Genomic DNA, 72,089 nt, shown 5'->3' with positions numbered 1-72,089 from the left:
TTTGATTTACAAGGCACTACTGGACGATTTGATGCCATTTATTTTTACCCATTTTAAAAAAAGGATGTGGTTTATAGTGAAACATGTGCCTGAGAACATTTGTAATATTATCCTTGGAGAATAATAAACAGATACTTGGAGCATAAAATGTCGCATAGTTTACAGAAAATAATCCAAACATCTGTTTTAATGACATGGACCTTTAAGTGGATGAGAAGTACATGGGAAAACAATGTTGATTCTGTAACTTTATAAAGTTTTATCAAAGAGCAGCGCGCTGTGGCACAGAGCAGCTTGCTGCTAATGTAAACAATTTTCTCAATGTTTCTAGGCCACATGCCAAATCCCAGGCTTCACTTACAAGCAGTAGGTCAAGAAGAAAGCAAAAAAAAAATGACATGACAATAAAACTTTAATGGACACTTACAGCAAAACTAACAGAAAAGACACACTTAACTTGTGAGGTTCTAGAACAGTTAAGGCACAATTAGGTTATTCAATCTTCACTGGTTATTGTTATTTTTTTCCTTTCATTGACATACATTTGATTTTGTTCATTAAGAGGTAGGCAACATGTCACTGCTTTCCACTGTGGAATTATTGAGGTGAATTTTACAGCCCCACCTCAGTAGAAAAGTGGGTCTTGAGCCCGCAGACTTTAAAAGGGGCTGCCCCACAGCAATAATATGCTGGGGGTGGTTTTAACAAGGTGAGAGTGGGACTTACACGCCTCAGGGGCAGAAGTCCCGTCCTCACGAGCTTCCGCCCAATCTGATTGGCCGTCGGATGAGTAGTCCCAGCAGCACCAGGACACAGTAGTGGCCACTGCTGAGAGTACAAGGGAGGCCTGAGAAGACAATCATGGATGCCAGAAGTACAGGAAAGTTTGGGGCTTTTAGCCAGGGAAGGATTGGGGACCCTAATGAAGGGAGGTGGGGGGGGAGGGATGGGCGGGGGTTGAGTTCAAGAGGCCAGGGGGGAGTCACAAAGGGGGTAAACCATCTTGGGGAGGGTGCCCTCAGTAGGCGAAGGGGACCCTCATAGGAGGTACCTGCCCTTCCTTCCTGCCTTTTACCCCCAACTTGGGAAAATCAGTGGGGCCCTTATTTTTTGCTGCACCTGGTGCTGCTCCTGGCCTTCTCTCCTGCACTCCTCATTGAATAGGATTGATCTGTTGATTTGGTGTTAATGGTACAGTGAGTGATCTGCTGGGCTATGAAGTTACAGATTGTGGTCAAATACAATTCTGCTGCTGATGATGACTCACATGGATGCCCTGTTTTTGCCTTCTCCTGCCTACTATTTTATGGAAGTGACGGCAGAAAGAGGCCCCTAATTGGCCTTTAATTGGCAACTTAAGGGTATCAATAGGCCTAAGGGCAGGGGATGGCTGATGCCTTAGCCACCCATCATAATATGGGGGATAGCTAAGGGGTGGGTGGAAAGGCAATGGGCTAGACACCTGTTTATTTCACGTGCCCCCGACTTCAAATATGCTGGCAGGAAGGCCGTAAAATAGACCCCCTTGTTTTGCTGCCAGTATACCTAGCAATTGAAATATGTGCAACTTTTCCCATTCCCTCCATTTTATTTATGGCCACTAAAAATGGTGGCAGGTGAGGGGAATCGGTTGGCATGAGTCGGCACTAAGTTGGCAAAGGGGTCATAAAGGGCCATGTGAATGAGTGGAAGGGCATGGGTTGGCAGAGAAGATTTGAAAGGCCAATTGGGATAAGTGAAGGACATGGGTTGGCATGAGTTGACATGGGTAAACATGGGGAGTGTGTGGGGGGTGAGGGGATGTGAGACTTGAGGTCTAGAGGAGAGAAAGGTCAGGTTAGATGGAGAATTAATTTTTTTTTATTCATTCATGGGATGTGGGCTTTGCTGGCTAGGCCAGCATTTATTGCCCATCCCTAGTTGCCCTTGAGAAGGTGGTGGTGAGCTGCCTTCATGAACCGCTGCAGCCCATGTGGTGTAGGTACACCCACAGTGCTGCTAAGAAGGGAGTTCCAGGATTTTGACCCAGTGACAGTGGAGGAACGGCGATATATTTCCAAGTCAGGACAATGAGTGACTTGGAGGGAAACTTCCAGGTGGTGGTGTTCCCATCTATCTGCTGCCCTTGTCCTTCTAGATGGTAGTGGTCGTGGGTTTGGAAGGTGCTGTTGAAGGAACCTTGGTGAATTCCTGCAATGCATCTTGTAGATGGTACACACTGCTGCTACTGTGTGTTGGTGGTGAAGGGAGTGAATGTTTGTGGATGTGGTGCCAATCAAGCGGGCTGCTTTGCCCTGGATGGTGTCAAGCTTCTTGAGTGTTGTGGGAGCCACATTCATCCAGGCAAGTGGGCAATATTCCATCAAACTCCTGACTTGTGCCTTGTAGATAGTGGACAGGCTTTGGGGAGTCAGGAAGTGGGTTACTCGTCGCACGATTCCTAGCCTCTGACCTGCTCTTGCAGCCACAGTATTTATATGGCTAGTCCAGTTCAGTTTCTGGTCAATGGTAACACCCAGGATGTTGATAGTGGGGGATTCAGTGATGGTAATGCCATTGAACATCAAGGGGTGATGGTTGGATTCTCTCTTGCTGGAGATGATCATTGCCTGACACTTGTGTGGCATGAATGTTACTTGCCACTTGTCAGCCCAAGCCTGGATATTGTCCAGGTCTTGCTGCATTTATACATGAGCTGCTTCAGTATCTGAGGAGTTGCAAATGGTGCTAAACATTATGCAATCATCAGCGAACAGCCCCACTTCTGACCTTATGATGGAAGGAAGGTCACTGATAAAGCAGCTAAAGATGGTTGGGCTGAGGACACTACCCTGAGGAACTCCTGTGGTGATGTCTTGGAGCTGAGGTGGCTGACCTCCAACAACCACAGCTATCTTCCTTTGTGCTAGGTATGTTTACAACCAGTGGAGACTTTTCCCCCGGATTCCCATTGACTCCAGTTTTGCTCGGGCTCCTTGATGCCACACTCTGTCAAATGTGACCTTGAAGTCAAGGGCAGTTACTCTCACCTCGCCTTGGGAGTTCAGCTCTTTTTCTATGTTTGAACCAGGGCTGTAATGAGGTCAGGAGCTGAGTGGCCCTGGAGGAACTGTGCGTTGGTGAGCAGTTTATTGCTAAGCAAGTGCCGCTTGATAGCACTGTTGATGACCCCTTCCATCACTTTACTGGTGATCGAGAGTAGACTGATGGGGCAGTAATTGGCCGGGTTGGATTTGTCCTTTTCTCGTGTACAGGACATACCTGGGCAATTTTCCACATAACTGGGTAGATGCCATTGTTGTAGCTGTACTGGAACAGTTTGGCTAGGGGCGCGGCAAGTTCTGGAGCACAAGTCTTCAGTACTATTGCCAAGAATATTGTCAGTGCCCATAGCCTTTGCAGTGTCCAGTGCCTTCAGCCATTTCTTGATCTCACGAAGAGTGAATCAAATTGACTGAAGACTGGCATCTGTGATGCTGGGGTCCTGCGGAGAAGGCCAAGATGGATCATCCATTCTGGCTGAAGATTGCAGCAAATGCTTCAGCCTTATCTTTTGCACTGATGTGCTGGGCTCCTCCATCATTGAGGGTGGGGATATTTGTGGAGCCTCCTCCTCCAGTGAGTCGTTTAATTGTCCACCACAATTCACGACTGGATGTGGCAGGACTGCAGAGCTTAGATCTGATCCATTGGTTGTGAGATCGCTGTCTATCACTTGCTGCTTATACTGTTTGGCATGCAAGTAGTCCTGTGTTATAGCTTCACCAGGTTTACACCTCATTTTTAGGTATGCCTGGTGCTGCTCCTGGCATGCCCTCCTGCACTCTTCATTGTACCAGGGTTGATCCCCTGGCTTGATTATAATGGTAGAATGGGGGATTTGCCGGGTCATGAGGTTACAGATTGTGGTTGTTTACAATTCTGCTGCTGCTGATGGCCTACAGCACCTCATGAATGCCCGGTCTAGAGTTGCTAGATCTGTTCGAAATCTATCCCAATTAGCATGATGGTAGTGCCAAACAACACAATGGAGGGTATCCTCAATGTGAAGACGGGACTTCGTCTCCACAATGACTGTGCGGCGGTCACTCCTACCAATGCTTCCGTGGGCAGATGCATCTGCGGCAGGCAGGTCAGTGAGGATGAGGTCAAGTATGTTTTTCCCTCTTGTTGGTTCCATCACCACCTGCTGCAGACCTAGTCTAGCAGCTATGTCATTTAGGACTCAGCCAGCTTGGTCAGTAGCGGTGCTACTGAGCCACTCTTAGTGATGGACATTGAAGTCCCCCACCCAGAGTACATTTTGTGCCTTTCCACCCTCAGTGCTTCCTCCAAGTAGTGTTCAACATGAAGGAGCACTGATTCATCCACTGAGGGAGGGCGGTACATGGTAACCAGCAGGAGGTTTCCTTGCCCATGTTTGGCCTGATGCCATGAGGCTTCATGGAGTCTGGAGTTAATGTTATGGACCCCCAGGGAAACTCCCTCCCAACTGTATACCATTGTGCCACCACCTCTGCTGGGCCTGTCCTGCCGGTGGGACAGGACATACCCAGGGATGATGATGATGGAGCCTGGGACATTATCTGTAAGGCGTGATTCTGTGAGGATGACTATGTGAGGCTGTTGCTTGACCAGTCTGTGAGACAGCTCTCCCAATTTTTGCATTAGATGTTTGTAAGGAGGGCTTTGTGGAGTCAACAGGCATGAGACTGCCGTTGTCACTTCCGGTGCCTAGGTCGATGCCAGGTGGTCCGTTCGGTTTCATTCCTTTTTTGTGACTTTGTAGTGATACAACCCAGTGGCTTGCTAGGCCATTTCAGAGGGCATTTTAAGAGTCAACCGCATTGCAAATGATGGGTGGCTGGAAGCTCAGGGTCACGCTTGCAGACTGAACAAAGCTCCCTCACCCCCACCCCCCATTTTTCCTGTTCCTATCTCTGAACTTACATATAACCAGCTGCATCTCGAACTTCTGCCACTCTGACAAAATGACACTGACCTGAAACGCTTGGCATCTGACGGGACTGAAACGGAAGGAGGCAAATGGTAAAAAATAGTGCTGCTGGACTACGTGCCAGGTCCCCAGATCAATCTTGCCCCCAGGCATGCATTGGGTAGCCGATTAAACTCATTAATGGGTTGTGTGACATAAGACCAATTGAAGAAGATTGAATGGGATTTTCCAATTGGCCTCCAGATTTCTGGAGGCAGCAGCGGCCAGTTCAGCTGCCCGGAGGCAACATCCCCGCATCAGACCACAGGCTGCTCTTAGAGGCGATCCCCGCCACCCCCCTCCCCGCCCATGCAGAACAGTGTTGGCTGCAAATTCTTATTTCAAATTTTAAAAAGTCAGAGAGAGGATTCCTCCATTTTCAAGCGTCCTCGCCCTCACTTACCTGCCTCACATCCTACTGCTGCTTTCAAGCTTGGAAGGCCTCTGAATGTCCCCTAGGTTCAAGACCTTGCCTGCCGTACTTAATCGGACAATGAGCCCACTCTCTGACCATCAATTGGCTCCTCCAGGGAAAATCATATTGAGTGACTGTTTTTCACACAGTGCAGGTTTCTGACCCACTTCTGAGCCTGACAGTGGGGTTTGGAAGCCTGTAGGGAAAATCCTGCCTGTTAACTCTTTCACTGCACCAATACTGGCTGACCTGCTAAGTATTACCAACATTTTCTGATTTTTTTTTATATATGTTGCTCAAATGTTTAAAGCTCATGAGTCATGGAAATTCCAGTAACAAAAGTTGCCTTTGTTTGAAGGTATGTGCAGCTGTCTCGGTGAATCATGGATGTGCAGAGTACAACCCATCAACATTTCCCCCTTCTCCCCTGCACCCCCATCAAAAATGGTGAGTGCCAAGTTCATGGGCAGGACTTGTGGAATCGTGGCTCTGGCACCATTTTGGCTAAGGCGCAGAGTCCTGCCACCTTTGCAAAGATACAGGTCAGAGGAACACAGCTATCTTGGAGGGTTGTGAGGCCAAAGGATATTACAGAGATAGGGACATATAAGGCCTTGGAGTGATTTGAAAATATTTTAAAGTCAAGGCATTGCTTGACCGGGAGCTAATGGAGGTCAGTGAGACAGGCATGGTGGGGAAATGGAACTTGCTGAGAACTTACTTTTTTAAAGATGTGAAACTTGTAAGTGTTGATGTTTAAAGAGACCTGTATGTGCTCATACAAAGAATGCAGAAAGTTAGCATGCAGGTGCAGCAAGCAATTAGGAAGGCAAACAGCATGCTGGTCTTTATTGCAAGGGAATTGGAGCACAAGAATAAAGATGTCTTGCTGCAGTTGTACAGGGTTTTGGTGAGACCACAACTGGAGTACAGTGTGCAGTTTTGCTCACTATATTTAAGAAAACATATACTTGTATTGGAGGTGGTACAATGAAGGTTCACTGGATTGGTCCCTGGGATGAGGGGGTTGTCCAATGATGAGAGGTGGAGTAAATTGGGTTTATATTCTCTGGAGTTTGGAAGAATGAGAGGAGATCTCATTGAAACCTACAAAATTTTGAGGGGACTTGATAGGGTTGACAAAGAGAGGTTGATTCTGCTGGTCGAAATGTCTAAAGCCCAGGGGCACAGTCTCAGGATAAGGGGTTGATCATTTAGGACTGAGATTAGGAGAAATTACTTCACTCAAAGGGTTGTGAATCTTTGGAATTTTCTACTCCAGAGTGTTGTGGATGCTTCATCGTTTAATACATTTAAGGCTGGGATAGACAGATTTTTGGTCTCTCAGGGAATTAAGGGAAATGGGGATCAGGCGGGAAAGTGGAGTTGAAGCCCAAGATCAGCCTTGATCATATTAAATGGCAACAGGCCATATTGTCTGCTCCTGCTCCTATTTCTTGTGTTCATGTATTCTTGGGAAAGTTAAGACTCAGGCAGCTGAGTTTCAGATGACCTCAAGTTCATGGAGGGTAGAATATGGGAGATCAGTCAGGAGTGTTGGAATAGTCATGTCTAAGGTTAATGAAGGCATGAATAAGAGTTTCAACAGTAGATGAATTGAGACGGAGGCGAAGTTGGGCGATGTTACGGAGGTGGAAATAGGTGGTTTACTGATGGCATGAAAATGAGTTAGGAAGCTCATCTCAGGATCAAATGTGACACCAAGGTTGCGAACAGACTGCCTAAGTCTGACTGTTGCCAAGGAAGGGTGGAGTTGTAGCTAGGGAATGGAGTTTGGAGCAGGTACCGAAAGCAATGGCTTCAGTCGTTCCAATATTTAATTGAAAGACATTTCTAGTCTTCCAGTACTGAATGTCAGATAAGCAGTCTGATAATTCAGCAACAGTTGAGGAGTCGAGTGGTGATGAGGTAGAGTTAGTTGTCAGCAGGTTACATATGAAAACTAATGTTGTGCTTTCAGATGATATCACCAAGGGCAGCATGTAGGTGAGAAATAAGTCAGGGGGAATTTTATAGAGCCCGCAAGAGCTGGAAATGTGACATGCAGGGTGACAGAATTAGGCGGGAGCCATCATTTTGATTTCCCAACAACAGGTTGAGATGCAGAGATTATGTCAGCGGCATATTTGTTGTGTGTCAAGCCTCATGCTTGATGGGTTTGTACTTATAATATATTTGCAACCATGAATATTCATTAGTTTAAAACTAATTAGTGTAAAACGAGAGCATGGGTCTTACATTAAACATGTGTAAGACAAAGGTCCTCTACCAACCTACCCCCTCCACACCGCCCCCCCCCCCCCCCCCCCCCCCGCCCCCCCCCCCAGGTTATCAAAATCCACGACGAGGCCTTGGACAATGTGAACCGCTTTCCATACCTTGGGAGCCTACTGTCAACAAGGGCAGACATCGACGACAAAGTTCAACAACGCCTTCAGTGTGCCAGCGCCGCCTTCGGCCTCCTGAGGAAGAGAGTGTTTGAAGACCAGGACCTTAAGTCTGGCACCAAGCTCATGGTCTACAGAGCAGTAGTGATATCCGCCCTCCCATAGGACTCAGAGGTGTGGACCATGTACAGCAGGCACCTCAAATCCCTGGAGAAGTACCACCAATGCTTCCTCCACAAGATCCTGTAAATGCATTGGTACGATAGGCAAACTAACGTCGGTGTTCTCGATCAGGCCAACATCCCTAGCATCGAAGCATTGACCACACTCATCAGCTTTGCTGGGCAGGCCACATCATCCACAGGCCTGACTTGAAACTCCTGAAACAAGTGCTCTATTCAGAGCTTCGATACGGCAAGCGCGCCCCAGGAGGGCAGAGGAAACACTTGAAGGAAACCCTCATACCGTAAAAGGTTGGGTTTTGGGTGCATGGAGGAGTGGAAGAGGGATCTGAGGGATGACTGAGGGTGGTATTGGGAGCATGAAGGATTGAAGTGGGAAGACCCTGGCATCCTGTTGTGGTGAGGGATACAGTGGGGTTAGTCAGTCAAGGTAAAAAATGAGGGACCAAAAAGGTGGGGTCAGTATTGTCCACATGTGAGTCTATCTCAGCATGCTGCCTGGCAGAGTCCTTACAGGGTTTTGAATTCATTTACAACATTTCAATTATCCCCCTTGAGAATGATCTTGGATGATGTCCTTTACAATGCATAGAAGGGAGGATCAGCTGAGGCTGCAAGTTCAGCCAAGTCCCACAGAGTGGCGAGCACAACACTGGACACTGACACGAACATTCAATAAAGACTGAACAAAAAAAACACCACGGGCAGAACTTTTAGGTTGGTGGGCGGGTGCAATTGGCGGGTCCGGGATCGGCCGGGGAATGGACTGCCGCCCGCGATCGGCCCCCGAACATAATTTCACACTGGCTGGCCATTAATAGGCCAGCCAGCATGAAGCTTGTGCTGAAATGCTCAGCATTGACAGGGTGAGGGCAAGAGGAGGGTGGGCGCTGACGTAAGCGCGGGCTGCCTCAGGGAGCTGAAGACTTGAAAACAGTTTTTAAAAAGTTTATAAAATCAGGAAAAAAAATTTGTCCAAGCATCACAATCATTCACCTGAACATATACAGGACAAAAATGTTGTCCATAGATTTTTTAAAAATTTAATAACGGAAACCTCATCCCGCCCTTAGATGAGGTTTCATGAAAAATGCAAAGTCCGCCTGGCAGATTCGCCTGTCCGCCAACCATAAGGTTGGACAGACTACGAAAAATCAGAGACAATTACAATTTTAATGACCTTAAAGCCTCTTAATTGTCAGCGGGTCACTTCCGACTTTTGCACATGCCTGCTGACCAAAAATTCACACGTGCACGAGATGACATCGGGATGCTCACCCAATGTCATCTTGCGCAATTCCACGTTCGATCAGGTTGGGCTCACGCCCTCACGCCAATCTAAAAATTCTGCCCCACACCATATCTTCCACAATAAAGGAAATGTCCCTAACTCCTCTGTAACCATCAATTCGTGCTAACCTGTGAAGAATGCGAATACATCTAGCTCTCTGACTAAGCTAATCCCAACAAATAACAATGATGCACACTTGAATGAAGTCAATGTAACGTGAAATATTTACAAGTTAAATTTGAAAAACACCCATGCCCACTGTGCTCTTAATAAGTCTTATGTTGATGGCCATGGATATGGGCAGGAAAGTTTTAGCTGTGATGCAGAGCCTCTCTGTTTGACCAGGAGGATCTTTTATAGGCCATCCATAGTTGCAGCATTATTAATGGACGGCAGGTTTCACCAATAAAAACCTTTCCCCTGGTGCGGAATCGCTCATGTCTCTCATGCATGCCACTAGTAATTTATGTTTTAGTTGTATTCACGTGAGAAATGGGAAAAAGCAAGAGGGCGGAAATGGCGCACACTTCTGGTTCTGCTGTCGGGAATGGTGTGCCACTGATAAAATTCCACCTGCCGTCTTTCTGACATTTCCTTGTCTCCTCAGTAAAGTTACAAGGGACACACAGGAGAAGCCCATGGGATTTCACCTGGTCACTCAGGCTTGTGCTTGAAGCCAATCACTTAGGTAAAGTACCAGAGAACCACAAGTGTTTGTGTAGTCTGAGAAGAATTAGTCCCTTCAGGAAAGGAAAAGAGAGGGGAAAGGTGAGAGTTAGGGGGAGGAAATTAAACAGTAACATATTACAATAATCAATGTAATTTAATATGCTCTGATTTCAGTTTTTACAACATTAATTTTTTTCTTGAATTGAAATCACAATACATAGATAGAGTGACAAAATGCAGAGCCCCTCACATTGAGATCAAGATGAAGCTTCAAAAGAAAATAGTATTAGAGCTCAAGACTATATACGGTGAGTCTTCAACTCAAGTTTATGATACATGATAGCTGCATTTCTGTAAGGAGGAACCTAACAAATGCATCTACAACTTCCTCACCTCTCATATTAATCACTAGATAGCCAAACATTGATAGGCCGCTTTTCATGCATTTGGATGCACATGTGTGTCTCTATATCTGTGACACTGACTAATTGTTGCCAGTTTTGAAATAATAGAAGTGTCTTAAAATGTCTAAATGCAATTTGTTATATAAACAGGAAAAAAATGCAGCAAGAAAAAATTTCCATAATGGAAATGCAGAATCTCCTATTAAATGTAAGCTGTTGTGGATCTTACAACGTTACAGCATTGAGCTGAAGTAACATTAGACTTTAGGAAACCAGTTTAACACTTGCAGTTTCCAACTGTTGGGGCATATTCAATTATGAAGGAAAGAAGATTAAAACAAACTGCAAGCAGTTCTAAACAATAATCATAACTTTTCTGTAATATTTGGCAACACACCAAATGCGATGTGAACATAAAAAGTATTTTGAATATAGTACATGCTCCCGGAGACAGAAACCTATAATCTATTGGAATAAACAAGCAGAAAAATAGATGGTTTGCAGCATCCGACAACATCCTTCAAACAATCGTCACTTCACATCGTCTCCTTTTAGGAATTGGAAATTATTTGTCTTTGGAAATATGAAATTGCATTCAGGATATAATATTCTGTGCAACTTTTTTATTCTCAGTGTAATCAGTTGTAGCAATAAAGTGGGGATTATGTTTGCCTGCCTATTGCTCTGTTTATGCTGAATAATGCTATGGTGGGCAGATGACATTTTGATAAAAACAACTTAATAGCCGCCCGAAGCCTCAAAATGGATGGTCAGTGTTCCTGTCTGAAACAGGTTGGAACCTTATTACAATATTTCATTGGAGTCCTGTGCCAGTTGTAAGACCCCCAACATAATTTTCAGATACCACTGGGTGGAAATGGCACTCTATGCCCATTAGTCATAGCTATGGAATGGCCGAAACAGGAGTCCTGAAAAGAACCACTGGAGTCCACTCCACAAGCATTACAGCAAGACTTCAAAATAATTTTTGTTGGGTCAAGGTGTGCACGAATGCTCCTTCTGGTCCCACAGGGATCCTCCAATGCAAAATTGCTGCCCACACCCCTCCCCAACACTTCCTACACGGATTGCTTTTCTTACCAAAAGTTTTGATGTTAATGGAAATAAAATGGCGCAAGGTATAAAACAGGCTGCCAATTCCCTTTCATCCACCTATTTGACCAGCAGTCAATGTTTTAATTACTACCACAAAATGAGATAAATGAACAGCTTTGATATTTTTGTTGGTGTTGGGGGAGGGAGAATGTGAACCCAGGCATTGGAAAAATAGGACCTCAGCTTAATGTCTGCTCTAAAAAACAATAGGGGAATTTTTAATCCCAAAACACAGATAGCTTTGCATCAGCTAGAAGGTTTGGTGGCACCCATTTATCTAATGAGATGCTGGATTGTGCCCAAGGTGTATGTCATTTCTGTATTGAACATATTCTGTTGTGGCTGTAGAGGCCGATTCGTGAGTGGCAGTCACTTTTGCAGCTGGCACAGATGAATAGCATTGGCCCAAAGTCGTCTCATGGCTTTTCCTTCCGGCGGGCTCTCTTTTCCGCCATTTGGTTATTTCTTTTGTCCTCTGCTTTTTCCACATCCTTCCTGACTACTTGTCTCCAGGCACTCTGGTCAGCAGCGAGGACTTCTCATTCATTGACTGCGACCCCGGTCAATTTGAATTCACGCTTGTGGACATCCTCGTATCACAGATGTGGGCGAGCTGTTGGTCTTGTGCTGATAGAGCATGTATTTGGGGATATGGCCATCATCCATTCAGTTCACAAGACCCAGCCAACTGTTGACTCAAGAGGACAAACATGCTGGGGTCCCTGCATGCTGGTGTTCTTCCATATTTGGCACTCTGTCTTGCATCGGCTGGGAGGTTAAAGTGATAAAAATTTGAATCTCAACCCCAAGTCCACTTGTGGTTTAACAGAGGTGTGGCAGTAGGTGGGTTAGCAGTCTTAAATTGCATAGTGATGGTGTGAGCCTCATTTTTATGCACCATTTTGAATATAGGTTCAGATGGCTGAGATTCTTGAGCCTTGGGAAACCTAGCAGCTAAACCCAGACAGGGCTGTTGGATCTAGGAGGAAAGGGCCTTTTCATCTATCTGCTGCATCCAGTATGCCTGCCTGGACTCCTCCCCCCAGTCCCCCCACACTGGCCCTTCCAACCTAGTATTACAATCCTTGGCCAGACCCCAGGACTGGGGGTGGTCCGGTTAGTAACGTTTTGTTTAAAGTAGTTAAGGGTTGAGATTAAAGACATCTTATTTTGGAATAAAGCCACAAGATTCCATGGGATTTGAACAACCATGATACACTTTACGATACGAAGTTAGAAAAGTAAAATGATCTACTATATTATATACCTTGTACTCTAACATACAGAATTAACATGAGGTACATATGAATTAACAGACAAACTGTGGTTGGACACTCCATACAACAAAATAAACGACAGATGCAACCAAGACAGAGTCCTTTGATTTCTCAAGAACCCATCTAGATGTTAGTCAGCCAACTTCATTGAAACCTTGTCTTTCTCACAAGGGTTTCCAATCTCCACCTTTGAAGATCCTGTCTTGGAATTATTTCCAAAAATCACTACCACTCCTAAAGGGGTACCAACCTTTGCCCCAATGGCTCACAGTACGGAGATAGTCTGTTAACTACACCTCTTTCCTTAAGTTAACTGGAACCTCTGCCTGTATCCCTGTCTTACCTGTAATACTTCTTGGCTGGCTCCCCCAAAGCTGACTGCCTGACTGACTAAAATTGAATGGCCCTTGAACTGCTCTTCACCGACCCTTGAACTGATCTGGGGAACCCATCACCACACCCACAGCAGGTCCCACCCTTTTTACTAAGCAGGAACCATTGTAACAGCATTTGAACATGCTGTACCTTAAATGTTCAACCTCCACAGGGATGCACAGGGACCCACAGTCAATGGATTTCCTAACACTAGCTCCAACCATACCCACTAGGCCTCCTAACTTACCCCAACCCCTTAGGCCTACACTCCCACCTCCAAGCACTGCGATCAGCCTTCTCCTTCACCCTGCATGCAGGAGGAAACACCAACCCAACCCACACCCCAGGGCGCAGGCTTACCTGGTCCTGTGACCTTCTCTGGACTGCACCCAATCCAACTGGAAGTTGAGCCTATTACACTGGTTTCTGGATGGAGAACCAGATAGTGATATCACATGCCTGCTGTGGAATTAAAACTCCACAGGATGAAGGGGTTACCCCAACTTACAGGTTCCCTGTGCTCCTTCAATCTTTCCCCTCCCCCAATCCTGAATCAGCATCAGAAAATATGTGAAATATATATTTTTTTAATTGTTTCGGAGAAGAAAGACCAAAGAAAGTTAATCCCATCTTAAGCAATTTTCCTAAAGTGGTTGGCAAATAATATTACGAATATTATATGCATGTGTTCTGCATTTTTCAGCATCAACATTTTGAGAGCTGAAAATATCTTCTGGTTCAGTTAATCTTGCAATATTCTATCTTTCAGTTGTGCTTAGATAGTATCAAAACTGTTCAATTGAGTTATAGCTGTGCACAATATTCTTACCTGTGTTAGTGATGAGATATATTGCTTTATTAAATTTTCTGTATTACACCAATGGCGTGCCACTGTTGAGTACTGCTGTGAGACCACAGGAAACATCAGAAACTGTGCCCAACGCCCTGGTCTATCTGAGAGCAGCATTAAAGGAGATCCACCATTATAACATAATAAATCGCTGAGAGCTAGACAGATTCTGCTTTCAAAATGCTTACAATTGTTTTTCCTCAGCTAACAATCAAAAATCATATTGCAAATAGATGATTAAAATGGCAAGAAATTCAAATCAAACTGTGGAGCCCAACACATTTTATACTTCACGTTATTCTTATAATAAATTATAAAAAAAGGAATGATTCTGTTTAGAATTTTGATACAGAAGTTCTTCAGTAGTCCCCAAAAAACCAGCGCAGAAAGTTAAGTGCGAACTGCAGAGAGAATGAAAATTGTGTAGGGGCTGATAACCCTTTGGGTGGAATGGCAATACAATGGCTAGTAGGATTTCTGCTTACCCCAGACCTGTGCCCTGACTCACACTGATTCTCTAGGGCCTGGACAGTTGTAATATCATTGCTGAGCACTCAGTAGAGCCTGAGTCAGGAAGAAGACTGTGTCACAGGGCTGGCCACCTCCAAGTGGTGAAAAGTGAAGAAGAGAGAGAACTGCATTTATGTAATGCCTTTCACGCCTTTAGGATGTCCCAGAGCAAATTACAGTTAATTACATACTTCTGAATTGTAGTCATTGTTGTAAGAAACGTGGCAGGCAACTTGCACACGAGAAGGTAACACAAACACCAATGTATAATAACCAGAGAATTTGATTTTGGGAGTTGCTTGATTGAGAAATATTGATCAGAACAGAGAGAAGAACTCTCCTGCCCTTCTTCAAAATTGTGCCGTGGGATTTTTTACATCCATCTTGAGAGGACAGGTGGGGTCTGGGTTCAAAAGAAGAATATAAGAAATAGGAGCAGGGTTAGATCATTCAGCCCCTCAAGCCTGTTCAACCCTTCATTGTTATCATGGCTGGGTTTCTGCCTCAACTCCACTTTCCCATCCACTTCCCTGATCTCTTAATTCCCTTAGAGATCTGAGAAATCTGTCTGTCTCAGCCTTGAATATACTCAATGATGGGGCACCCACACCGCTCCAGGGTAGATAATTCCAAAGATTCGCAACACTTTGAGTGAAGAAATTTCACCTCATCTCAGTGCTAAATGATTGACCCCTTATCCTGAGACTGTGCCCCGTGTTCTAGATTCCCCAGCCAGGGGGAACAACGTCTCAGTGTCCACCCTATCAAACCCCTTCAGAACCTTGTATGTTTCAATGAGATCATCTCTCATTCTTCTAAACTCCAGAGAGTATAGGCCCAATTTATTCAGCATCTCATCATAGGATAATCCTCCCATCCCAGGAACCAATCTAGTAAACTTTTGCTGTTCTACCTCCCAGGTAAGTATATCCTTCCTTAGATATGGAGCCCAAAATTGGGCACAGCACTAACAGTCAAACACTCATTATGGGGCATCCAAAAGACGGAACCTCCAACAGTGCAGCACTCCTTCATTACTTGTAATGAACTATTTTCCTGAGTTTTGAAGATGATGAAAACTTGAAAACCATAAATATATAATTAGCATTTTGATTATTTCTGATTGGTTCTGCTAATTCTGAATTCCTCAGGATGTCCCAAAGTGCTTCACAGCCAAAGACGTACTTTTAGGCCTGACTTTCACTCCTGGGTCGGGTGCACAGAGTTGGGACATTTCTGGGCGCTTTGAGATCACCTCTCATTTTCTAGGCTCCAGAGAACAGAGATCCAATTTATTCAGCCTGTTATCATAAGACAACTCTCTCATCTCAGGAACCAATTCAGTGAGTCTTCACTGTACCATCTCTAAGGCATGTATATCCTTCTTTAAACATAGAGACCAAAACTGAGCACAGTGCTCCTGGTGTGGTCTCACCAAAGCCTTGTACAATTGTAGCATGACTTCCTTAATCTTCTCCTCCAATCCCCTTGCATAAAGGCCAACATACCATTTTCCTTCCTAATTGCTTGCATTGCCTTCACATTAACTTTCTGTGTCCCTTGTATGAGTATACCCAAGTCTCAAGCATCACATTTACAAATTCCAAGGCTTTTAAAAAATATTCTGCTTTTCTGTTCTTCCTACCAAAGTGATTTCCCACATTATACTCCATCTGCCACCTTGTTGTCCACTCACTTAACCTGTCCATATCTCTTTGTAGCCTTTGTGCCCTGCTCACAGCTTACATTCCCACCAAGCTTTGTATCATCAGCAAACTTAGATACATTGCTCTTCATATAACTCATTAATATAGATCATAAATAGCTGAGGTCCTAGCCCTGATTCTTGAGGGACTCCACTAGTCACAGACTGCCAATGTGGATCAGTGGGCACAGGAGTGATAGGTAATCGGGACTTGGTGCTAGTTAAGACGTAGGCAACAGAGGTTTAGATGACCTCAAGTTTACAGAGTGTAAAAATATGGGAGATCAGCCAAGAGTGTGTTCGAATAGTTGAGTTTATACGTAATGAAGGCATGGATGAGAGTTTCAGCAGCAGATGAGCTGAGACAGCAGTGAAATCAGGCAATGTTACGATGGTGGAAATGGGTGGTTTTAGTGATGGCACTAAGGAGCTTATCTTGGGATCAGATGCCAGGTTACAAACAGACTGACTTAATCTCAGACTGTTACCAGGTAGAGGGATGGAGTCGGTAGCTAGGGAGTGGAGTTTGGAGTGAGCATCAAAAACAATGGATTCAGTCTTCCCATTATCTAATTGGAGGAAATTTCTGCTCCTCCAGTGCTGAATGTCAGATAAGCAGTCTGACAATTTAGCAACAATGTAGAAGTTGAGAGAGGTGGTGGTGAGATAGAGCTGGATGTCATCAGCGTACATGTGAAAACTAACATGAATGATAAATCACCAAGTAAAATGTTTTTATGTTATTGCTGCCAAATCTTATATGCTATAAACAAAGAATTGCTATTTGCACCTAAGCCTTTCTTTTCAAATCTGTATCATAATTGTATAAACATCGTATTCCAAATTCCTTTCTCATTGGTCTATATTATTTGCAACATGGTAGTAAGGCTCAGTTAATGCCAGGAATCACATTTCACAGGCAGTGTGTAAATACACTTCCACACCAATCTAAATGTGTTTAAAAATCCAAGTTCTTATTGAAATGTTCATTAATTTCAAGGCATGGCCTTTCTAACATTCTACGGAAGGAATTTGTGGATTCCATGAAGCATTTCAAATAAACATTTTTAATCCATTGATTTTGCTCCAAACATAACAGCCAGGAAGTTCCTCAGAGGTGCTCCCACACTGCTGCTGTGAATTCACGGGAAGTAAATGAGGTTTCTGTCACTCTTCCGGAAATGTTATGGTGCTAGAGTGGATGTAGCTCCAAGGTGACTTCTGGCCGAGATTCTAAATCAGTAATCATGAAGGAAATATGGAAAGAACTATAGAGCAAATTATTGGTTAAAATTGATAAAAACATGGTTCACATGCTTAAGTTCATGTAATATATGTTAGATAAATATAGATCTTTGCACTGTATTTGTGACTTTTAAGGAGGTGTCTTCTGTCTGAATATGACAGCCTTCTATCTCATACTCTAGCTGGCAGTATGAAATCCTCTGTGTGGCTGAACAAAGCAATTGCTTTAACCAGATTTAGTTGACTATCGTGTCTGATTGTATGGGAGACAGAAACAGCAAGAGCGTGACAGAGAGAGATGCTCGCATGCTTAAAATACTGAGCTCAGTGCAGAGTATAGGCAGGATTTTTAGTTTGGAGGGCAGGTGTGATCGGCGTAAAATTCTGCCCTATGTGTATGGAAGGCCAAGTATTTTATTTCTTCATGCTTTACCCTCCAGTCCATCTTCTATACTCTAGAACCGACTGCTTAAACAGCTCTGCTTTGCTACCTCTGAAAAACCTTCTCAAAATCTACATCATGAACCATGCTTTGGCATATTCCCTAATTCTTCTCTTACTATCTTATGATGGGACATTTACTATGCTAAAGTTGCAATATAAATGCAAGCTATTGTAGGATTGGAAATGAGAGTGTTTTGTCCATGGACACAAGAACTGCTGAGGCCAACAGAATTTTGTTTTCTCTTAAAAATTTTGCCCAGGAGCAATACCACAGGAGACCAAGGCAGTGCTATTAATCATACACCCACCCAGAAGATGGGTGGGCAAGTTAACATCATCCAAGTTAACTACCCACCCTCGAGGTGCCCAGGCCCTGTTGACCGCAATTTGTGCATAGGCTTTGAGACAGGTCCTTCCCAAAAGATGACAAGTCTTTCTTTAAATGACATCAGATTCTAATAGCTATTTTTAATCAAGTCTGGCTGGAATTTTCCGTGCCCGTTAGCGCCAGGCGTCATGGCCGCGTGAGTGGACAATATGGTGAGAAGGCCAAAAATCAGTTTCAAGACATCGTGAAACCAGTTTGCGATCGTCCACTCCACCCACCAATGGCGGCTCGTGTTTCCCACTGCCAGACGTCAGGAACATCATTTTAATACATCTGCATATCATTATAAGCCGATGTATTTCACAACAGCATTTAAAAGGCGTGCACGTGGTGAGCTGAACTTCGAGGGGAACTCGGAGGTGAGTGCACACTAACGTAGCGCAGCACTCGCGAGGGTTGCCTGTTTGACTTCAAGGAAGGGGCACTGCGCATTCACGTACAGGTACAGGCAAGTTGCTTTTTCTCAACTGGCTGACAGTGCAGTGCTAGGGCAAGGGCTGCCCTGCAGTTGGGGTGAATTGGGGGGAGCAAGGCAGCACAGTCTGATGTGAGTTGGGGGGAGGGCAAGGCAGCACAGTCTGATGTGAGTTGGGGGATGGGGGCATGTCAGCACAGTCTGATGGTAGTGCACAAGCACATGTCTGTGGGGCAGGGCAATGGCCACACATTAGGGAAACCTTGTATAAAGTGACCATTCCTCTGCAGCTTAGACAGTTCGGGCGCAGCCGCATTGACAAGCGTGGAGTCAGGTCTCTAGCTTCTCTGCCCACTCAAGCAACGCAGAGGCATGAAAGTGCCAGCAAGTGTTCCTGAACTTTTTACCCCTCAGGGACAGACTGCAAATTAATGAGTGTTTTAGTAGACTGTAGAACAATTGGACAACTGGACACATTGTACAACCTCCTTGCGAAAGCTAGCCACTGGTGGAGGGGCTCACAGCCCCTTGCAATATCATCATTCCGGTTTGGACCAGTCTCCCCTTTGGTTCAAGCTAACAGTGCAGCCTTGCAGCACAGGTTAGGAAAATGCCTGTGCCTGAGCTGAGAGCAGAGCACACAGTCCAATGGGCAAAGCTGCTGCCAATCGGTCAGGTGAAGTGAGGCAGAGGTGGGTGGAGTTTCAGGAAGCCATGCAACTGGTGGCCAGCACTCTCCGGGATACATTAAGGGACCTTCAGACTTAACCAAGAGAGTTCTCAGTACATCCAAGCTTACCCACGCATCTCTCTCTTTCATCCTGCAGGAGGAGTACATCAGTAGCATGGAGCCTGGTCACCTAGCCGTATGCCTCATTGCTTACAGAGAGTGGAGATGAAGAAGAAGTGAGCGACGGAGGGGCTTGGCTAGGCAGAGGGAGGAGCAGTACCCTCAAGAAGATGTGGCTAGGGCTCTTGCGCACGCCGCTGAAGAGCCACAGTGAGCCATTGCGGTCAGCGCCTCGCTGGACTGAGGCGCTTGTCATTCCTGCATATGACCGAGAGCCAGTGTTGCTGAAGACTGCATGTCCGGGGAACTGGTCGGTCACATCTGCCACCTGCTGCAGGATTTGGTGCCACGGGGACATGGAGGGCATCCGCTGCCAGTGGGTCTCAATGTTTACGCCAGTGGCTCCTTTCAGGGCTCCACGGGTGACCTCTGTGTGATATCACAACCCTCCACGCGCAAGTGTACCCAGGTGATCATGTACCCTATATTTGCGAAGGCACACAACTTTGTGCATTGCACCCGGGATCAGGAAAACCAGGACGCAAGAGTGCTGGTACTTGTGCAGATCTCAGATGTCTCACAGGTGCAGGATGCCATCCACTGCACTTACTTGGCGCTCAGATCTCCATGGCGACAAGCAGTTGACATCCTTCGGAGTTTATTTACAACAGTGAACATTATGTCCAAGCTATTAACACCCTTGTCCAATCTGTGCAACTATATCTTCTTCATTGCGGGGACTGGGGTGTTTTATTGACCCTGTTAATCACATTTTGGTTTAATGTTTGCAAGTTTCCTTTAAATTTTGTCTTTGTTTTTGCAGTTTCCCTTCAAGGGGCTGTCTTTTACTTTGTCCCTTGATTTGTTAATTTAGTTTAATTGTTTTGTAACAAAAGAGTTACATCTTCTTCACCCAGTGCGGAGGGTGCCGGGAGGGAGGAGGACCTCCTCGTGAACCTGCTCCTGGGCCTGGCCAAGTTGGCCATTAGCAGGTCCAGGCAGTAGGCGATCAAAGGGGCCGTCCGACCTGACTGTCTGCCCCTCTTCCACGGCTGCGTTCGCAGCTGGGTGTCCCTGGAGAGGGAGCACGCAATGGCCGCCCACACTATCGAGGCCTCCCATGCTTGTTGGGCACCGGGGGGATTGGGATGCTTTATACACACTTTTGATTTAATGTTGGCAAGTTTCCTTTAAATTTTGTCTTTGTTATTACAGTTTCCCTTTAAGGGACTGCTTTTACTTTATCCATGATTTTGTTAATTAAGTTTAATTGGTTTGACTCAAAAGAGCTACATCTTCTTAACCTTCCCAAACCTGCCGCTACGTCTTGGTGCTCCCCCAACAGCCACAGTGGAGTTGGAGGCAACCTGCTGACTGCTTCACCCTGTCCGTGATGACCTTGATGGGGTCGTCTGAAGGGCTGAGGCCTGCTTTCGGGGTCCTGCTGTGTGGTAGTGGCACCCTCCTCGGCCGGTGGAGCTTGAACTGCTGGGCCACAGGAAGAGGGGATTTGGATGGGCCAGACACTGCCGGAGTCACCTGGGTGGATGGCCCCAGGGTGTGCATCTGCTGATCCTCCTCCCTATGGGTGCCTGAGGTCCCCTGGCTGCCTCCTTGAGGAGAAGGGGAAGCTGGAGTTAGATCAAGTCCCCCGCATCCTCTTGTATTGACACTGTTGGAGGACTTGAGCAAGTGCAGCACTGCAAGAGCAGCGCCCTGGACCAAGGTCTCCATGGCGGCTGCCATCCTACCAGTGTTGACCTTGGTGCATTGGCATGCTGGCGCTGTCACCTCAGACTGAAGGCAGACTGAGTCCTCCATTGTGCCTTGCAATCTGAGGAGTGCAGCGGACATTCCTTCCTGATGTTCCCGAGCTTGCCTTTGCAACTGCAGCAATTAAGATGTGACCGAGTCCAGACGCAACTCATCTGACTCGGGCTCAGCAGATTTTTGGCCTCCATCAGTCCTCCGAGTGCCAGAAACCTGGGAAGTCCCTGCCGCCGCCTGCTGTGGATCAGACAGTGCGATATGCTTACCAGCTTGTGATCCCGGGGCTACTCTAGAACTAGGTCCCACGGAGATGGGTGTCTCTGCGCTGGTGGAGGGTGTGGATGAGCACTGTGATGGGTCTTCAATTAGGGTGTCATCAGATTCTTCTTCCGAGGTGTCTTCAGGGCTTAAGTCAAGGACCTGGGTGTGGACCCCCTCGGCTGCTTCCCAGATGTGCCTGCGAAAGCAAGGAGAGTTAGTGCATGGCAGACAACTGCGGAACTGGGGAACTGATTCACAGCATGGCTGTCTGGTGGATGTTGCACTGCTGGTTCCTCACTTGGTTGAGCACATCTGAGCTCACCGTCAGCACAGGAATGGTCCAGATCATTGCTGGCCAGCTGGATGACTCTATTTTCAAAGTCCATGAGGAGCTTGATTTCAGGTGTTCCTCCACTCGTTTGTGACCTCTCCCTTTTGTTGTGTGCCACCTTGTCCTGCATGAATACAAATGGAGAGAATGTAAGCAGGACACCTGGCGGCTAGATAACAAGGATGCTTGGCATGTGTGGGTAGTGAGTGGTGCCATGGACGGAATGAGGACACGATCTGCAGGGCAAAGGTGTGTGTGAGAGAGTGAATGGTGATGGCTCTTGAACTGGCAGTGAATGTGGATGTGTGATGGATTTGTGAGTGTGAGTTGAGAATGATGAGAAGAGTGACTTACGCTGTTGGAATGTAGGAGATCATTCATCCTCTTTCGGCACTGGGTGGCTGACCTCTTTTGCAGGGCATTGTCGCTGACCACCGCTTCCACCACCTCCCATGCTGGATTGGTGACCTTGCTTGCTAATCTTCACCCAGAGCAAGGGTAACAGACATTGTGGCGGGTCTCCACTGCATCCAATAGGCACTCAAGGGAGGTGTCGCTAAATCTGGGGGCAGCATATTTCTTCCATTTGACAGCCATCAGCTCCCAGCAGCTTCCTATCCCTTGAAGAGTGCTGGCTCTGTACATTGACAGCCTTTAAATATCATGCCGAGTTTACTGAAGGCCTGAGATGATGGTCGGGCAGGCAAATCAGAGGCCAATGAACCTGCATGTTTCCCAGGAATTAATTATTTATAAGGCAGGATGCACTGGGAATGGGATGATACAGCGCCAAATCCTGCCATTGCAGCCAGATGGTAAAACATCCTTTTTCCCGCTCACTACTGGTACAAATCTGGGACAATTCTGCCTCCTGAGTGGGAAAACAGCCGTGACACTCCGGCCAAGTTGTGACAGTTGGGACCTGCTGGGAAAACAAAGAGCCTCAAACATGAAAGATTTCACTTTCTTTTGTGTGGCCCAGAGGAGCTGCAGAGCTCCCCTGGGCCCAACAAGGAACATTTAAGCCAATTGTGCCCTGGTCTCCCCTCCTCACTCCATCCTGAGACCCTCCTGGAACCTTCTTCTTCATACTTATTGAGGTGCGAGAGGGCAGCCCTCAGCCGCCCAATCGTTCCACTTCCCATCTTGAGGTATAAGTGCTTAATGGAACTTTGGAGTTCCAATAGCCCGGGCCAGATTTCTGCAGCAGTGAGTTTCCAACTCACCGTAACGCCTGGTCAGTGAGAATTAATAAAGACATAAATAATTAGCTAAAAACATTCACCATTCAATATTAAAACAAAAGCATTTACAATGTTCAAAATGCTTAATTGAAAAGTATTAATTTTCAACAGCATTCCAAATTCTTAGGCTTTTTACTTTCCAAATGTTTCATAATAACAATTTATTCTTCAAAATGCTTTTAATTCTTTTATCTATGAAAGCAACTTCTTTAAACCTTCAATGCATTTGTGTAGAAATAAAATCCCTGAAATCTTAAAGCTTTTGTTTTTTGGTTTGATCTTACAGATTAGCATTTTAGCATAGTAACTCTTATTCAGTGATATTCTGCATTGTTGAAAGCTCTGATGTGAAGGGTGTGCAGCCCACCTAAATTAAAGACCTATAGTATTTATGATGTTGCATAGATAGAGTTCACACAACCACTGCGTACATATAAGATACTCAATTCTTTGCCCTAAAACAACACAAAGACACTTCACAATCACTGTGTCCCTAACAATCCTCAGGCCAAAGCTTCAGACTCCATTCATGACACGATCATGCTGTGTCCAAACAGTGACCAAATTGACTGACTGTCCCCAGGAATTCAACCCTAATTAACTACAGATTTGGTTAAAGGCACCTAACCACAAATATCCATCTAATTTGCAATCAGGGGAGTGGTGCATCGTTACTCTTCAATCTAAATCATTACTGCTGCCAGCAGTTCCACATCCATCTAATTGCTGCTATGTGTGAGAGCTTCTTGCAAGGTGGTAATGGAAGTGGATATTGTAGCTTTTGTTGTTGGTGTTCTATCTAGCCTCTCAGAATAAAAGTATTGTAACAATACTAGTGCACTCAGTCAAATCTCTTTGATGTTATTACATTAATGTATGACTATAAACATTACTGTCTCTTTTACACTTGTTTGCAAGAGCCTGAATGAAAGTTGAAAATCAGTTCTTTGTTACTTTACACCACTGCTCATCAAGTACTGTGCTTCAACCTTAACAATATCTCACTGTCCATCTTCCTATTAAAATGCTCAAATAGCTTTTCAAACATTGATCAACACACATTACTTCAAGGGAGTGAATTGTATATTTTTGCCGTGATATTAAACAAATTACTTTGAATTTACTATTTTGGAAGAGCAGCTGCATGTCCTCTATTTACCAAATGTTATTTAAAATATTTTATTTGTTGATATGAATAAAAACTTGTACTTCAGTGTCTTTCGCAATCACAAGACGTCCCAAAGCACTTAATAATGATGCTTGTAGTGTTGTAACTATAGTACAGTAGGAAGCATGGCAGCCTATTTACTCACAGCAAGCTCCCACAAACAGCCACATGATAATGACCCATTAATTTGTTTTTGCAATGTTGATTGATTAATTATTGGCCAGGATATAAGGGGCAACTGCCATAGTCTTCTTCAAAATAGGGCCATGGGTTTTTTATGTTCATCTGAGAGGGTAGATGGGGCCTCAGTTCAATGTCCCTGAAAAATGGCAGCACCTTGTGCAGTGCAACACTCCTGCAGTACTTCACTGGTGTGTTAGCCTTCATTATAGTGCTTAAGTCTTGGACTGAGGCTTGGATCCACAACCCTCTTACTCAGAGGTGAGGATGCTATCAACTGAACCACAGTCAACACAATGTGCATGAACTATAAACTTCAATCATGTGGCAAAGTAGTTTGTGGTTTTATGGCTTACATAAGTGCAAACTAGGTTGTATGTTCTAATGCAGATTTTTTTCAGGAGTGGTGAGAAAAGTGTCTGATAAATCAGAGAAGATTTTTCTCTTCAAATAAATTATACCAGAATTCTCTGATTTATCTGAATTTACCTGAAGTCATTGTACATGGATAAAAGCTGTTCACTGATTCTGATCTTACATTCAACAGTTTATAAAAACCAAAGCCATATGTTCCTCTTTATGTCTCCGCCCATTATTGGTTGACAAATTTTGAAATTTTGCTGTTTGAATTTGTGAATAGAAAATAGCATACTTATATTTACAGATATGTTTTTGGATCTAATCCCTAAACTCTCCCAATGGTCCTGAAAATACATTGCGGGATGCTAATGATGAATGCCTCATTTGACTTTCCTCCCTAATGGATTTGTTAATCTGTATAACTCAAATGGGTTAACAACTCTGCCAATTTTAGCAGGGATGTCAGCTGAATGTTTTATGAGCTTGTTTGTTATTTTCCCACATTACCTTTGTGTCATTGTGACTGCAATGGAAGTTAGTTATTAGGATTTTTTATGGCTTCAAGAAAATACCACACCTGAACATTCTAGAAGTAGCCCTGATGGGTTTAATGAGAAAAATACTCATAACATAAAACTGGTCAGTAAAGTATCAGTTTTACACATTATTAGTCTACATTAGTGATTCAGGTCAGTCGATATAGGTATACCACAGTACTGTTTGGAAGGGAGTTTCAGGGTTTTGACCCAGCCACAGTGAAGGAACAGCAATGTATTTCCAAGTCAGGATGGTGTGTGGCTTGGAGGGAAATTTGCAGGTGGTGTTCCCATGTGTCTGCTGCCCTTTTCCTTCAAGATGGAACAGGTCGCGGGTTTGGAAGGTGCTGTCCAAGGAGCCTTGGCGAGTTCCTGCAGTGCATCTTGTAGATGGCACACACTGCTGCTACTGTGCATCGGTGGTGGAGGGACTGAATGTTTGTGGATGTGATGCCAATCAAGCAGGCTGCTTTGTCCTGGATGGTGTCAAACTTCTTGAGTGTTGTTGGAGCTGCACTCATCCAGGCAAATGGAGAGTATTCCATCACACTCCTGACTTGTGCCTTGTGGATGGTGGACAGGCTTTGGGGCATCAGGAGGTGAGTTACTCACCGCAGGATTCCTAGCCTCTGACCTGCTCTTGTAGCCACAGTTTTTATCTGGCTAGTCCAGTTCCATTTCTGGTCAATGGTAACCCCCAGGATGTTGATAATGGGGTAATGCCATTGAACATCAAGGGGCGATGGTTAGGTTCTCTTTTGTTGGAGATGGTCATTGCCTGGCACTTGTGTGGCATGAATGTTACTTGCCAGTTGTCAGCCTAAGCCTGGATGTTGTCCAGGTCTTGCTGCTTTGGTCATAGGCTGTTTCAGTATCTGAGGAGTCATGGAAGGTGTTGAACATTGTGCAATCATCAGCCAACATCCCCACTTCTGACCTTAAGATGGAAGGAAGGTCCACATTTTCCACATTGCTGGGTATATGTCAGTGTTCTACCTGTATTGGAACAGCTTGGCCTGCGGCATGGCAAGTTCTGGAGCACAAGTCCTCAGTGCTGTTGCCGGAATGTTGTCAGGACCCATAGCCTTTGCAGTATCCAGTGCTTTCAGCCATTTCTTGTTATCATGTGGAATGAATCGAATTGGCTAAAGACAGGCACCAATGATGTTGGGGACTCCGGAGGAGGCCGAGTAAGATCATCTACTTGACACTTCTAGCTGAAGATGGTTGCAAATGCTTCAGCCTTGTCTTTTGCACTGATGTGCTGGTCTCCCTCATCATTGAGGATGGGGATAATGGTGGAGCTTGCTCCTCCAGTTCGTTGTCCATTGTCATTTATGACTGGATGTGGCAGGATTGCAGAACTTTGATCTGATCCATTGGTTGTGGGATCGTTTAGCTCTGTCCATCACTTGCTGCTTATGCTGTTTGACATGCAAGCAGTCCTATGTTGTAACTTCACTGGGTTGGCACCTCATTTTTAGGTATGCCTGGTGCTGATCCTGGCATGCCCTCCTGCGCCCTTCATTGAACCAGGTTGATCCCCTGGCTTGGTGGTAATAGTAGAGTGGGGGATATGCCAGGCCATGAGGTTACAGATCGTGGTTGAATACAATTCTGCTGCTGCTGAAGGCCCACAGCACCTCATGGATGCTCAGTTTTGACTTTCTAGATCTGTTCAAAACCTATCCCATTTAGCATGGTGGTAGTGCCACGCAACATGATGGAGGGTATCCTCAATGTGAAGACAGGTCTTAATCTCTCTAAGGACTGTACAGTGATCACTCATACCAATACTGTCATGGACAGATGCATCTGCGATAGGCAGGTTGGTGAGGATGAGGTCAAGTATGTTTTTCCCTCTTGTTGGTTCCATCACCACCTGCCGCAGACCCAGTCTAGCAGCTATGTCCTTTCGGGCAGCCAGCTCAGTCAGTAGTAGTGCTACTGAGCCACTTTGGTGATGGACATTCAAGTCCCCCACCCAGAGTACATTCTGTGTCATTGCCACCCTCCGTGCTGCCTACATTGGTGTTCAACATGGAGAAATACTGATTCATCAGCTACGGGGGTGGGGGGGTGCGGGGGCGGCGGTAACCAGCAGGAGGTTGCCTTGCAGCACAAAGTTTTGGAACCCCTTTACCTAACAGCACTGTGGGTGTATGCACACCACATGTACTGCAGCAGTCTTGCTGGCAATGCCCACATACCATGAACAAATAATTTTAAAAACAATTCTGCACCAAAAGCTGTTGGTGAGGACAGGACTAAGCTCAGCTGTGTTGCCACCATGATCAAGTAGTGTTCTTTTAAAAATTCATCCACAGTGTGTGGGTGTTGCTGCTAAGGCCAATATTTATTGCCCACCCCTAATCGTTCTGAAGAATGTTGTGGTGAGCATCTTCTAGAACCATTGAAGTGCTGTGGATTATAGCTTTTCCCAATGGATTCGATTACAATTGAGTCATTTCAGAGGGTGCTTAAGAGTCAATCACATTGCTTTCGGTATAGAATCACATACAAGTCAGAACATGTACCTACCAACAGTAGCTTTCTTTCCCTAAAGGAATTCAGTAAACCAGTTTGGTTTTTATGACAATCTTTTAGTTACATGGCCACCATTACTGATACTGGCTTTTTATTACAGATTTATTTAATTAGTTGAACTTAAATTCTCCAACTGCAGTAGTGTGATTTGGATTCATGGGCAGAATTTTACACCAGCTGGATTTTACAGTCTGTTGAAGTCAATGGAGGTTAGAATGGCTCGCCACATTTTACAGCCCCATTCCCCTGCCACCCACCCCCGCCCCCAGGACAGGGCTGTAAAATTCCGGCCCATGTCTCTGGATTACACCTGGTACCTATGGAGTTCTACCCAGAACCTTGTGGAGAAGAAGGGAGAAAATAGGAAAATATATTTTTAAAAAGCAGCACACACTACAAACCCATAAAGGAATAGGGGTGGTGGAGGGAGGGGGTCGCTGTAGGGAGAACTGCTCTGGTCACTGTATGTAATGACATCACGAGTGCAGGGAAAGTGAATGTCCCCAATGTCACTACACATAGCAACTGGGCGTTTCATCCTCCATGGAGTGATATTTACATTCAAAGAGGATGAATCAAGATCGCAACTTACAACTTATTACAACATTATTTTGACCATTGCCATATTTTGTAGCTAACTTTGTCACCAACACTAAAGCAATAAAATTGTGTAGTTATTTAAAATTATGCAGTTATTTAAATTTTCCCATCAATGGAATTAAACTTTTTTCATGCATGTTAAACTGCATAGTGCAGATTGCTCTGCTCATATGAAACTTGACAGATTGAGACATTCTACAAATAATATCACGTCTAGGACAATTGCATGTGTGAGCAGAAGAGGCCTGATTTGGTTCCGTTGTGTGTGAGCATGCAGGAATTAATATTTCTGTTGGCTTTGGTGAACTCAAGCTGTCAGCTGACATGCAAAGCAGCTACATGGCAAAGCCTTAGGCTTGAACTCTCATAAGTATATTCAGTTTTCATTAGTAAAAGAGATGGTGGCTTTACTCCCCCTGCAAAACAGCAATAATTGATCCGAGTACAGCTACAGGTATAGAGGCTATGCTTCGGGGTAAGAGAGAAAGGCATTTGCCTTTGGTATGGCTATTAACTAACCAGCAATGGTTCAGTCTTTAGGGGGGAAAAGAAACCCTTCAGTGGTTTATCATGGAAACTCATCTCTGCCAGTGTTTACAGTCTTTGAGCCTCCTTGTTATGTGAAAACACAAAGAGCCTCTTAGTCTGGGGCAGGACAAAAGGACACAAGAGAGAGTTAGCAACACGTCTGGGCACTGCCCTGGCCCCCGGAGGGGAGCACATCCTAAAGGAGAAAGAATAAGCCGCATCTAAAGAAGCTTTAGTTTAGGACACTGATTGTTTTTAGTCATCTGAAAGACTTCAGCCTCAGGACTTGAAAGCATTCTCTGCACATTTGTCCAAAGGCTACTGGTGCCTGGATGAGACAATCTAAAATTTACTAAATGCCCTGTTTCATTAAAGACAACAGCATGTCACAAGAAACAACAAAATATGTCGATCCCTTGGAGAGCTGTGCACTTTCATTTCCTAAATGTGAGCAGCTCAATGCTTTGCAGAAATGTCACCAATTAATACTGCAGCCGTTCTGCGTTGGTTGACACAGACTTGACATCGCCTGAAAATTCAGGAACAGACCTTGCCTTCAACCTTGTCAGCTTCTCCTCCCTCGAACATTTGCTGTAAGGAATACGGACAGAATAACCAATATATTGTAGAGAGAGATGGAGGTTTCCATTATATTTGGGACTCATGAGATATTCATTAAATAATAACAGACCTCACATGGTTGTTGTAGAGGATAAAGCAAAACCCAGGGGGGAGGAAGCGGGTTTCAAGCAGTACCCAGATATCATGGTACTACAGGTATTAACACTGACATGTCAGATACCAAGCAGAAATTGAATTCTTTGCACTTTCCCCCCATTTAAAGACAACAAATAGTGATAATTTAACATGGTAACGAGTCTGTACAGATTGGGCACAGTAATTGTTTCCTACAAGTCTTTATTTGAAACCCAGCTGCAGAAGGTGACAATACTTAAAATAACATTTTAAAAAATAAAAAGTGACATCTGCCTTACTTTCTGTCAGAAAACACATCTGTTTGTTTGCCATGGACGTGTCTACAATTAGTCTGGAACAGAAGTGACAAGGGCTTAGTATTTGTACAGATGACATCACTTGTCTTTTAATTGGTGCAGACCATCTTTTATTGTGGAATAAAAGACTGTCACATGACATGTTTGCGACACTGATTTGCTGGGAAGTGCGAGTAACATTACGGACCATATGTACACTTCTGCTATGCCACTAATGATAACTATAAGCTCACATTTGTTAACACTTTGAGGCCTGAATCAGGATCATAGCCTTGTAGACACAACTTCTCCAAGCTGTAGTGCTGACTACCATTCTGTCCATCACTAATGCTGTGGGTTCTAAAGTGTAGTTAAAAGAAACACATGAAACAGAAAAAAAATTGAATGTGAATCTCACACAGAAGTTAGATTTTATAGGCTCTGTTTCAATGTCAAAATGACATATATTCTAATAAAAATTGTTATTTATCAAAACAATGGGAGGTTTCAAGAAAGCAGAAATACAATAAACCAATGGATTGCAAAACTCTTAATAGACTATTGTATCTAACAAAATACACTACAATTTTAACAAATACTTTCCCCTGGTATTTAATAGTTACTTAATATCTCTATTGTTTTCTTTTTGCTATATACAGTGATACAATCCAAAGCACAATAGCTTGAATAATAAAATTATTTTTTACTTTATAAACACACTAAGCAAAATCTGGGCTCAAAACAATTTCAGGTATTATTGTGATAGACAGGTATATTGTAGAGTAAGCATTTATAACAGTTCTTGTTTTGCAGGATATGGACTTTTGATTTAATATTTGATTTTAACAATGCCCCACAAGAAGGATTAATAGTTTTGTGCAGTGCTTTAATACAGCCTGTAATATCACATGACTTTCCTTGCCTCCCACGTTCTTCCACATTCTCTAAGTTTGATACCAGAACTAGTGACGTGGGGGATGGAGTTCATTTGGCTCTGACTGAAGTTAAGAAATCTGCCATTAATACTTGAGGTTAACACATTTGTCAGTTGAAAAGTGGCTCATGAGGCATACTTACTGGAGTAATTAGGGATAATCAACTGGTTTCTTCATGATTTGAGAAGCCCTTTCATTCGTAACCCATTATGGTCGAATGTTCTAATTTTCATTTATTCTAATCTTCATTTATGCTGATCTTCAGTTTTTCTATCAGTTACTGAACCTTGATGTATTTTGAGTCTTTGTTTTTTCCATGCTTGTTGCTTTCTCTCTCAAACCTCATTTTACAATACCTCCCTTCACCCTGTACTTCTGATTAATATGTCTGCTATTATTGGAGAGGGAGAGAGGGCTCCAAGGCTGATAAAACGTGGTCTGCTGTGGATTACAGATACATTGAACATACGATCAAGGAGCAGGAGTAGGCCATTCAGCCCCTCGAGCCTCCTCTGCCATTAAATAAGACCATAGCTGAACTGACAGTAACCTCAAATCTGTATCCTGCCTAGCCCTGATAACCTATCACCCCCTTGCTTACCAAGAATCTATCCACCTCTACCTTAAAAATATTCAAAGACTCTGCTTCCACCCACTTTTTAGGAAGAGCATTCAAAGGCTCACGACCCTCTGAGAGAAAAAAAATTGCCTCATCCCTGTTTTAAATGGGCAACCCCTTATTTTTAAACAGTGACCCCTAGTTCTAGATTCTCCCACAAGAGGAAACATCCTCTCTACATCCACCCTGTCAATCAAATTGTCTCTTACTCTTCTAAACTCTAGCGGATACAAGCCTATCCTGTCCACCTTGCCTCATAAGACAAACCACCCATTCCGGGTATTAGTCTGGTAAGCCTTCACTGAACTGCTTCCAACGCACTTACACCCTTCCTTAAATAAGGTGACCAATACTGTACACAGTACTCCAGATGTGATCTCACTAGTGCTCTGTGTAACTGAAGCATAACCTCCCTACTTTTGTATTCAATTCCCCTCACAATAAATGATAACACTCTATTAGCTTTCCTAATTACTTGTTCCTGCACACTAGCCTTTTACGATTCATGCACTAAGACACTCAGATCCCCCTGCATCTCAGAGCTCTGTAACCTCTCACCATTTAGATAATATGCTTCTCTTTTATTGAACAGAGAGATGTGAATCGAGAAACACAGGGCCTTCAGATGATCCTGGAACAGTGAATGGTTTTGGCAGAGAAGAATGATAGCTGACAGTTCCTCCTCATAAGATACAGCAAGGTCTGATGATGGATAGCTAAGCCAGTTGTGTGCTAGATATGTTCCCACTGGACTTGGGGGTGTAAAGATTGGGACATTACAGGTTGTGTCCTATTTGACCCTGAGCTGAGCTTTACATCCTATACCTTCTCCATCACAAGAGCACCTTCCAGTCCCTCTGCATTCCTCCAACACGGACCTCACATCCCTGGCAGTTATGCCTTCAGCTGTCTAGAATTCCCTGCCTAACTCTCTCGTTCTCTTTCTCCTTCTTTAATATGCCCTGTAAAACATCCTTTTGACCAAATTCTTGGTCACCTGCCTAATAACTCCTGTTTTGGTTCAGTGCCAATTTTTGTCCAATTATGCTCCTATGATAAAGGCACTATATAAATGCAAGTAATTATTCTTGAATATCCAGGATGAGAGAGAGTAGAGGGAGTGGTTCAGCAGCAGCGGTGGCTACATTTGTCAGCCGCAAGACCAGTGGAGCAATCTTCCGGGAGGCCGCATCCGAAGTGAACCAATTAGATAGTCAGCAGCTCTGGAACCTCAGCAGTCCCAGGAGAGGTGGGTGTTGCTGAAGAAGGTAGGGAAAGCAGGTGTGCCTCGAATGAAGGCACCCTCAGTGGCCAACACAGAAAGGCTGCACTGAAGATGCACAAAGCCACTCGGAACATAGGGATGGTGGGGAAACCTCTCCGTAGGATTGGATGTGCCCATGTGTCCAGGTGTGGTCTTCATCCACTTAACCCGGTCATTGGGGCATGGAGCCTTTGGCTGCAATGGCTCCCACCCTGGCCTGCTGCAGGGGGGCTGCCTCCAGTGAGCTGTCAGCCTTTGTATGCAACGGGGCCTAATCCACCAGTGGGAAAGTTCTGTTAATGCTGAAAATTGTTTCTCATTAAGGCTTTAACTACCCTAATTGGTGGCCAGCCTCCATGGAGCAGACAGCCAATCCTGTTACCATGAAGCTTGATTCTTGGAAAGTTCCCTTGAGGTGCAAATGTGTCAAGGAGCCATCCTAATGTGTCTTTCTCCTATTTTTCCGGCATCCCGTGACTCCAGCTCCATGGGCCAGGAAAATTTAGCCCTGCGAATTTACCAGCTGTTTTAAATCAGCTCATTTTGCTAACTTTAACAGTGATAAAGATATTGTTTCAATATTTATTTACATTATTGCTGAATGGTTTGAGGGTGCAGTGGCATTCAGCAGATCCTACAACAAGAACTATGCTCACACTGTCTAACATCAAATCTTAAATGAGGCGTAACTTTTTTCTAACAACAACAGCAATTTGAAATCAAATAGCTGGACTTCTACCAAGAACCCTTGCCACCCAATTCCATCTTTTCTCCCAGCAGATTACTGAAGCTGAACCTGATGTTGTGTTACCTCAGTGTGCTGTTTGATCTTGATATGAGCTCAATCCCTATATCCTATTCACCACCAAGGATGTTACGTTCCACGTTTGCAACACAACCCACTTTTGTTCTAACTTTGCTCCCACTATTTTGAAAGGTTTATCTTTGACATGGTCATGGAGGAGGATTCTTGTTCTCATCAACTTGCTCCCGCTCCCCCAAGTGGCCAAATGGGGTTCAGTGAAGCAAATTCTCATTTACAAATCCCCTCATGGGCTCAGCCCACCCTGCCTCTGCGACATGCTCCAACTATAAATCTTAGCTGTACCCTTCTAACTCCTGCCTCTTGTGAATCCCCCTCCTTCCCTTTCTTCCAATATCTGTGGCTGAGCCTTCAGCTATCTGAAAACACTTTTTTCCTAAATCCATTGCTTTTCTTTCTCTTTCCTCACTTTTAAAAGCCTTCTTAAAATCTACCTTTTTGAATGTTCTATTAGCCATCCTCCCATCTCTTTTTTTACTGATTATTTTATGCTTTCTGCTGAGATAGATTGTTGACGGGCAAGAGTATTAAGGGTCATGGAACCTAATGGGAAAATGGAGTTAAAATGCAGAGCAGATGTCTAATTGAATAGAGGAATCAGCTCAAGGAAATGAATGTCCTACTCCTGTTCAAATGTTCCTGAGGACGTTTCTTGGATGTTTGCTGCATGAAAGGAACTAAGTTAAGTTGCTGTTTTTGTTTATTGCTTATATTAGGCTTTGTCATCATGCTGAAGTGTCTTGGAAGATGATTTTGCGATGTTTGTACATAAGAGTACAACAATATGAATGGCTATTGCACAGTAAGCATCTATGGATTGACCACACAAGATTTCAAGCAAGTGAAGTTGGACCAATTTTAACAAGAGAACGTATTTAAGGGGACGCTAGCTATATAAATTAAGGAAAAAGCAATAGAAGGTTATGCTGATAGGCTGAGATGAAAAGGGTGGGAGTAAAATCATGTAGGGCATAAAGACCAGCTGTAACAAATGGGCTGTAACAAATGCAGGACATTCTATGTCATATCATGGCAACTTTGAACTTAGAGGTGTTGCAGTTTATTTTTCATTATAACCCGAACAAAAAAGGTAAGATCAAAATAACACAAACCGTTTTGCAAAAGTCTGTGCTTTGGCAGAAGTACAGTGCTGAGATGTGGCTGCACTTTGCCATCTCAGGGTCTTAGCCTGTCAAAACTCTTTATAAGAACATATGAAATCGGAGAAAGAGAAGACCATATGGCCTTTTGAGCCTGCTCCACCATTCATTATAATTATGGCTGATCTTTGGCTTCAACTGCAGATTCCTGACTGCTCCCCATATCCCATGGTTCCCTGAGAGACCAAATATCTGTCCATCTCACTCATTCAATGATGGAGCATCCAGAATCTATGGGGTCGAGAATTCCAAAGATTCACAAATCTTCGAGAGAAGAAATTTCTCCTCATCTCAGTCCTAAATGATCGGTCCCTTATCCTGAGACCTTACCCACATGTTGTAGATTTCCCAACCAGGGGAAACAACATCTGTGTCTACCCTGCCAAGACCCATTGCAATGCAAGTGCCCTTTTTTAGTGGAGGCTATGGATGAATTTTTCTGCTCCCGCCAGCGGCAGGCGGGGGCACTAAATTTGGTGTGAGTGAAAAAGTCTGTTTCCTGCCGGCAGAAAATTAATTTAAAATTTTGTACTCCTGACATTGATGCCGGGTTAAAGGCAGATCAGGTTTCCCGCTGAGCTAAGCTAGAAATCACATTTCATTTTGTGAATGCTCATTAAAAGGCGAACTAGCCGGAATAACATTGCCCCTCCAAATTAAGTGGCTTGCCAGTGCATAATTAGAACAGTCTGTTTTACAACTGTATATACGTGGCGCGCACTTTAGGGAGGCATGACCAGCAGGGAGAGGTGAGATGGAGACAGGATGGGGGTGGGGGGGGAACACGAGATGAGAGGAGTGAGACAGCAGCAGGACTGAGAGGGGGGCTGTGAATATGATTAAGGAGACATGAGGCGGAGACAGCACTGGAGGGGAGAATACAATGGGGTGGGTGTTTGGAAGCAGGGCTGGGGGGTGTTGGAGGAAGATGAAGACAAGAGGGGAGGGTGAGACGGAGATAGTGGGTGGTCTAGGAACGGAGTGGAAGAGTGAAAAAGTGTCTGGGGGCAAGAGTTAAAAGACTGCACATGGAAGAGCCAAAGACTGTTCTGGGGCTGAGGCCATGCTATCGGGGGCATATTGAAGAGACTGTCCTGGGGCTGTACGAGCCATGTGAGAGGGCTGTGCATGGCACGCATGGCTTGGTCCCGATCTTGGGTGGTGGAAGGCCTCTGTGGGCAATGACAGTCATGCACAGAATGATGTGTAAGGCGTGGCCAGTGAACTAAGGCATTTGACCCTGGGGGTTCAAGTAATGCTATAACGCTATTGGGAGAAAAAGGGCACAGTAACATTCAGGGGCAGCCGTTGGAGGGTCTCATTAGGGGAGGGGGATCCCAAAAAGTAATTGTGCATGTGGCCTCGAAAAGGAGAGGGTGAGGTCAACAAATGGCATGGGGCCATCAACATTGAAGGTTTTGGGCAAGAACAGGTATATTGACATGAACAATGATGGGGTCAAGGGTAACAGGGGAGGTAGGAGGAGTGGGAATTTTGAGGCGGTGACTATGGAGGAGGATGGGAGGAACTTGGTGCATGATGGGGGAGTTTGGAAGCTGAACCCAATTACAGAAGTTAAAAGCACCATTTTCGCAATCATCATAGAAATGATGCAATTAGAAAAAACAAGCTTGAAAGAAATCTTTTGGGGAGGGGTCTCCAGGAGTGGGAGGAGTTCAGCACAACAAATTTGGGCTGATTGAAGGGGAGCCCTATAATTTTCCTGCTCAAACTATGGAGAGCATGGCTCAGCTGAGTGCTGGACTCGATGGTCTAATGCACAACGAACGAGTTTTGCTCCTTTACTAATGGTGTGCATTCAGGAAAGAATCCATTAATTTCAGACATTTCGGTGCATTTGACCTTAATTGGCTTCTGATCCTCACAGAACCATGTGATAAAGGATGTAGGGTCAAACAATCAAGAGCCACAGCTTCTGCAAAGAAGCAACATGGATCCTGCAAGCTTCAATGTTCCCAGTGTACTGGTCATTGACATTCAACACACCATGCTCATAGTCATGACATAAGAACAAGGGTTGGTTATCGATAATTAGTGTCTAGGCTACAGGGGAACAACTAACAATAGCCTAACTGAGGGTTATACTCTTTCGAGTTATCAACAGTCACAGATTGCAACTCTTTGAGTACAATCATAGTTCTTGGTTTTCCGGGAGTGGGACATGAACCCACAACCCTCTGATTCAAAGGCGAGGGTGCTATGAACTGAGCCACAGCTGACACCTATTGAACCTAATGAAGACCCTCGTTGTGAATATGCAGCCATGTCTGAGGGGGAACCTCAGCCACCTGTTGACCTCCAGGATGTAATCAGCCTGCAAGGGGAGGCCTGGGGGTGCCATGTACAGACTGAGGGCAGGTCAAGGACTAGAGACTAGATTCCTGCCTTGGATATGGAGGGGGACTATCCAATGGGAACTACCAATGATTGCTCAATTGTATCAATTCACAGATACAAGGAGGATTGGAGAATGCAGGCTGCAGGCAACGCTGCCTTGTTGATAGCTATGATTAGAATGACGAGAAAGGGGCCCATTGCCAATTGGCAGTGCTCCAGAAAGACCATCACCCTGAGGAGCAAGAGCCAGTGGGGTCCCAGGAAGTCCCAGATGCTGCCATGGTGGGGCAAAGACATTTAGTGTGACCAAGGGTTTACAGAAGAAGCAGCTCATGCATGAAGATGAGAGACAGAAGTGCTGCAGGCACCTTCGCTTGTCTAGGGATGTGGTAACACACATTTGCCCCTTCTTCAGGAGGAACTCATGCCACAAGAAGTTGGAGGCCATCCCATGCCGTTTGCTTAGAAGGTAACTGCTGCATTTAACTTCTTTTGTCAGGGCACCTGACAAAATCCTTCCAGGGCACCACTGAGGACCTTTGTAGAATCTCCCACTTGGCAACACACAAATGCATAAGGGAGGTGACAGATGCCCTTTTTCAGTAAAGCTCACCATTAAGTATAGTTCTACATGGATGAAGCAAGCCAGGCTGCCACAGCTATTGGATTCACTGCAAGCTTATGTTTCCTGCAAGTACAGGGTGCCATCGACTGCTCACACGTGGCTTTGCGAGATCCCTGGCAGCAGCCAATGAAATTTATTAAAAGAAAAGGATTTCACTCTCAGAATGTTCAGCTAATTTACTATCACAGAAAACAGATCCAGCATGTTTGTGCTAGGTACCCTGAGAACTTTCATGACTCTTATATTTTGAGTCACTTGCAGATGCCACAAATATTTGAGGGACTTCGGTGCTTAGAGGTCTGGCTCCTCAGAGACAAGGGGTATCCCCAGAAGACATGGCTAATGATCTCTGTTCATCAGCCACAGAGTGCATCTGAGGAGAGGTACAATGCAGCACTTGCCACCACAAGGCCCATACTAGAGCAAACTATTGGTCTCTTAAAAGTGCATTTCTGATGTTTGGACCGGACAGGCGGGGGGCTCTTCAATGCTCGCTATAGAGTGTCTCGCATCATCATTGTCTGTTGTGCCCTGCACAACCTAGTGCTACAAAGGGGGTATGTTTTGCCAGAGGGAGACATTGAAGAGCTCGACGCCTCCTTGGATGAGGAGGACTTGGAAGGGGGCGACTCTGAAGAGGGTGAGGAATCAGACGAGCCACATGAGGATGCTTTTGCATGGGCACCAAGCAGCAGACATGCCTGTGACAATCTCATAGGTACAAGATTCCAGGAGGAATAAGGTGAAGACTAATTTTCACAATCAAAGTTCTCTTCAGCTTTCAATGCAGGGGATGCAACAGCTTCATTCTCAGCATGAACATCTCAGGAAAGGTCAGAAATCTTGCCATGATCACGGAAGCAGCATTGGTCGCCTTCTGCCCTAACGATGGGATCATCCTTGGAAGGCATAGTCAACTTGGCAACATATAGCCACTGGAATGTGATTCACACTCCATTAGCACAGGTCCTTGAGCAACTCCGCATAGTACAATCCTTTCAACCATGGTGTCAACAAGTCGGTGGGCATGGTAGCTTTCAAGCGGCTAAAAGCCAATGCACACATGGGTGCACTCATGACTGCAAGATGCCAGCTTAGCAAGGTGGCCTGAACAATAAAAAATTGTCAATGGTTTGTGCTTGAACGTCCCAAGAGGGAGCAGCATCTGGAGAACTCCATTTCTCCAGTCGCCATCTCTCAAGGATAAATAATGCAGAAGCATCATCTTGCTACTGTCCCCAATAGGCCTTTGCACATCAGCACTCGGTGACTTGTAACTCTACATCATACATCCAAAGCTGTGAGGTTTGTTTGCATTGACCTCACTGAGAGTACCTCACCACGATCATGGTTTGATTGGTTATAAACACTCAGGACCCTGCATTCATCAAAAACCTGCCAAGTTTCTGTCCTAGATGACCTTTGTGGCCCAGTCAGCATTGACAGAGCAGTCAATGACAACTTCTTCCCTTCATAGACCCTGCTGAGGACTTAGGAGATTTGCAAAAGCCTCGCTTTCAGAACATGACAGTCATCAACATAGTCCAGCGCACAGAAGGCCATTCCTTTCTACATATCCTAAGCCAATGAGAGCACTGTGGAATGAGTTCCATATTGAGTTGTGTGCGGTGTCTTTACACAAGTATCATGCAGAGCACTGCTAAACAGCCATCCAGGAGCAATGTAAGATCCTCACAGGTAAGGAGACGGCTTCAGCAAGATGAGCACACACCCCTGACATCACACACTCATATTCCTCTTGCAGATATTTGTAATGTTCTCGATTGATCCTTACTTCTCTCGTTCAGTGTCATGTATGGGGAGAATGAGAAATAAGCATGGAATGACATTCAGCTTTAAACGTGGAGATGATAACAAGCTGCAGAGAGGCATGAAAGCCTATGGTGCTATTGATGAATACTACTTTTTCCAAAAACTCAGTGTCATAAAATAAATACCTCTGCAAAGTACACTTTGGAAAAACAATTCTAATGTTGGTCACGACAAATGCTTGTGTCATCCACAAACTTCAGATATTAGTGCGACAGCATCAGCATAATCACTAACCTTGATGAGCAATTCCCCTGAGCCCAAATAATGACTGCCTGAGATTTAAGGGTCACGTGTATTGCTAAGTGATCATTGTCACATATGAGGTGCCTTTTCTGATGTCACAGATGTGGAAATAAAAGCCACTCACTGTGGTATGTATGAAAATTAATGCAACTGAGGATCCAGTTGGAAAATCATTGAGTGGGGGGGTAGATTTTTTGACCCTTGAATGAAAATGGAACCTTGAATCACAAACATTAGCCATCAAGTTCCTAAGACTTGGAGACAGATTAATGCAAATTATATTTACAGAAGCGATAAAGTATATACAATGAGAGAACACCCGTGCCACCAGTGTGCATTCAAAACTTCTTAATTTTTCTCACCCTACCACTACCCCTTGTGCAGTCTTGATGTCTACAGCAGAGGTGGAGGCAGCCTGCTGACTGCTATGCCCTGTTGTCTGAGATGATTTTGGCCACCTTGATGGCCCAAGGCCTTGAAGACCCTGGTCCGCTCATGGTCTCCTGCTCAGGTGCAGGTGCACCCTCCTTGGCCTGACCTGGAGGCAATGGAGTCACTGGCAGAGGGGAGTTGGAGCAGCAGGACACCCTTGGAGTGTCTTGGGTGGATGCCCCCGGGGTACCTGGCTGGCGCTCCTCCTTTTGGGTGCGTGATGACCCCTGCCTGACTTCTTGAGGAGAAGGGCCCCCTGGAGGGAGGTCAAGGTGCCCCATTTTCCACACCCCGCCCCCCCTCTGGAATGCATCCATGTCTTGAGTGATGGGGTGCAGGTCCAAGCACAAATCAGCAGAAACTGCTGGACCTAGTTCTCCAAGGCGGCCACCACCCTTCCCATGGAAACTTTGATGCACTTGCATGCCAGAGCCACAACATCAGACAGAATGTGGGCGCACTCCTCCACCCTTCATTCCTGTCTGCTGATGGCCTCTGACAACTCTGCCTGATGATCTGCCTGTTTCTGCATCTCCGTATCTCTTAGGGTTGATTCCAGAGGCTCTTCATTGGACTTAGACTCAGCAGGGGCCTGGTCTCCAGCAGTCCCCCGAGTGTTGGAGAACTCAGCTGTCACTGCCCCTGCCAGCTGTGGACCCGTGTCTGTGAGGTGATCACCGGAACATGAAGCCGAACCTACTTTAGAATGAGGTCCCACCGAGATGTGTGTGTCTGTGCTGGTGGAGGGTGCAGGTGGATGCAGAAATGGCTTTTTATTAGCTGGTCATCTCAGCTGGTCTGGGGGGCTGGGGCTGAGGCTTTTGCTGGAGGACGTCCTTCCTCTTTTATTGCTGGTACCTGGAATAGAGAGGAGAGAGAATTAGTGATTGACTAGGCAGGCTGCTACTTCATAGATCACTCACAGTCATTGTCTGCATGTTGTCAATATACACTGGATGCACTCTCATGTCCACATGTTGTCACTATACACTGGATGCATCCTCACTGGCTTGTTGGGGCAGGCTGATCTTGCCTTCCACACAGGAATGATCTTTATTCTCTCCAGCCAGTCTGTGGTCTGTTCCTCTAATGTCCTCAACTCTGGCAACCCCCTCTTGGCTCTCCTTTTTGTTGTGGGAGACCTTGTCCTGCATAAAGACAGATGGATTGACTGTGAGCACAATGGATGAAAGAGCATTTCAGGAGTATGCATGCCTGGTGTGTCTGCTGAGCTCTCCCCAGTAAGGGATTAAGGCACCATTTGTGCAGGAAATTACATGAAATAGTGAGGTTAAAGTGGCTGGCAGACATTCATTGCTGATGTCCCATCTGCTGGTCGTGTGTGACATCCCTGTGGACTCTAACCCTTAGACTACCTGATGTCCTTATGAGAGTGCGGGTTTGCAGTGAGGAGAAGTTTCACTTCTCCTGGTGGAGCCGAGAAGATCATTCATCCATTTGCGGCACTGCAGGGCGATCCTTTTTTGTTTGCCATGGACGCTAACCTCTCCGACCTCCTCCCAGACCAGTGTGGTCAGGCGGTAGGACCTTCTGCTCCAATCCTGAGGAAAAAGGACCTCCAGCCTTTCCTGGATGGCCAGGACGAAAATCCCCAGGGAGGCTTCACTGAAACGTGGTGCTGACGGTTTGGTTCTTCTTGGTGCCATGGGTTGCCTGTGCGACAGAGCACCTGGGCTGCAGTGACTGAATGTCTGTCCGGGTGCCATTTAAATATGGTGCCAGGACCTTTGACCCCATGATGAATTCCTGCCGCGAGATTCGCCAAGCTTCTTACCGTTGCATAATTAATGAGCTGAAAAGCGGAAGATTGCGTGAGTTCAGCCGACCCACTGCCCAGTGGGAATCAGTTAGTCTTTCCTGCCTGCCACTGCACTGAGGGCAGAATTTCCCATTCTCTAGACTGAGAAGAATGATGGATTAAGTGGGATGTTCATAGCATGGGAACATGTTAGAATTCACCTCGGTGGCATGTTTGTGTAATTAATGGGGCTTAAAATTGGCAAATTGAACTATGTGAGTTTACTGAATGAAAAATATTTAATTAAATGTCTCTTTAAGTGCCAGGCACTGTAATGTGGCTTTAAGAGAAAAATGAAGTCATGAAGAGGCCAGGGTACTAGATGCTCCAGCACATCCTTTTTAGATAAAACGAGAGATTGCAGTCAGAACAAACACAAGCTGACTGGCTCAAGGGAAGTGGTCCAAGCCTCAAGCTGTGGCAGGCTAGTAACATTTTCTCCATTGGTCAAGAACCATAAATATTCATTAGGAGTTGTATGTTCTGTCGGCACAGGTGCACAGAATTGGTTGAATATTGTGTAGTTGCCTTCAGAAAGGGTATAAAAGAGGACACATTACTGAGATCTTTGCACTAGTCAGGGCATAGCATTTGTCAGGAGATTCCTAGGATCCAGGGGAGAGATAGACTGACTGTGTTGAACTTCTGTATCACATCATAGCTCGATTGATGGAATGTTAAATATTCATTTTTGTTTTCCAATAAAGCTTGTTAGTTTGCCCTCTAAATTAGTGATTGTTCTTTTTACCAGTACCATTATTCTCCGACAAGAGTTTTCAGACTTTGGTGTTTAGTATTAAGTTCAAATATCCACAATAATAATATAATAAACCCAAAATCAATAAATCCCAACAGATAGGTGAAACTAAACCTTAATAGAAAATGTTGACATCATTTGAGATCATTTGCATTCAACAGTGTTCATTTGTGCTCATTTGACATGAATTGCACTCAAAAGCAATCATTTGATATCATTTAGCTATCATTCGACATTGCAAATAGTGTTCAACTGACATCATTGTCATCAATTGCCATCAAATTGCAGCACACAATTTGCAATGAGCAAAATTAAGCATTTGTTAACTATTCTGACACACCAAAAATGATTATAGAGTTTATTCTCCATAGTTCAGAATTTCTATAGCTTCAAACGCCGTAAAACTGAGCTAACTTTTGACAAAGCAGACTCTGTTTTCACAAATGTATGTTTTGATAAACTAGTTTTCTGTTTTTCTTCATAACCTGTAACTAATTTAGCATACCTCTGTCCCCTCTGCATCCACCCTCCCACCTCTGAATTGCAGCAGGTTTCACCACCAGCACCCCCCCACCCCGCCACCCTGAGAATCCAGAAATTTTATTCCCCCATCTCCCTCTCTCCTTCCCCATCTTCTCTCCTCTCTCCTCCCCCTTTTTCACCCTCTCTCTTTCCTTCTCTCTCTCTCTTGCTTCTTCTCTCTCTCTCTCTCTCGTTCCTTCCCTGTCTCATTCCTTTACACTCTCCTCCTACCCCAGAGGTCTCAATTCATGGGGCTGGCCAGAAGCAGAAGTAATGGTGAAGGCCTGCTCTGCTGCAGCTTTCCAGCCGCCATGGACCAGCAATGGCGGCAGAAAGAGGTAAATGTTCGAGCTGGGATGTTGTGAAGCAGGGTGGAAAGTGTCGTCGGGGGCAGCAGGCAGGCCTGAGAAATTCAGTGGCAGTGGGTAGGCCTGGGTCTGGAGGGCATGTTTGGGGTGGGGGGAGGGGGCATGTAGGCCCAAGGCTGGGGGTTTGGGAGTGTAAGCCCAAAATGGGAGAGGGAGAGGAGAGAGTCTTTGGTGCGGTGGAGGTGGGGGTGGAGGAACTGGGTAGCTGGGAGGAGATTGGGGGTGAAGGGAACTAGCACAGAACGCCAAGAGGGGATAGGGGTGGGGTTGGGAAAGCACCATGGAACACTGAGAGGAGATCAGGGTGGGTGACAGGGGAAGGGAGGCACCAGGGATGCTGGGTGATCGTCCCATGATATCAAAGATGGCAAAACGCTGCTGACTGTGTGAAAAACTCATTCCAAATTAGAACATTTGATGGCAAATGATTGCTGATCATTTTTGAGTGCATTTGCATGCAGAAATGATGAAAATATTTTCTGGTAGGGAAGTTAGGAAGGATTCAAGTGACCAAAATAATTATATTTTTACATATAGTTTATTAAAATCAATTACGCTGTTTAAAGATAAGAAGGACGGTCAAACTCCTCAATGCGTAATGTAATATGGTCTTAAGACATAGACTTTGGAATGTTTCAGGTATAATCCATGTTGAGTTAGTTCATGAGGAATACAGTTAACATTTCGAGTCCGTATGACTCTTCATCAGAACTGTTCTCCGCAGATGCTGTCGGACCTGCTGAGTTTTTCCAGGTGTTTTTGTTTTTGTTCAGATTTCCAGCATCCGCAGTGTTTTGCTTTTATCTTTGAGTTAGTTCATCTTAGCTAGAGTTAGGTGCTACAGTTAGACCTAGTTTCCCCTCAGTTAAGGAGCCAAATTTCTGATGCTGACTGCTGCTCAGTTACCCCTGTTGTAAAATGTACATATGGATTGCAGGGTAAGAACAAGCTCAGTTTTACCCTCTCCTGTCGTTGAAAAGCCTCTCAAACCCCACAGTCAAGGCACACCCATGAAGAATGTTCTTTTGAGTGTGATTGTGGATGGCAGCCTGCAGCTGTGGAATGTACTCCAGCAAGAATCACAGACCAATAACTAGCTTTGATGGATGAGCTACCTGTGGAGGACAATAGAAAGGAAAATACGGCAGGGTGTAGAACAGGTGCCCAATCCACAATGTTGAGTTTACTACCTGGTGGTGAATGTTAGCTTTTACCCTTAAATGTCCAGGTGACGAGTAGGGAAAATTGAAGAGAGAAATGTCATATCTCCTCATTTTCAGTGTAACTTTATTTTTTTCAAATTTAATTATTATTTTGCAAAGAATTATTTTGGAACTATTGGGAATTGGTGCATTCACTTTACTGTGGGAATCACAGCAATATCTTAATTACTGCTTGATGCCTTTATCTTATAGAACCATAATTAATGAAGTCAATGGGGCATAAAAGAATACATACAAAGAACCTTTAAAGGACTGTTCTTGATTGTTGTTCTATGTGCTGTGCAGCAGTTTGCCGTTGATTGGTTGCCACTAGGTAATATATAAAGTTCTTTATGATTGGTCATTTTCTTCACATGTCAAAAGAATGCAGCAGCAGGAACACAAGGAAATTCCACCTCAGCTTTCGTTCTGTGCTTTTGTCTCAGTTTATCTCCCTCTGTGCACTTGTATTAGAGAAAGACTATACACAACAAACAAAGTGGCCTGTAGCCTACACTGAAAGGGAAGTCCTCTTCCACGACCATGTCAATACTGCATTAATGAACAAATCACTCTGCTTGATAGACAACAGAGCTGTGATAAATATCACCTACTAATCTGCTCACATTATTTACTCAGAAGAAAGACTATTCTTTATAGGATTGTGGTTTATACACTTCAGCCATTGTAACTTTATGTACTTAATCACAATATAAACATGAGATTGTTGGGCTTTTATCAGTTAAAATGAACTGTATCTGGCAGCCAGTATTTAGGTTCTTGACTCTTAAGGAAAGATACTAATGACCCTTTATTAACGCACTGTCACTGATGATAACACCAAACTTCATGGCAACAATAATTTATATGAGGCTACACTACTGCTATTGGAGAAGATGTAAACCATGTTACAAACAGGCCAAGTGTCACCTCCTAAAGGCCAGTAATGTGATTTTTGCACCTTCACTAACTTTGGGAAGTACCTACAGCCAGAACATAAGCAGTTATTTAGTGGGAAAGTTTGGTACTCAGATTCACCACCCATTTGAAAATTGGGCAAGGCTTGAAAACAGGCCCAGGGATTATAATGCACAGTTGCCTGTTAATTTAAAAGATAGTCGCAGAAGTGCTCAATGCACTGCTGGGCGGCTGCATGCCTCAGAGCCCAAGTTTAGCACCACTTAAAGTCAGCATACACTACTTAAAGTTAGCTTGCATCTCTTAAAGGGGAGTTACATTATGGCTGCAACAGGAGGTGGAACTGTTTGTAGAAGACACTGAGAGCAGGAAGGTGAGTGAATTGTGACACAACAGAACAGAGAACATGCTCCAAGATTCTTTGCATCATGGTAGGCCTTGGTTTGGCGTAGACCAGAGGTAAGAGGTCCTCTACAGACAGAGGCCAGGATATGTCCTCCAGGCAGACACTATGAAGGCAATTGGAGTAGATAATTATAATTGTTAATGCAAGCAGTCTAGCCCTGAGGACTTGCATGTAGTACAGGAAGAAGTTTATCTGAATAGCCAAGGTCAGTGAATGCAACTTCAAATTATGTATCCTTACAAATGAAGCACTAGCCTCACACGCAACTCCATTCACGATAACGCCCTTCACTCATCTATGAACATTCTCTATCAAGCACAATTCATCTCACGTTCATAACCTCACATCATCCTCATACAATTCACACTGCTGCAAGCCTCACACCCACATCTCTCAGCTTGCACACATTGCCAGTTTTTCAACTATGACAGGCACATCACCCAAATACACTGCATTACACTCATTGACACACTTTCCCCTCCCTTGCAGGACAAGATGGTGACAACTGTAGGCAGCTACACCTAAGTAGTAGGGGACAGGCATAGCTTCTCACCACCATGGAAGAGACAGTGATGGCAATCACTTGCATGGCAACAACTGAGGCTGTAGCTAGCAGTAGGGCTGAAACCATAAGGGTGACAGTATGCTTCCCAGCTAATTCACTTCTCACATACCACATTGCCCACTTCCCACAATCCCTTCTGATTTACAAGTTGCAGATGATATAAGCATGCACCTCTTGCTTTCCCCAAATCCCCTCACTACAATGCTACCTTTGTGCCTTTCTCCTTTCGGATACCCAAGAACTCACCTGGCCCGGCAGTGGAGTGGGCGTATGAACTCCCAAGAGGACCAGGGGACTAATGTTGATGAAACACTGTCATTCAATCTCACACTTCCAGCCACTAGTTCAGATACAGGCATTGCACATTCTTTAGAGGGTAGCATAGAGGCAGGATCTGCATGCAGTGATACAATGGGCACCAGTGGCCTGCAGCCAGAGCAGGGGGAATGGGTTGTGCAATTGCCAGCTCCTCAGGGGGCAAAGCCACATGAGTTCTGCTTCAGAGGACTCCGTGCAGTCTCTGCGTGGTGAATTCCAGGAGGTCCCACAGCGCATCTTGTGGGGTACCTCTGGGGGATAACCCCCTCCTGGGGGATGTAAGTTCTAGGCCCTGGTTTCTGTCATGTGATCCTGTTTTACATTATCCTCAGAAATGGTCTCTGATGGCTTGGCCATTGACCCTCAATGGTCTTTGAGCTTTACCCATTTACATATCCTTGTGATAGAATGGGTTTCTCCTCACACCCATTCTTTCCAATTCCAATCTGAAGCCCAGAAATCTGCAAGGTTCTGTAATTATTTGGATAATAGCAGCCATTAATCCACGGGAAAGATGTATTGCATTTTGATACTTTGTCCAGACATGCAGACTGGCTTCCTGGGCCTTATGTAGTTCCATGTATATTGACAGAAAAGATAAAGGTCACCTGATCTCTCAACTCCACCTTGTTTCAAAAGTAGTGTGTCCATTCTCCATTTGGTTTTCAGGTAACATGCTCATTTCAAATAAACCTGTGGGTCCATATCGTGTGAGTGTGACACAATGACTCAGCTTCCATTGCAGCATAAGCAGAAGCCAGTCAAAGTCTGAATGCTGCAGTGGATGTTCAGAATGAGCTCATTCAATCAGTTTATTGCTATTCAAGTGTTGACTGCTGCCATCATGATTGCAGATGCCAGTGCTCAAAGGCTTGCAGGGTCTCACAGCCGTCCCCCTCTGTGGAGTAGTTGTCCTCTCTCAGATGAGGACATTCAACCTGTAACTTGGCCATTGCCTTTGCTGTTACTTCTCAGTCAGATAACTGCGACTGCTGCCACCCATGCCAAAGTGGTGTGTTTTGAAACCGGGCTTCCTTGGCTCCGAGCTGCTCGAGATCATCCTGCAAGGCCATCTGCAGTCTCCCCTCACTACAGGTCAGCAGCCTTCCAACAGCCATGCTGCAGCCACTGTGGTAACACCGGAATCAAGGAAGCTCACCAGAAAGGCAACTGCAAAACATCGAAGTGGGAGGAGGGTCTTCTCTGGTGGGTGGAGCTGAAGGTCAGCACAACTGGACAATTAAAGGGACACCCTAATAATCATGTGGAGACTGAATGAGAACTTCACACAGTAGCAGGTCTGGCCCAGAGGCTTCTTATTACACCTTGCTGGGACCTCACTGCTGAGCTGCCATTCACTCTAATCATTTTCCCATCGGCCCTAGTCAGAGTTAGGGATGAAGGGAGAGAGGAAAGTGGATACCTGCAAGGGACATGCAGGTGAATGGCAGTCAACTTATGACTGCAAACCTCCATCCTCCTGGGGGAATGGACCTGCCTGACAAAGTCTCATGTTGTTATCTTTCTATTTTGACAAGGTCCATCCATAGAACTTCGAGGGCAGTGGAGGCAAACAGAATAGTATGAGTGGAGGCTTCTCGCACATGACTCTCATCACCCTTGTCAAAGAGCGATGTCTTCACGTGTAGACACGTACTGGGGAGGAACTCCCATCCTTGGTCCCCTAGGATGTACTTCACCTGGAAGGGGCAGATACGCGCGACCATTACAAAAACTAGCAGCAAGAATGAATCCAGGAGACTTTTGAACGGAGCAAGTGAACATATATTTACAAGTGCCAAAAATACATACAATGTTTGTACACCTATGCCACCAGTGTTCATTCAAAACTTAATTTTTCTATACCATTTCATCTAGGTGCGGCCCCGACTTCACAGCAGAGGTGGAGCCAGCCTGCTGACTACTATGTCCTCTTGTCTGTGATGACTTTGGCGAGCATCCTCTGGAGGTCTGAGGCCTGGAGGGCCCTGGCCTACTTTGGGTCTCCTGCTCAGGGGCAGGTGCACCCTCCGCGACCTGAGCAGCTGGGGCTGATGGAGTCACAGGCAGAGGGGATTGGGAACGCCTGGACACCCTTGGAGCGTCCTGGGTGATGTTCCTGAGGTGTCCGCTTGAACCTCCTCCTCCCTTTGGGTGTCTGAGGGCTCCTCCCTAACTCCTTGAGGAGAAGGGGCACCTGGAGGGAGGTTGAAGTGCCCAGTCATCGCTTAAATGCACCCATGTCTAGAATGATGGAGTGCATGTCCAAGCACATAACCAGCTGAAACTCTGCTGGACCTGAGTCTCCATGGCATCCACCATCTTCCCAATGGAGTCTTCCAGGCACTCACATGCCAGAGCCACGACATCAGAGAGTAGGCAGATGCACCCCCTGTCTTTCGTGCCATTCTGTTGAGGGCCTCTGATGCCTCTGACTGAACTTCCCCTGTGTCCCTTTGAATCTCCAGTGACTTTTCTATGACCATTTCCAGAGGCTTGTCATCTGATTCTGATTTAGCAGGGGCCTCCTCTCCAGCAGTCTTCCGAGTGCCAGAGACCTCCGCCTGCTGTGGACACGTGTCTGTGAGGTAAGCAGCAGAGCATGATCCCAAGCCTAAACTAGATCTATGAGCCACTGAGGTGTGCGTCTTGGTGCTGGTGGAGGGTGCAGGTGAACGCTATGACAACTGTACATGTGTGAAGTCTTCGTTGCCATTTTCCTCTGAGGCAGCCTGTGGGCTGGAGCTTTCTTTTGTGGAGGACACTGGTCTCCCCCTCTTGATCCTGTTAGAATGGACAAAAGAGAGAATGGGCTGGCTCAAACATTGTACGCATCAATCACCTTGATTTTCTGAAGCTCTCAGAATAATACATGCTTCCTCAATAGATTCTTGGGAGTGGTCGACCTCATCCTTGGCACAGGCATGGCCTAGATCCTCACCTGCCAGCTCGGCAGCCTGCTGCTCGAATGGAGTGAGGGGCCAGAGCTTTGGCATCCCACCTCCTGTCTTCTCTCTCTCCTTCCTGTTGTGGGCTGTCTTCTTCTGCATTAAGACAGATAGATAGATTGAGAGCAGGTTGTAGGCTGTAGATTCTGTGGCTAATAACTGACCTCCTGACTCCCCAAAGCCGGACCCACCATCTACAAGGCACAAAGCAGGAGTGTTATGGAATACTCTCTATTTACCTGGATGAGTGCAACTGCAGAAACATTCAAGAAGCTCAACACCATCCAGGATAAAGCAGCCCACTTGATTGGCACCCCATCCACCACCTCCAACATTCACTCCCTCTGCCACCGATGCACAGTGGCAGCAGTGTGCACCATATACAAGATGCATTGCAGCAACTTACCAAGGATCCTTTGATATCACCTTCCAAGCCCAAGAGCTCTACCAGCTAAATGTTCAAGGGCAGCAGGCATATTGGAACAGCAGCACCTGCAAGTTGTCCTCAACTCCACACCCCATGGCTGTGCCTTCACTGTGGGTGGGTCAAAATCTTGCAGTTGCCTCCCTAACAGCACACCACATGGACTGCAGCAAGGCATTTAGGTATGGGCAACAAAAGTGCTAGCCTTGCGAGTGATGCCCACATCCCATGACAGAATCACAAAATGAGTGGTGATGTGAGTTTGGAGTGAATAGAATGTTCACTTACTCTAACGGAGTGGATTAGATCATTGACCCATTTCCTGCACTGCAAGACGGTCCTCCTATGAACCCCACAGGCACTGACCACTCTGGCAGCCTCCTCTCAGGTTGCTGTCGTGAGTTGGGAGGACCGCCTGCTGCCAACCCTTGGAAAGAGGACATTCCGCCTTTCATCAATGACCTGAATCATGGGGCCTGAGGCTGCTGCCTTCTGCTGCACATCTTTCTGCGAGGGTCCTGGAGCCATTAGTGAAGGGCTGTCTGGGTGCCTTTTAAATATGGTGCCTGGGCATGATGGGGCAGCCTGCCTGTCCCACCACATGACTAGGCGAGAACTGTGCACATACATAAATAATTAGGCAGAAGGCACAGGATTGCGCATAATCTCCCACCCCATTAACCAGCAGAAGTCACTCGGACTTCCTGACATGGAACTTAGGCCCGGAGTGGAAGATTCCGCCCCCTGTGTGGAAAGACTAGGACTGGCAAGGGCATACAGAAAACAAACACTAGGGAAATACACAAGGCTGATGATTTGAGTTTAGGATGGTATATCTGATAAAATTATTTTGGAATGGAAGTTTTGTGGTGGCTTTTGGCGAAGGGTTTGCTGCGACAGACTGTGGGAAAGGTGTGTGGCTTTGGTAAAATGGTGATTTGGGGTTGTATTCACTGGCACTGCAGTCAAATGAGGTGACCAGGGGCAACCTGAGGATGTGTTGGTTGCCACGACCTTCTTCCTGCTCTGCCTCAGCTGCTTATCATATCCCTGATGTCAAGGGGTGTGGTGGGGTTATGCAGGATACATCAGACCACAACAATTTGTGACCCATGCTCTGACGAGTACTGTGGGCTTCTCCAGAGCCATCCAAGCAGCAGAACTGTTGTTTGAGCATCTCATTGGTCTGCTTGATGATGTTTCATGTGGTAGTATGACTTTCATCGCCATCATTTTGGCCATGTGTGGTTGGGTTGCGCACTCGAATCATGAGCCAGGTGGTCAGTGGATGGCGCTTGATGCCCAACAGCCACTCTCTAACTTGATGTGGCAGTTCAAACAGATGGAACAGAGGGCTGGCACACAACAAAGGCATTGTGGCTACTCCCATGATATCAGGCATTGATCTGTATGATGTGCTAAGCATGGCTGCACACCAAGTATACATTCAAGGAATGAAACACTTTGCAATTACAGTATATCACTGCATTTAGATGCAGCAACTGCAAAGCCAATGTGCAATCAATGGCACCCTGCAGAATGAGGAAACACACTGTCCTGGCACAGACACGTACATGTTCGACAAGCTCTCCTTGTCAGAAATAACACATTGTACTCCTCCCTTTTGACATAAAGAGTGCCAGCCATCTCCTTTATATAGAAGTGGATGGTGAACCGTGAGATATTTGTAATATGACTTGCTCCAGCCTGCAAGGATCCCAAACCAAAGATGTTTATAACCACAGGCACCTTCACAGCCACTTGCAGCACCGTCCTTGCTCTACAGTGAGGCTATGCGTTTGCCTACAGGAGATAGCGGATTTCTGTGAGAACTTCCATCATATAATGGACACAATGCACACACTGTACCTGGCTTAGATTAAGGTAAGGGAATGCGAGGCAAAATCTTGGGCTGGTAAGGCCTCCTGCTGACTGCCCTTCTCCCCCTCCTCCTCCTCCATCTGCAAACAACTTGTCCTTGCCTGTAATAAAAACAGAAAATGCTGGAAATGCTCAGCAGGTCAGGTAGCATCTGTGGGGAGATAAACAGAGCTAACATCTCAGCTTAATAACCTTTCATCTGTTCTCTCTCCACAGGTGCTGCCTGACTTACTGAGCATTTCTTGCATTTTCTGTTTTTATTACAGGCAAGGACAAGTTGATTGCAGCATTTTGCTTCTGTCCTCTTCTGTACCCTCACTGCTCAACCTCTCTGTTACGTTGCAGGCCATGGGAAATGGTAATTATAGCACCCATGACTGGGAAAAGCAGTCTGACCAGAATCCTTGAAGTGACAATCAAAGCCTTCTGCAGTATGGTTCCCCATGAACTTCAACTTTTAACAGCAGTAGAAAATTCTCAGCCCTTCTACAAACTTAGACAGAGCCATTAGAAATCAGTTAGGAATTGACCTAATTGCAGGTGATGATCCCATTCAGTAGCATTGCTGGGTTTCCTTCTACTGCTGAACCCATGGTCAGCTGTGTGTGTTTAGGAAAGGGCATTAGCTGGAGCAGTGAGATCAAAAAATGGCAGCACTGGCGATAAATCAAAATTACACACTGACTGACATCACCATCTACCTACTCTGCATACTTATGATGCATGCTCCTAACACCTGTGTGAATGCCCGAAACAAAATTGGCCTCTAGCACAATCGCACTGGAAGTGCACGTGCACAATGTGGATGCCATTTTGATACCAAAATGACACCCTTGGCACCAAACCTGTGGGCATATGAATCTTGCAGCCACTATCTTGGCTCTCAAACAAAAACAATTGTTCATATGCAATTGTTTCTCCAAAGTTATCAGTGCTATGGAATCTCTTCCGCCAAAAACCATAAGATAGATTCTCCATTGGCAGAAGGCTAGGTACACAATGAGGCTAGAAGCTATTCCGTGCTACAACGGGGCCTAAAAGAATAAAGGAAATGGATCTGCCAGTTTCATTGTTTTAGTGAGCAGAATTTCCATGACCCCTCCTTCAGGTTGCTAGATAGTGAATAACATAAAAGAAAGATTTGCATTTATATAGCGCCTTTCACACCCACCAGCCCTCTCAAAGCGCTTTCCAGCCAATGAAGTACTTTAGAAACATAGTCACTGTTGTAATGTCGGAAACACGGCAACCAATTTGCGCACAGGCTCCTACAGACAACATGTGATCATTTGTTTTGTGATGTTGATTGAGGGATAAATGTTGGTAGGGATATTTCCCCTGCTCTTATGGGGTAATATGTTCCATTAGAGTTTGAGGGACAGATAAATGTATTTGCCCACCTGGAATTGAAGCTCCCATTGAGTAATCCTTAAGGAGTACAAATAGTTTGGTGGGGAAATGCTCCTCTGTGTTGTTTGGGGTGAGATGCATGATCATCTGCACACTCATGAGTAACAGGTTGAAAATAGTTACTGTGACTTTTCCACATATTTTCTTAGGCGCACATACCAGTTGCTTGTTTACGAGGAAGCACTCCCATTACCAATCTGCTCAAGTTCAATGGAAAAAAAAACTGATTCATTCTTTCTTTCAATCCTGAGAGGTAACATCTGCCATCCAATTACTGATCCTTGACTAAGTGTGGGAACTCACTAATTTGAAAGGCAGGGTCATGAACAAACTCTGCTGCACCGTCTAGCAAAGATACAATTGGTTGGATTCTCCTCTATTGTCCAGCTTGAAAATTCTGGCAGCACATTCTGTTGCAACCTCACTGCACTCACCTGGATTTCCCTCCGCAACCACCACCCCAACCCCCCTTTGTACCGCCCTCAGTGGGTCCAGCACTGCATATTCCTTCTCTACCTGCCATATGAAGATGATAGTGGGAAGCGGATCTGGATCCCTGGTGGATTTTCCTAGTGTCCACCCGTTTACTGTTATACAAGGAACGATAAGCCCCAAGAAGTGGTGACAATAGCCCTGATGTTCCACAGTGAGGGAACCAGGCATTGATACTGCTCGTCTTTGAGAAATTTAGATTTACTTAACTTCTGGTGTCGGCCTTTGATTTCTACTCAGATCTAAAGGACCTTTTTGGGGCCTCTTCTGCGACTTTAAATGTCTGGCCACCTCTTCTCAAACAGCAACAGCAATCCTGCTGCAATACTACTGTGATTTTACAGCTGTCACTTGCAGGCTCTTGGCAGTGGAAATCCCACGGGATTGTCTGTGCATCAATAATGACCCACAGTCTATGTGGATGGGCTCTAATGGGACAGAAATCCTGCCCCCCTCCACTCCATCCAAAAGGGGAGAATCCACCTGAATAACTCTAAAGGAATGAAAATTAAACTTGTAACTCTTCGTACAAAATAACATAGTTAACTCAGAATTTATCATTCATTCTCAGCAAGTAAGGTAATCTTCAAAGGCTAAGTACAATCTTTACACACTGGATGGTTACAAAAACATTAACATAATCAAAAAACAGGTATATAATGGATTAGGTTAAGTTTAAGTTTTAATTTGACAAACTAGCTATGTAAAAAAACATATAGGGAACCAATAATTTTGGAAAGGGACACTTCTTTCCAGGATACTTTTTAAATATATAATTTTCTTCCAATTTTTTCCCATCTTCTTCAGAGTATTGATAGTGTGCATCAACTATCACCAGTAACTTATTCTCAGGAGTTATCTTCCATCTGCGAGACTTGCCAGTCAGGATTGACAGCCTATTTGACCACAGGAGGCATCACAGCTAAGAACAATCCTTTTGTTTGAAATCAAAAAAATCTCAAACTATGCAATTTACTGCATAGTTTCCAAGTGAGATTGTGGCTGAGTATCCTCTACCTAGCCCATGGATGCTGAAAGCAATTTCTGGGCTTCAACTATTACCCAACTGGAAACGTGCTATTTCAGCACAGATGAGAATCAAGTTTGTGACTTTCCTTATCTATGTGGCTCAGTTTCACACTCAGCAAATCATTCCCAATCTGGCCACCGGAGAAGCATTCTCAAAACAATTTTATTAACAATTTACAGCCCTCCATATAATCAGCTCAATGGAGCACCTATTGAATGAACATAATCGTGCAAAGCAAAAGATTTTAAAAAAAGAACTGTCACACGATATACTGAGTGGAATCTTCCGGACCCACCAACAGTGGGAAATGTGGCGGGCGGGGGAATTTAATTTAGATTCCCGATGCCTGGATGAACTTTTGGATTTCTGTTCTCGGGACTTAAAAGGCAGTTTGAGGTTCCAGGCGAACAATGGTGGGAAGTGTTTTTGCATCCATTAGCATGTCACACAAGCTCATTGAAAGGCCACCTTGCCGGAATTAAGTTCCACTTCCAAATTAAGTTCCCTAACAATCAGAAATTAGAAGATCCACTTTTACGACTGCACATAAGTGGCATGCACCTGGTGAGGTAGACTTCTTCCATGACTAACTGTGAGTTGCTGCTGCATTGTCCTCTTTGGAGAGCATCTGTAAATGGCAGCCTATGCTTGAGAAGGGTGGTGGCAGTGCAAGTTGCATGGAGGATGACCAAGAAAGGGAGGGAGTTTTAGTGGGGAAGAGTGGAGCAGTGGCCAGGCAAAGGTGGAAGGGATAGTGTAGGCTGCCCAGGTGCCCTTTAAATATGGCACCCAGGCCTTCAACCACATGAGGTAACGGCAGGGATGGTGACTTCCTGCCTGCCCCTGCCGCAAAGATTGGTGAGCTCCTCACGGATGAATATTCAATGATCTGACCAGCCCAAGATTATGGGACTCACCCCCACTTCCACACCCGCCACCGACATTAGCCTTCAGAGCAGAAGATTCCACCCACTGATTCTGATTACTTGGGCCTTTACAATCTAAAACTGATCTCCAGATTTTTCAGTAAATAATGTGATGCAGAATATGGTTTTGGTTAATTATGGAAATGCAGAGGGACGGGTGAGCCATATTAGACGCAGCAACATCTTCTGCATCAGCGTGTCACAATTTCTGAATCAGGACCTGAATATTTTCAGAATTAAAATGATTTTACAGAGGCACCATCCTCATGAAAAAAAAGCTTGCCAAGCTTTATTTTCCAATGTTTACAAATAGGAATCATAGTAACATGAACGCTGTGAAAGCAATCCTGCTGCAATACTACTGTGATTTTACAGCTGTCACTTGCAGGCTCTTGGCAGTGGAAATCCCATGGGATTGTCTGTGCATCAATAATGACCCACAGTCTATGGGGATGGGCTCTAATGGGACAGAAATCCTGCCCCCCTCCACTCCATCCAAAAGAGGAGAATCCACCTGAATAACTCTAAAGGAACGAAAATTAAACTTGTAACTCTTCGTACAAAACAATATAGTTAACTCAGAATTTATCATTCATTCTCAGCAAGTAAGGTAATCTTCAAAGGCAAAGTAAAATCTTTAAACACTGGATGGTTACAAAAACATTAACGTAATCAAAATACAGCTATGTAATGGATTAGGTTAAGTTTGAGTTTTAATTTGAAAAACTAGCTGTGTAAAAAAACATATAGGGAGCTAATAATTTTGGAAAGGGACACTTTTTTCCAGGATAATTTTTAAATATATCATTTTCTTCCAATTTTTCCCCATCTTCTTCAGAGTATTGATAGTGTGCATCAACTATCACCAGTAACTTATTCTCAGGAGTTATCTTCCATCTGCGAGACTAGCCAGTCAGGATTGACAGCCTATTTGACCACAGGAGGCATCACAGCTAAGAACAATCCTTTTGTTTGAAATCAAAAAAATCTCAAACTATGCAATTTACTGCATGAGCCTTGGTTTCCAAGTGAGATTGTGGCTGAGTATCCTCTACCCAGCCCATGGATGCTGAAAGCAATTTCTGGGCTTCAACTATTACCCAACTGGAAACGTGCTATTTCAGCACAGATGAGAATCAAGTTTGTGACTTTCCTCATCTATGTGGCTCAGTTTCACACTCAGCAAATCATTCCCAATCTGGCCACCGGAGAAGCATTCTCAAAACAATTTTATTCAACAATTTTATTAAGTTTTATTAACAATTTACAGCCCTCCATATAATCAGCTCAATGGAGCACCTATTGAATGAACATAATCGTGCAAAGCAAAAGATTTTAGAAAAAGAACAGTCACACGATATACTGAGTGGAATCTTCCGGTCCCACCAACAGTGGGAAATGTGGCGGGCGGGGGAATTTAACTTAATTTCCCGATGCCTGGATGAACTTTTGGATTTCTGTTCTCGGGACTTAAAAGGCAGTTTGAGGTTCCAGGCGAACAATGGTGGGAAGTGTTTTTGCATCCATTAGCATGTCACACAAGCTCATTGAAAGGCCACCTTGCCGGAATTAAGTTCCACTTCCAAATTAAGTTCCCTGACAGTCAGAAATTAGAACATCCACTTTTACGACTGCACTTAAGTGGCATGCACCTGGCGAGGTAGACTTCTTCCATGACTAACTGTGAGTTGCTGCTGCATTGTCCTCTTTGGAGAGCATCTGTAAATGGCAGCCTATGCTTGAGAAGGGTGGTGGCAGTGCAAGTTGCATGGAGGATGACCGAGAAAGGGAGGGAGTTTTAGTGGGGAAGAGTGGAGCAGTGGCCAGGCAAAGGTGGAAGGGATAGTGCAGGCTGCCCAGGTGCCCTTTAAATATGGCACCCAGGCCTTCAACAACAGGAGGTAACGGCAGGGATGGTGATTTCCTGCCTGCCCCTGCCGCAAAGACCGGTGAGCTCCTCACGGATGCATATTCAATGATCTGACCAGCCCAAGATTATGGGACTCACCCCCACTTCCACACCCGCCACCGACATTAGCCTTCAGAGCAGAAGATTCCACCCACTGATTCTGATTACTTGGGCCCTTACAATCTAAAACTGATCTCCAGATTTTTCAGTAAATAATGTGATGCAGAATATGGTTTTGGTTAATTATGGAAATGCAGACGGACGGGTGAGCCATATTAGACGCAGCAATATCTTCTGCATCAGCGTGTCACAATTTCTGAATCAGGACCTGAATATTTTCAGAATTAAAATGATTTTACAGAGGCACCATCCTCATGAAAAAAGAGCTTGCCAAGCTTTATTTTCCAACGTTTACAAATAGGAATCATAGTAACATGAACGCTGTGAAAGCCCATCAGAGTGTTATTTGCACTTGACACACATCATGTCATCAGTCATGATGGACACTGCCAGTTTGTGCATTCTGGGCATGCATGGTGACATCAACATTAAAGGATTGTGACATAATGACTGGAACTTTATCAATAGTTAACTGTTGACTGAATCATTAGTGAATTCATTTGTTCTCCCATTTTATTCCAAAGCTTACTTTTTTACTCACACAAATGTCTTAGCTTCATCTGTTACTGATCACTGCTGTAGTAGCATTATATAATCATAAAGCTTGCAAACACACACAAAAAGTCACTGCCAGGAACCTCCTGTTCACAGTATACAGGAAATGCAGCACTTATTATTTCCTTAAATGACAGAATTGTGTCTGACTCGGCCTCAGAACTTTAGTCCTCATATTTCCTGACAGTAACCACGCATTTGTTCATGGTGGAGAGGGCAGGAGCAGCTCATCTTCTTTGACATTGTAATCATTAAATTTTTGTCACCCACCACATGTAACAGCTCCTTGGCCAGATGATACACCGCCCTTACTAATGGGGCCAGTGTGACAAACAAGAGCTTTGCTCCAGGCAGTCTAGGATGTGTTGGCATTGCCACTGGGAAGAAACTGGCTACTGTATTCACAAATTCACACATGCTAATAATGACCTAGGATGCTGCAAATGCATGCTTTTCATCCATATTGCTGGCTGCATAGATACATGTTAATTGATTTTCCTCAAGATGAGCTAACAATCACATCAGAAACCACTGAAGTGAATTTTCCCAGATTTTATTCTCTTAACTCTTGTAAATCATCAGATGTCAGAAGCTGTTGACATTTTTCAATGTAACTAACTGTCTAGGAATCAACATTAAAGATAAAGCTTGTGTACAGGCACGAAAATAATACAGATCTCTCCATGTTAACAAGTTTTAAAGAGACAATTTCTGCACCTCAAGAACTTCTATAAAACCAGCTGTATAATGCAAGCACATTATCCTCTGACTGTCATTGTACAGTGGTCTGTATTCAAAATCATTAACAACTTGTGTTATGCACTGCAATCTTTTGTTGTTTTTCTGTAAATGTAAGTCTTGTGCTATTTTTGAACTTGCATCCTGCATGACCTGTGGTTTAGAGGCTGGGCAGGATGATGATCTATTCACAGAACCTCAAAGGTAGCCCAGGAATAACTTCCATTCCCTTTGTTTCCCTTCCTTCTAAGAACACAGACTTAAAGTTTGAAATTTCTCCCAACATGTAGAAGCAAACCAATCCTCCTTTGGACAAAATTTGCACCCTTGTGTGGAGTTTTTTAGCAGAAGACTAATAGTTACCTCATTGACTACCAGATATCACACTGGAAATCACACGATCATAAAAAAGGTTTAGATTATCTTAATTCATCCATTCTAAGGCACCCTGCAGTCTTTACAATTGAAACAGGCACATGTTTTTAGTAAATGATCTCAGAGTTTTTGCCTTCATTATTCTTTTCTGGACTCAATTCTATTTATTGATCATCTTGTGTGAAGAAAAAATTCCTGACATCATTCCTAAATTGCCTTTTATTAGGTTAAACCTGTCTCCCTGTGCCTAACTCTTATTATTTAATTTGAGATAATGTTCCAGATTTACCTCTAACCACCTTGGATAACTCTATTATGATTACCTCACTAATGTCTTCTTTCCGGGACGGAAACTCAAGCTTCTTTGGTACTTCCTCTTAATTCAGATCTCTAAAACTAAGGCCCAGGTTTACATCCATGAGGCAGGAATCATGAGTCCAGCCATTTCCTGACATTACAATCCCACCTCTTGCCTGGCAGTATTTGCCCACGCTACTTTCATTGTGAAGTGGCAGAGGCTGGCTGGAGTCAGAGTCACATCTCCCCAAACAGGCCTGAGGCAAGAACGAGATAGGCAGATGCCAAGGCAAGCAGGTTAGAAAACCTGGCTTGGTTCCCTGGGACAGCAGTCAGTTCTGTACATGAAAGCTAGGCACCCCTCACCCCTCACCTCCCCCTCACCCCATGCCCCCTCCACAGCCCCCATGCCCCCTATATTCCCCCATGTCCACTCACCCAATGTCCATTATGGACAGAACTCATGAGCCCTATTATCAAGTCTTTGAGATGCACATAAAACTGTCAAAATAAACAACTACTCATTCAAGCTCAACTTGAAAAAACCTCAATCGTCTTAGGAGATCTTAAACTGTCAAAGACACAGCCATTCAAACAACACTTGAAAAAAGAAATGAATCCTCTTATCTGGTCATTAAATTGTCGAAATAAACAAACAGCTATTCAAAAATTTCTTCAAAACATAATCATCTTAGGGTTCTCATAAAACTGTTAATCAAAACAAATCTCAGTGTCTCCTTGGCAGCAGTATCAATGACTTCTGCTGAACTGAAGCTGTTAGTGGGGTTTAGAACTCAGCAAAGCCTTAATAATGTAATTCAATTGCAGAAATATGTCAAAAAAAGCCATCAGAGTTGAATACATATAAGCCTTTGAAGTAGCGGAACAAATGGTCATCTATTGCACTGCTTCAAAGGCTGAGCAGAAGGCTGACCTGGGATACTATGAAAAGATAAAACCAAAGGGTGCACAGTAAAATCTGAATCTCAGCACTGTTCATAACAGAAGAGCACTTTATCCACTGGATAATGTACTCTAACGCATCTGAAGATTTTTCTACTTTCACAATGCTGGTCAATTGAATGATCATTTACTTTATCTAAACAAAGCCCTATCATTTATTTTTATCCCTCTTCCTCACCCACCTCCCTGCCGCCACCAACACAGGGCCATCTTTTACTTGTTTCTATGTTGTGCTTTCACAGTGCGCTGACCCATGTTCTGCCATTAACACCTTCTGCTATCTTATCTTTATGTCATTATCAGCACCTTATTTAGTCTTTACCACAACTATTAACACTCCTTTTGTCTTGTGTCCATGACATCTCTGTCAATCTCTCTTTAGCTCCCACCTATCCTTAACCTTCTATCTTGCTCAGCTTGCTCCACCCCCTCTTAAACAGTAAAAAATCCATCACAATTCTGCTTCTCTTTAGCTCTGAAGAAGAGTAATACGGACTCAAAACGTTAACTCTGTTTCTCTCTCCACAGATGCTGCTGAGTTTTCCAGCATTTTCTATTCTTATACCATGTTGACGCTGCCTGATTGCATTCAGATTTTCTAAGTACCCTGCCATGTCCGCCTTAATAATAGATTCTAGCATTTTCCCTAGGACAGATCTTAGGCTAATTGGCCTGTAGTTTCCTGCCTTTTGTCTCTTTCCTTTCTTAGATAAAGGAGTTACATTCACTATTTTATAATCTGATGGGACCTTTCCAGAGTCTAGGGAATTCTGGAATATTACAACTAACGCATCTACTATCTCTGCAGCCATTACTTTTAAGACCCTAGGATGAAGTCCAACAGACCCTGGAGACTTGTCAGCCTTTCATTCTAATAGATTTCTCAGTACCCCTTCTTTGTGATTATAATTGTTTTAAGTTCCTTCTGCTCTTTTACCTCTTGATTTACAAGTATTTCTGGGATATTATTTATGTCTTCCACAGTGAAGGTAGGCACACACTATCTGTTTAATGCTTCTGTCATTTCCTTATTTCCCATTATTAATTTCCTAGACTCAGTGTCTAGAGGACCCACACTTACTTTAGTTACGCTTTTCCTTTTTAAATACTTGCAAAAACTCTTACTAACTATTTTTATATTCCTAGCTAGCTTGCTCTAATATTCTAATTTCTCCTTCCTATTACCCTTTCAGAATTTTTTGCTAATTTTTAAATCCTGTCCAATCATCTGATCTACCACTAATCTTCACAGAATTGTATGCTTTTTCTTTCAATTTGATACTATCTTTAACTTCCTTGGTTAGCCATGGATGGTGCAAGCTTCTCCTAGAGGCTTTCTTTCCCACTAGAATGCATCTTTGTTGAATGCTATGAAATATCTTCTTAAATGTCAGCCACTGCATCCCTACTTACCTACCCCTCAACCTAATTTCCCAATTCACTTTACCAAGCTCTGTCTTCATAGCTTTGTAAATGCCTTTATTGAAGTTTAATACGCTAGTCTTAGACCCACAGATCTCTCCCTAAAACTGAATGTAAAATCCAATCGTGTTATGATCACTACTAGCTGGAGGCTCCTTTAATATAAGGTAATTAATTAATCCTGTCTCAGTGCACACTACCAGGTCTAAAATAGCCTGCCTGCTGGTTAGCTTTAGAATATGCTGCTCTAAGAAATTTTCCTATTAACACTCCATGAACTGATCTCCCAGGCTACCTTTGCTGATCTGATTTTTCCAATCTATATGTAGATTAAAATCACCCATGGTTATTGCACAACTTTTCTTCCATGCCCCCATTACTTCAGCCTGCATAGCTTGTCCTACAGCATTGTTACTGTCAGGAGGCCTATAAACTAGTTCCACAATTTTTGAACTCCCAACACCTTTTGAACTAACTGTCAAAAAGTTCCAGGCTCCAGACTAGCATTCCCCCATGGTTCACAACTCCTCTGAGGTACCATGAACCATGTCACCTACCAAACTGGGCCCCACTCCATGAAAATAGTGGGGGATCTAAAATGCCAACACCTGCAATGGAGCCAGCAAAGTTGCAAGTGCTTTGTGCGGACTCACTACCTGCAGCCTGATCCCACGCTGCTAAAACAGGCCGTGATAGAAATGAAGGAAGGAACCTGGAATTGGGTCCCATCCTCCATCTTTAAAGCCTGTCCACCTTTGTTCTGACATGGACAGAGGCATGAAAATCTGGCCCAAAGAATCAACTTGCTGGGTTTTTCTGCACTGCCTCCAATGTCTCATGTCTCCGAGAACTTTGTGCTAAAGCGGGAAAGACTCTAACCAGTCAATCCAGGCAGCCATTACTGAAAATATTTAAACACTGAGATCATGAACACCATTACTGCAAGAGCCTGCCAAAAACAGCAAGCACGGGAGAACCCTTTGCAAAGAGACACATGGCAGTGCCATCTTGGCTTTTCAGAAACCTCTTAAAGTTGAACCTGCAATTTAAAAATTTTAACCATGGATCAGAAATCCACTCTTCAAGATCAGTTTGGACTTATCCATGACCTAGATCAATCACAAAATTGGGGACTTTGGAGAAACATTCCTTAGAGACATAATTGCTTCAGGTCTGGATAAAAAGACAAAAGCTAAACAAGTTAACACACTGCTTTATTCGATAGGTCTGATAGCAGACAATATAATAGTTAGCCAAGGAATCAACGAATCATCTGCAAAATTTGATGATGTTTTGAAATCATTCGACCATTATTTTAACCTCAGAAGTAACAAAATGCTTGAAAGGGCTAAATTTAATAAACGTGTCCAGCAGCCAGGAGAACTGTTGGCTCCTTCATTAAGGCATTGTGCAGATTGGCTGAAGGCTGTGATTATGGAGACCTGAAATCTGAGTTAATCAGGGATAGAATAGTTGTAGAAGTGGTGGATGACGCACTCTCAGACATGCTTCAAGCGAAGGAAGATCTAACCCTTGAGAAATCCATCCAGATTGTCAGGCAATCTGAAATCCATTTGCAGCACAGGTCCATATTAGGGGGAGAAAGCAAACCATGGTACAAAATAAACCCCACTGTCCAGCTAGTAAAACAGCACAAAAACAGACACTCCAGGCCAAGGGAGCAACAGTCTAACTGATTGGTAGAGCGACCATGCCAGTGGAGCAAAGTGCCCCCACAAGCATGATCAATGTCTGGCAATTTCAGCCCAACGCTTTCAATGTAACTAAATAGGTCACTTCAGGAAGCTGTGTAAATCCAAAACATCAAAACGCATAGAAGATCCCAAGAGGATTGACAAGGTCGAGGCAGCACACCAAGAGGACACTTCTCCATGTTTCTTGGGTGAGGTCAAAGGTCCTGGGTTTTCATTCTGGAATGCGCACATCTCGGTTAACGACCATCTCACAAACTTTAAGTTGGACACAGGAGACAATGTTACAGTTCAATGGACGAAGAACCAAGGCTGGTGACCCAATGGTTGATGCCACTCTCAACGTGCCTGTACGAAGCAAGAAATATCAAAAGTGCCCAGCAGGTGATGCTCATGCACAAAGGCAAAAGAATCCTAGAGACCATGTTCGTGGTTCACAACCAGGGCTGTTCACTTCTCAGCCGAAACTTTTGCGTCAACCTTAAACTTTTACAAAAAAATTGACAAGGCCAACCAACAAGGGCCCAGCTCCAAATATAAAAAGAGGTTCCCAAAGCTCTTTACAGGATTGAGGGACTGAAGAATGCATACAAGATCACAATGAGGGAGGATGAAACATGCATATGAGGCTTGGCTGAGAGCCCAGACAACCATTAGAGTACTAAAACACCTTCACTCCAGGGAAAACATTATTTGATTGACATTTCAAGCTCTCTGATCTCTGCATTCAATTTCACAATGTTTGTTTACACAACATTAAGTGATTTCAAGGGTTTGTGGTTTTTGTTATTGATGATTTAAAGGCTCTGGATGATTGACACTTTCATTAGCTTGTAGTAAGATGACTTTTTCAACACAGGAGAAAGTTATGAATTAATCATTTTTTTAAAAAGCCTTTGTTTACATTTACTATTATCACTGTAGATTTAATTGGCTCAAGAAAATATATAGTGAGTCAATGGCATGGAAGTGCCATGACTTCGAATAGGGGGGGAATGAGGGGCCATAGGGGTGGGTGGAAGAGCAGAGCTGGGCGTAGGGGGCATGAGGAGGACCTTCTGAACTTACCTTTTTAAAGGTGCTCTCATGTAGACTAGAGTTCACGACTCCTCTGAGGGGCCGTGAACCACAACTCTTTAAAAACCTGGCCCAACTCCATGAAAATTGTGGGAGAGTAGGACATGCCTATCTCTGTAATGGAGCTGACAAGGTCGTAAGTTCTGGATGTGGGCCTTTGACAGGAAGCAGCCTGCACCCTTCAAAGGCACTCCTGAAAATCCGACAGCCCAGGAATGAGGTCGAGAATCCCGTAATTGGGACCTGCCCACCATTTTTAAAGGGTCATCCTGACTCGGTGAAAATCTAGGCCATAGTTTCTACTGGGGTTATCATGAGCAAGCTGGGTGAAATTCCTGGGGCGCCTGGGAACAGCCCCATGAGAGGCCCCTAAAGTCAGTCAGTAATGTCATGGTGGGCAGGGTGGGGAGGGGGGTTGGGTGAGTGGGAGCTGGGAGGGGGTCTAAGGAGCATCCGCCCTGGAGTGAAATTTATGAGAAAACTTCCAAGTCATGGCAACTTGAGAGATGGGAACTGCCACAAAGTTGTACCACTCTGCCAGGATCTTCAGCTCCACAAACGCCATCCACCCTGCTCCATCCCAAGATCAAAATGTCTACCTTCAGCACTAAATTCCTTTCAGGTTTGAATGTACAGTCAGTGTTTAAATTTCCAAAGGCCAATGATTGTGTACTGATACGAAATCCTTTTTTGTGTGCTAAAGACATCACTTTAGCTGAATTGAAATTGAATTCATGGCAGATCGGAAGCTTTCTGCCCATGGCTCTACGCTCAAAATTAGACCAGAAAAGATTGTAGCGTGTGCTGTGCCTGAAATATATTTTGTTCATACTTAAAATGTTCAGAACTTAACTATTTGAGGTTGAAAAATGTGAAAAGATATTGATGAAGCTGAGATGATATCTATACAATATATTTATCAATTTACTGTGGTCCTAAGTAATGTAGTGATTCCAGTGCCTCAATATTGCGCAATGTCATTAATATGTACCAGAAAGATAATTCAGTAATGAGAAGGAAGTATTTACATAGCACCTTTCATGACTACAATATTTCCCAAAATAATTTACATCTAATGAAGTGCTTTTGAAGTGTATTCACTGTTGTAATGCAGGAAAGTTGGCAGTACATGATTTATGAATTTCTTTTTGAAAAATCTTTTATGTGTTTGTTGCAATGACTTTAATGCAAGAATTTTAAAAATTGGTTTATTTAAGTATCTTGCATTTGGCTTATTCTTGGCCAGTGGCGTGGTCAATAAGGGAGTGGTGATTGTTTATAATTTACTGGAGTCAGCAAATGATGGTAGAACAGCTGCATCAAGTTTAAAAGTTCAGCAGGTTCTGTGATGGCCACACACGGATTGAAAGTAGTTCTGGAAAACTTTGCTCATGATGTGCCTTATCAGAAAAGGTAAAGAATGTGGCCTGTGGTGGGCTTCAACTTTTATTTGTTTGCAATGAGAAACGTAGTAACCCCTCAAACTTGCTTTGCTTTACAAGATAATCTTAGGAAAATAGCATGATACAGTTGTGACATTTAAAAATGAATTTAAATGGCAAACTAATTGTAACCACGAGGTTAATAAACTGCAGATTGTTTTTTTTTAAAAAAAGTCATTTTAAATTCCAATGAATCTTCTTAGAGCCAGAAGTGTAGGGGTAAGAGCCCCCACTTCGTAACCAGTTAGATGCGTATTTATGCCTCAGGGCTGCCTGTCAGTCGTGATGCACAGTTATGATGATTGCAGATCATTCTGGGTCAGATCTCTATGTGCAGTGCCTCATGAGGGTGAAATGATTCACCTTTGGAGCTGGAGGGAGGGGGTGCGATGGGTGGTGGAGGAAAAGAGGAGCGGCAAAGTACCCAGTTAGAGAAAATTCCCAGGTCAGAACCGCCCAAGACTTAGAGCTACCCTCACGGTGAACATTTGTAGAAATGTAAACCAGAAGAACACAACAGGGAGGGAGCGACACGTAGCCTGTCTCCCAAAAGGTTTTATGATCTTATCAAGTTCCCTATAAACTTTGTACAAAAATAATAATAATAATAACTAGCTTGACATTGTGTGCACCACAACTCATTTAATCATGTGCTTAACAATTCAATCCAGATAGAGAAAGCATAAAATACTTAGCAAAATAGATGTTTTGCACAAAAATGATCAGAGTCTGTACCATTGCCGAAGTGCAGCTTCGCAAAAGACTGATTATGATTTGTGTGCGTGGTGTCATAAACACCAATGAGATAAAAATTTAAGCCTCAGATTAGAGGTTTCTTTTACCATGTTATTCTTGGATTCGGACTTCTAAACAATGAGAGTGAATACTTCAGTATATTGCAATATTGTGCTTAATTTAATAATTAGTTTTGCACCCATAAAAGAACTTACGGAACAACAATTTAAGGACTGCTTGGGCTTCTTAAACCTTTGTTAAGGGTGGCCATTGGGGTTACAAAATAATCTTCTTTATTGGGGGTGCTGGTGAGAAGAAAGCCAGGATAACCCACTCCCTGAGAACTGGCAAGTTGCACTAGGCTTCCTGGCCTTCCACCATGCTGCTCACCTGAGGTGTAGTGTAGTGGTGTGAACACCTCTGCAAACTCCTTAGAAGGCCAGCGGAGTAAAATAAGGCAGGAAGGAGAGAGGGGTTTGTGAAAGCGATTGGGAGGGGCTGGGTGGCCAGGATCAGTGGCCAGCAGCTGATTGCTAACCAATTTAAGTGGGTTCCACCTGGGACAGTTTAGTGCATTTGGCCATTTGGACCAAGACCACAAGCAAGCCAGTGAGCAGTGCAGCAAGTGGGATGGGAGCAAAGGAGCAAGGAAGCAAGCAGGGCAGAAGCAGGGTGGGAGCAAGGTAGTGAGTAGGGTGGAAACAGGGTCAGAACGAGGCAGCGAGCATGGCAGAAGCACGGCAGGAGTGAGACAGTGAGCAGGGCAGAAGCAGGGTTGATCTGGGAATTCCCCAAGCCAACTTCTGAGACAAACACCCTGACAGCGCTGTCTCATTTTGCTGACGGTGATGATGAGTCTGGCACCAACGAAGTACACAAACAACGTAAAAATGAAATGGCAATTCAAATTGGAAAAACAGGCCCCAAGGAATAAACAACCTTAAAACAAAACAACATTAAGCAGGATGACGTAAAGCGAGGACTTACTGTATTAACTTACTGAATTTAGTTGTTGCATTGTTGATAATGCTATAAATTCTATTCCTATAACTCTGAACTAGCTATTGTACTATGTTTTATCTGTTCTTGGGATTAGGGAATGCAGACATTTGTCCATCCTTACTTGACCTGAGAATGTTGTTATGGGCCTTTTCCTTGAACCATTGTAGTTCACGTGATGATGGTGCTCACACAATGGTGGTCAATTCCAGAATATTGCCCCAGAACATTGAAGGAATTTTGATTTCTGTCCAGGGAGAAGAGGCTTGTGTAGAACATAAAGACCAGCACAGGTTAGTCTGGCTGAATGGCCTGATTTTGTGCCATAAACTCTATGTAATGCTACATAATTAGGACCACAGTATTGTTGTTCTTTTAAGGTTACTATACTGTTGCAAGCAGCTTCATCACATGCTCATAAAAATATCCTAATATACTGTTAGCACCACCTAACCATTATGTTAAATCATATCCCAATATGAATGAACAAATGTATTTGTCTATTTTGCTGTTTTTAGTTGAATTGTATGCATGTGTGTATAAAAGAAAGAGATATGGGAGGAAAGAGTAAGATAGAGTATTCCTGGCCTAGTAAAGGTCAAAAAGGAAAACAGTTGACAAGGAACACTGAAAGATCAAAGTATCGTGTATGGTATGAGACACAGCAGAAATGTATAATTACTCCTGCCTCCCCAACGACAAACTGAGATGTTTAAAAGTCTTTTGAAGTTGGAGGGAGAATCAAACAATTGCAGCCAAAAACTCATTCTGAACAAATAGTGTTCCTCAGTAGCCAAACTGGTGTATGCAATCGTATATTTCAATACAATGTGAAAGCATGATTAAGCTCCCTTATAAAACCTACAAGGTGACTTTGTTCTCTCAGGCCAGGATGCAGTGCAATTCTACGTTTGCCAACTTTCCTCACATAGTTTAAAACCTTTAACAAAAACAAAGCCTCCCTGCCATGCTGTTGCACAATTCACCGCACTGTCAGCTTCAAATGTTAAACAAAATAACATGCTTGAACAGCTTACTGTGATGTTGCCATTAATCTTTACAGTGTGTGTCAGTTTTACTCATGATTGCAAGTCAACAGTGTTTACGTTTAGTAGAAGCAGCATTTGGAGACATAAGCAATGAAGAAAAAGGCTTGGCCTGGATGTATTCCCTTTCTTCAACATAAATTACTTGAAGTAGATATTAAGAGATTATTGACCTGTATAGTGGTGTGAGACTGAGTACATACACCATGTTTCTGAGGACCCAGTGTAGCAAGAAGGCCCCAGTATACGCTACTGATTAACCCTCCGAGGGTTTCAAAGTACACATACACTGTTTTAGCCAAATAATTCAATGCAAACATCCTTTTCTGTGTATTATGCAAGCACTATTAGAGGACGATGTTGAAGTGCAGAACATTTGTTCACAGGTGCTCTCATTAAGGTGTCTATTCACCAGCAGAGCAGTTTACTGCAATTTCCATTAAAACGTTAAGTAGAAAATGAACAAAGTATAACTAGATGGCTATCCACAATGCTCTGGCTGAAATTTCTGCAGATTCACAATGGCGTGGAAATGGAATATTAGGGAGCATGCATGACAGTTCTACTGGCATTTGAAGATGAGTGGTGCACATGCTTCAGCTGAAATCAGCAAAATTGTAGCTGCTGAGTACAGGAAAAATAAGCTTACATTTTTCAATCAGGGGTTAGATTTCCTTATTACTCGCCAATAAGCTATTAGTACCAGCTTTCAGACTCTGCTAAACTCAGGCAAAAATAAGAAGTGGTTTCTTTATCAAGAGGACCACAGGGAAGCCTCAGAGTGTCCCAAGGAAAAAGACCAACTTTGAATCAAAAATAAAAACACACTTGGACCAATCAAGTCCCCCTTTTCTAATTATCAAGATTGCATCAGTAATTCAAACGGCTGCGGACTCTTTTAATTGTATCAACCTAAAATGAAATTGTGTAACTCTTCCCTCTTTAAAAAGACAATAACATTAAAACTTCATTGTGGGCCCCATGATTACTTACAAATGCACCATGTGGTTGGTATGGAACGATACAAAGCATAGCACTTCCAAATCCAGATCCTGGTCTGTGTTGAGTTAGTTGGTCACAGTTTGGACAATTAACCTCACAAGGGGAAAATCACCTCGAATTTCCATTCTTCACCAATGCCCAGTCAAATGTTTTCAAAGTTCCATGTGAATGGGTATTGCAGGGGAAATGGTGCTGGGTTGCTCTTTGCAAGCAAAAAAGAAAAAAATTCCTCATGGGGGATGGTCACGTATCTGAAACACCAAAAAGGTTTTCCAAGTCTATGGGAATATGCCTCGGACTGAGTCACTACGTATGGGAGCAAAGAAAAGAAAATCTTGACAGTCCACAGATGGTGTTGTAGTGCATATCCCACACTGAACATAACAGAGTATTTGATGATCTGTGCTTACGTTGATCCCAATGAAGCTTATTTCCTTTCCAAGCCAGATAATTGTTCAGTTTAAAGGAGGGAACGCCAAAGGATTAATTAGATTTGATATAAATGTGTGAAATAAATGTCTACCTCTGGAAGACTTTCTAGTCTTGCCTGAGGACTCGAAACGTCAACTCTTTTCTTCTCCGCCGATGCTGCCAGACCTGCTGAGTTTTTCCAGGTAATTCTGTTTTTGTTGAGGTTTGTCAATTGGCTGTACTGAGTCATGTAACTACAGTTTAAACTCTCATAGGATAAGACGGTACAGAAGAAGGTCAGACTGCTCATCGTGTCTGTGAAGCACCTTGAAGCTTTTTATTACATTAAAGGCTCCATATAAATGTAAGTTGCTATTTTTCTTGTTTTGATGGCTCTTTGGTAAAACTGTCCAATTAATCTGACTTTCCTCTCTTTGCTGTTTTCTTCTCCAATTTAAATATTTATTCTATTCTCTATTGAACGGTTCTGTTGAATCTGCTTCCATCACTCTTTCAGGCAGGGCATTTTGGATCACAACAATTTGCTCTGTTAAAAATGTTATGGCAGCTCTGGATTTTTGCCAATCAGTTTAAATTAATGCCCTCTGGCTGGCAACCTTACTGCCACTGGCAACAATTTCTTCTTATTTGCTGTATTAAAAACCATTCGTAATTTTGAATACCTGCATCTAATCTCATCTTAACCTTCCCTGCTCGGAGGGGAACATCATCAACTTTTCCAGCCTCTCCATATAACTGGTACCATTTATCCCTGGTACCATTCTAATAAATCTTTTCTGCATCCTCTCCAGCTCTTAAATGTGTTGCCCAGATTGAACATAATGGGCAGAATTTTACGTCCCGCGGGTGGGCGCGCACCCGACCCGAACGGGCGTCAAATAGCGCACGATGGTGTCGGGTGAGTGTCCTGACGTCATTGCGTACTCGCACAATATTTTGGTTGGTGGGCACGCACGAGAGTCGGAAGCGCGCCCGCCAACAATTAAGAGG

This window comes from Cetorhinus maximus, chromosome 2 (genome assembly GCF_964194155.1).
Source record: "Cetorhinus maximus chromosome 2, sCetMax3.hap1.1, whole genome shotgun sequence".
Classification (NCBI taxonomy): domain Eukaryota; kingdom Metazoa; phylum Chordata; class Chondrichthyes; order Lamniformes; family Cetorhinidae; genus Cetorhinus; species Cetorhinus maximus.
This window is presented reverse-complemented; position numbering follows the sequence as displayed.